Genomic DNA, 70,013 nt, shown 5'->3' with positions numbered 1-70,013 from the left:
CACTAGGGCCTTGTCTACACTACACAGTTTCGTTGACGCAAGTTACGCCGACAATCAAAAAATGGTGTAATGACATCGCTTGTGCATGTTCGTACGGGGCTCCTTCTGTCGGTGGAGCATGTCCACAGTTGGTGCTCTAGCATCGACAGAGAGAGCAGTGCACTGTGGGTAGCTATCCCACGGTGCTACTCGCCACCTACTCGCTGGGAAGACGCGAGGTGAGCTGTCCTCGCCGAGCAAACAGGAAGTGGAATTTCCAGAATTCTCGGACCTTTAAAGGGGGAGGGGTGAATGCCTGCTACCTGGGTGCAGGGCAGTGGAGTTTGAACTGCTGACCAGAGCGGTCAGGATGGGCATTGTGGGACACCTCCTGGAGACCATGTACAGTGACATAGCCAAGCACGGTGTCTACACGCTAACACACTGTGCTGAAAAAAGCTCTATGCTTCTCATCAAGGTGGTTTTATTTTGTCGGCAAAGCAGGAGAGTTCTGTCGGAAGGACCAGTGCAGTGTGTACACCTCCACTGTTTTGTCGATGAAACCTGACTTTTGTCAATAAAACTGTGTAGTGTAGACAAGGCCTAGGTCAAGAGAAGAATTCTTCCATCAACCTAGAACTGCCTACACTGGGGGGTTAGGTTGGCTTACCTACACCACTCAGGGGTGTGGAGTTTTCACACCCCTGAGTGACAGAGTTAAGACGACTTAATTGTCTAGCGTAGACCAGGCCAAATTCTTTGATCTTAGTCATAAACAGGACAACCCCCTGCTGTGTGTTCCTTTCTGCAGATCTCTCCTTGACTAGACAATCTTGATTAGCTCATGGCACCGTATGCGGATCGACTTACATTGTAAGACACTCAATGATCAGCCAGGGAGAGAGAGAAGCCGCTCCTACCCCCTGCCTGAACCGAATCTGTTTATCACCTTCAAGTGACCTGTCTGAACTTACACATCTTCAGAGCATAGTTTTCAGTGTGGTGACATAACTCCTTAAATATCACCCATACCTACATCTCCCAGTGACTAGGATGACCAGTGCTTTACTGGCTGTTGGTAGAGACTTCCGTGCCATGCTTTGCCGCACTGAGGTGTAGGCATTAGACCCAAGGGATCCCTGTAAACCTCTAGGCACCCTCTATGCCTGCTACAAGTTGGCACCAAGTGGGCTCTGGGTCACGAGTACCTGCTTTAAAAGGAAAAGGAGTACTTGTGGCACCTTAGAGACTAACCAATTTATTTGAGCATGAGCTTTCGTGAGCCACAGCTCACTTCATCAGATGAAGTGAGCTGTAGCTCACGAAAGCTCATGCTCAAATTGGTTAGTCTCTAAGGTGCCACAAGTACTCCTTTTCTTTTTGCGAATACAGACTAACACGGCTGTTCCTCTGAAACCTGCTTTAAAAGGGATGATGTGCCCTGTTTGGTTTCTTTCGAATTGATAAAAATATCCATTTAAACCATTGTTCTGGTTGGTTTTTAGCATGAGAATTTCAGCCGCAGTATTGTTAGTGTTGCTGAACTTGCAGGGAAGGTTTTATGTTTCACAGTCTCCTACCTTCTCGGACGTGTCCTGGCCTTACGGGCTGAGTGAAAGGAGACAGGATCCCAGGGATCTGCTGAAATACTGTCATTGGCTGTTGGGGAATCTAGAAAACAATGCAGAGAGCAACTAATCTGAGAGGGCTGTGGGGGGCGATTGGGGGGAGGAAGGACTGGGAGCGGGGGGGAATTGGGGAGAGGCAGCTGTGGGGGTGAAGGGGCCACACCCCACCCCTCTGGAGGGTGAGCCACATGTGGGGTGCAGAGCCAGCCTGCTGCAGCCCGCCAGCACAGGCATATCTGGGAGGTCTCAGCACGGGGCAGCCCTCGATGATCCTCTGCCCTCACGGGCGAGGGCTCCGGACAGGGCCTCGCACCCGGCAGAGCCAGGAGCAGTCGGGGGGGAATCTCACAAGGAGGCCTAGTCCCAGCCCAAACCGCCACCCCAACCCTCCTCATCCCACCTCACCCCAACCTCCCTCGCCCCAATCCCACCCAACTCCCAGCTTCCCCTCACCCCAACCCCCCCTCATCCCACCTCACCCCAACCTCCCCTCACCCCATCCGCCCTCACCCCAATCCCACCCAACTCCCATCCTCCCCTCACCCCAAACCCCCCTCATCCCACCTCACCCCAACCTCCCCTTGCCCCATCCGCCCTCACCCCAATCCCACCCAACTCCCAGCCTCACCTCACCCCAAACCCCCATCATCCCACCTCACCCCAACCTCCCCTCACCCCATCCCCCCCTTGCCCCAATCCCACCCAACTCCCAGCCTCCCCTCACCCCAACCCCCCCTCATCCAAAACTCCCTCGCCCCAATCCCACCCAACTCCCAGCCTCATCTCACCCCAACCCCCATCATCCCACCTCACCCCAACCTCCCCTCACCCCATCCCCCCCTCGCCCCAATCCCACCCAACTCCCAGCCTCATCTCACCCCAACCCCCATCATCCCACCTCACCCCAACCTCCCCTCACCCCATCCCCCCCTCGCCCCAATCCCACCCAACTCCCAGCCTCATCTCACCCCAACCCCCATCATCCCACCTCACCCCAACCTCCCCTCACCCCATCCCCCCCTCGCCCCAATCCCACCCAACTCCCAGCCTCACCTCACCCCAACCCCCCATCATCCCACCTCACCCCAACCTCCCCTCACCCCAAACTCCCTCGCCCCAATCCCACCCAACTCCCAGCCTCATCTCACCCCAACCCCCATCATCCCACCTCACCCCAACCTCCCCTCACCCCATCCCCCCCTCGCCCCATCCCACACAACTCCCAGCCTCACCTCACCCCAACCCCCCTCATTCCACCCCAACCCCACCCAACTTCCAGCCTCACCTCACCCCAACCCCCCTCACCCCAACTCCACCCAACTTCCAGCCTCACCTCACCCCAACCTCCCCTCACCCCACCTCACCCCAACCTCCCCTACCCCAATCCCACACAACTTCCAGCCTCATCTCGCCCCAACCCCCCTCATCCCACCTCAGCCCCTCCCCTCACCCCAACCTCCCCTCACCCCAATCCCACCCAACTCTCAGCCTCACCTCACCCCAACCCCCCTCATCCCACCTCACCCCAACCCCACCCAACTTCCAGCCTCACCTCACCCCACCTCACCCCAACCTCCCCTCACCCCAATCCCACCCAACTCTCAGCCTCACCTCACCCCAACCCCCCTCATCCCACCTCACCCCAACCCCACCCAACTTCCAGCCTCACCTCACCCCAACCCCCCTCACCCCAACTCCACCCAACTTCCAGCCTCACCTCACCCCAACCTCCCCTCACCCCACCTCACCCCAACCTCCCCTCACCCCAATCCCACACAACTTCCAGCCTCACCTCACCCCAACCCCACTCATCCCACCTCACCCCCCCCAACTCCCAGCCTCATCCCCCCTCTCCCCAATCCCAACCACCCCTCACCCCAACCCCACATTCCTACCTGGGGTTACCACCTGGCTGGTATTTGACTGGCCTGGCTGGTTTTTATGGATTTGCAGTTGACAGAAAAATAATTTAATCTGCTGGGGTTTTTTCACGTGGGTCTGAAGAGTTGCGTCATTGTCACACCGCACTGGGCTAGCTAAAGCTCAAAGTGTCTGTGGCTGGCGAGAGATGCTGCAGCGTTCCCATGCCACGGTTTAAGCAATAACAGGTCAAAAGTACTGAAGATACAGCCACTGTCTGCCCACCACCACACAAGTGCACCGCAGGTGTGCGAGAGAGGGTTTGAGTCACAAGAGTGAGGAGACCTGCGCGGTCACCCACCTTCTCTATGTATGTTCTCTCACTAGACACTATAAAGTGGCTTGGGGAGGGGGGGTTGCAGAGTTGCTTTGTGGGGGTGGGCGCCAGTGTTTGTACATTTCAAAGGTGGTACTCTACTCCCACCCTCACCTCACTCCAGCGCCTCCCACTCCTGACCTGGGCTCCCCCAGCCTGCTCACTCCCATCCCAACTCGCCAACCCCCGCACCTCATCCCAGTCCCTCCCCTGATTACCCTGTCTCACCCTAGTCTCCTCCCCAGCCCTGGCCCCATCAGAGAGCCCAGGACACTAGGTCTCCTGGGGGCGGACACTGTCACCAGCAGTCCTGGCAGAGGGGTGGAGGAACAGCCAGAAACGCAGTGCCCTGACCATCTCTCACCGTGGCAAAGGGAAGCCCAGCCTGAGAAATCAAGACCTGGCTGCCCCATAGCTGCCGCGTCCCTGGGGCCAGGCAGTGCCAGCCATGCATGAGCAACTCAGCAAGACCTTAATCTGCGGCTCGGTCTCCAGGATTTACCTACCGGCTGTTGGATGATCTGTACTCGTGGTGGAGTCTCCCCCCAGGCCTCAGCTGCCCCCAAATACATGGTGAAGATGCAGCCCCCGTCTGGAAGGAGCTTGCCAGTGAGGGCTGGATGGGAGCAGCCCTCCAGGGAGCAGGAAAACAGTAGCTGGCCAGTACAGCTCGTTGCTATAGATGCCGTGTGCAAACAAACCCGCTCCAGAGGCTGAGAAGGCGTCTCAGCAGGGCTCTCCCAGTGCATTGTGTCCCCAGAAACATAGGCCCTGGCTCTGGAGAACCCCTGCACTGAAATGAAGCAGGCACACTCAAGGGGCTGAGTTAAGGGTGCAGCCTTCACTCTGGCATTCCTAGCCTTAGAGGGCACAAGCATGTAGCCCCATCATCCTGCTAGGGCTGGAGGGTGATCCTGATATGAGGAAACACTCACCACCATGAGGCAGGGGTTCACATTCTGGCTCCGGGTCACATCCCTGCGCCTGCAAGGTTAGCCACGCACCAGCAATGGTGCGGTCACCCTGAACTTTGGGAAGAAAGGCTCAAAAGCCAGGCCACGTATCCGCAAACCCAAAAAGTGACCGAAAAGAGAGATTTCAGAGGCCGAGCTACGACTAAAGCAGAACAATCACCCAGCTCCCACTGTGTTCCAGGGACCAGCACCTCCTAGTATCAAAGGAGGGTCAGATTTGTAAAGGTACCAGGCACTGAAGATGCGCTTGGTGGGATTTTCCAAAGCTCCTGGGCTACTAAGACAGAAAGGCAGCATGGTCCAGTGGCTAGTGCACTAGGCCTTGTGAGACCTGGGTTCAGTTCCCAGCTGTGCTACACACTTCCCGTGTGACCATGGGCATCTCTGGTTCTCTGCTCCCAGGGGGCTCCTAGCCCTGCCCTGCTTAACAGGGGGGTTGGGAGAGTAAATACATTAAAGATTGGGATGGTCAGTTGCTGTAGTGAAGGGGGCTAGATAAGGACCTAAGACAGAGTCAAGGTCAAACAAGTCATTGGCTTACAAGGGACCAGCAAAGACAGAGTTTGTCAAGTTCTAGTTAGTGCTCTAACCACTGGCCATCCTGTCCCTCTGATTCTAGGACACTTTGCCTTGGGGAGCTCCTATAAGGCACAAAGGAAAGGAGAGGTGTCTGCAAAGCCACGAAGCTGCCCCGGAGTGAAAAGGGGTCATACAGAGCAGCTGACACCCTGCTAAGAAAGGCGGAAGGCTGGATGGAGTGGAAGGTGTCGGTAAGCGCAAGCTGGGGATCTACCGCAGCTGGGAAGAGGGAAGTCTGTTAAGCGATTTCTCAAGAGGATGATTTTGTCAGGGCCTTTCATATTTGGATCTGTCTCTTTCCCTTTAGAGTGGGAGCCTCTGCTCCTCCCACTTAGCCCCCCGCTTGACCGGAGCCCCCCCCCCAAGGATCAAAGGCTCTAAGGGTGTTGTTCTCTCCTTACAAAGAGACGCTTTCACGAGGCCTGAGATAATAGTGAGCTAATGGAAGCCCTTTCAAGTGCCACACTTCCAGGTGCAAAGCGTTCCGGGAAGGGAGCAGTGAGCTGCGACTGACCTGGTGGGAGGAACTGAGCGTGTGAAAGCTCCTTGCACACTCGTGCATTCCAACTTCATAGCACTGGCCTGGGGAACCTGCCCCTAGGGATTCAGTCACGCCCTGGGGCTGTGCATGGGTGTAATTCCATTGGCATCCATGCAGCTCCTCCCCAGGGCAGCCGCACTTCATTGTGTCAGGCTTGCTGCACCCTTCCCAACTGGGGAGCAGGGGGTTGGAAAGGAGGGAGGGGAAGGGTCTTCTCCAGTTGGTTCCTTGACCCCAATCTGACCTGAGGCCCCGTACTAAAGAGGCATCCTCTCTCCAGCCTTCTGGGGTGGGAAGCACCAGCGTCCACTCCTTCTGTAATGGGGATCTGGCCACATACCTTGCATAAAGTACAGTCCAGGGATCCCCTCCCCACATGGGCAGCATCAGCTCCCTGCAGTCGGAGTCTATGGCACATCTATTCTCTGTGCTTCTCGGAGGTGAGAGCTCCACCTGGCCTTTTCCTGCATGATGCTTCCAGCCAGGACGCTGGTCTATTAGCTGTATTTTTCCAAGCAAATTTGCCTTTTGTTACTATTCTCATAGATTTTTAAAGCTAGAAGGAATCACTGTGATAATCCAGGCTGCTGTTCTGTGTAGCACAGGCCTGAAAACCTCACCCAGGGATTCCTGACTCAAGTCCATAACTTCTGGTTGAGCTTGAGAGTATCTTTTTGAAAGAGACACCAGCTTATGATGGTCCCTTCTGGCCTTCAAGTCTATGAATCTCTGAGTCTTGATTTAAAGATGGCAAGTAATGGAGAATACACAATGTTCCTGGGTATGCTGTTCCAATGGGTAAGTACCCTCCATGTGAAAAATGTACAACTTATTTCGATTCTGAAATAGTCGAGCTTCATCTTCCAGCCACTGAATCTCATTCTGCTTTTTTTCCCCCTGCTAGATTAAATTTTCTCTCCATGTTTCTAATTTCTCCAGGCCCTTCTGGATTATTGCTCTGCCCTCGCTGGCTTTAGCTATAACTCCCAATTGAGTATTATTTTCACATTTAATTATCAGGCTGATCACACCCTGTATCCGGCAGAGCCCAACCTGCCTGCTATGAACGGAGCCTGCTATATAAATCTTGGTGGTTAACATGCTTTACTCTGGAGTAACAATTTGCCTGCAAAAAGGTTTGCTTCCATTTGCATGGTAATGAAACATTCCGGTAGAGGCATTGGAGGCAGTCAAGAGAGAGCTAATTCGGGTCACCTATGATGACATGGTGGCCACAACTCTTAGGAGAAAAGTACTTGCTGGAAGTTTGATGAGATGCCCACCAGGAATGGGCAGGGAACCGGCTGTGTGTATGAAAGCGAACCTCCTCAATGCGGCTTTGGGAATAAGCTGTGACACTGGGTATTGGCTCACAAGCAAAGATGTTTGCAGTGATGTTGTAGCCGGGTCAGTCCCAGGATATTATAGAGACAAGGTGGGGGAAGGAATGTCTTTTATTGGACCAACTTCTGTGGGTGGAAGGGACAAGCTGTCTAGATTCACAGAGCTCTTCCTCAGGTCTTCTTGCCAGCCCTCGTAGGCGCCTCATCCATGCTGACTGTTACTCATCGCTTTACTATCTTCTAGATGTTGGCAAATTGATTGCTTCATTATTTGCTTCATTATCTTTCCGGGTACAGAAGTTAGGCTGACTGGTCTGTAATTCCCGGGATTGTCCTTATTTCCCTTTTTATAGATTGGAAAAGGGCAAATATATTGCCAGTCTTCTGGAATCTCTCCCGTCTTCCATGACTTTTCAAAGATAATCGCGAATGGCTCAGATATCTCCTCAGTCAGCTCCTTGAATATTCTAGGATGCATTTCATCAGGCCCTGGTGACTTGAAGACCTCTAACTTGTCTAAGTAATTTTTAACTTGTTCTTTTCCTATTTTAGCCTCTGATCCTACCTCATTTTCACTGGCATTCACTATGTTAGACGTCCAATCACCACTAACCTTCATGGTGAAAACCGAAACAAAGAAGTCAGTAAGCACCTCTGCCATTTCCACATTTTCTGTTATTGTTTCCACACACTCCCCCCACTGAGTAACGGTCCTACCCTGTCCTTGGTCTTCCTGTTGCTTCTAATGCAAGTTTGATCTCGTTTTGTGTCTTGGCCTTTTTAATTTTGTCCCTACATACGTGTGTTATTTGTTTATATTCATCCTTTGTAATTTGACCTAGTTTCCACTCTTTGAAGGACTTTTTTTTTGACTTTTAGATCATTGAAGATCTCCTGGGTAAGCCAGGGTGATCTCTGGCCATATTTGCTATCTTTCCTATGCAGTGGGATAGTTTCCTCTTGTGCCCTTAGTAATGTCTCTTTGAAAAACTGTCAGCTGTCTTCAGTTGTTTTCCCCTTAGATTTGCTTCCCATGGGATCTTACCTACCAACTCCCCGAGTCTGCTAAAGTCTGCCTTCTTGAAACCCACTGTCTTTATTTTGCTGTTCTCTCTCCTACTATTCCTTACAATCATGAACTCTATCATTTCATGATCACTTTCACTCAAGCTACCATCCACTTTCAAATTCTCAACCAGATCCTCCCTATTTGTCAAAATCAAATCTAGACCAGCCTCCACCTAGTAGCTTTCTCCACCTTCTGAAATAAAAAGTTGTCTCCAATACATTCCAGGAAGTTGTTGGATAATCTGTGCCCTGCGGCATTATTGTCCCAACAGATGTCTGAGTAGTTGAAGTCCCCCATCACCACCAAGTCCTGGCATTGGATGATTTTGTTAGTTGTTTAAAGAAAGCCTCATCCACCTCTTCTTCCTGGTTAGGTGGTCTGTAGTAGACCCCTACCATGACATCACCCTTGTTTTTTACCCCTTTTATCCTTACCCAGAGACTTTCAACAAGTCTGTCTCCTATTTCCATCTCAACCTCAGTCCAAGTGCATCCATTTTAATATATAAGGCAACACCTCCCTTTTTCCCCTGCCTGTCCTTCCTGAGCAAGCTGTACCCTTCTCTACCAATATTCCAGTCATGCGTATTATTCCACTAAGTCTCTGTGATGCCAATTATGTCATAGTTGTGTTTATTTACCAGCATTTTGAGTTCTTCCTGCTTATTCCCCATACTTCTTGCATTAGCATACAGACATCTAAGATACTGATTTGATTCCCCACCTAGTTCTGTCTTGTCTCTCCCTTATCCCTGCTATACAAGCCCATTCTCCCCCCAAATTCCAACCCTTCTCCCAGGTCTCCATGTTTTTTACTTACCTGTGGGCTTTGGTCACCTGCCCCCTTCAAACCTAGTTTAAAGCCCTCCTCACTAGGTTAGCTAGTCTGTATCCAAATATGTTCTTCCCCTTCCTTGATAGATGGACCCCATCTCTGCTAGGCAGTCCTTCTTGCTGGAATAGCATCCCATGGTTAAGGAAGCCGAAGCCCTCCTGGCAACACCATCCTCGCAGCCAGACATTCACCTCCAGGATGCGTCTGTCTCTGTCTGGGCTCCTACCCTTGACCAGAAGGATTGAAGAGAACACCACCAGAACTCCCAACTCCTTCACCCTTATCCCAGAGCCCTGTGATCCCTTCTGCCTGCAGAGGGTCATACCTCACAGTATCATTAGTGCCCACTGTTAGGGGGGCTTATTCCTTCACCCACTTCCTTCCCTGGTCCTTCTCGCATGAACAAAGAGCAACAATACCCGAAGTCCAAAGGTGCAAACAATTCGATGTTTATTGGGGTGAACTTCCAGCAAGCATGATTCCAGTTTCCTTCCTTAGTATCCTCCTTCCCAGCTCTGACACCACAGAGCCTTACACCTGTGTCCCTGTTCCCATTCCTGCCCTTAGCAAAACATGATTCCAATTTCCTTACCCCCATTCCCTGTTCCCATTTCCTTTAGCAAAACATGATTCCAATTTCTTCACCCCCATTCCCTGTTCCCATCTCTCCCACCCACACACCCACCCCCTCACTTCCTGATTGACTGCAGACTATATAGTAAAACTTGAGTTCGGCTTAGCTATACCTTAACTAATCATTTTCCTGAAATTTAACTAACCAATCCTAACATATTGTAACATGATTATGTAACCAATTATATCCCACCACCTTAATAGTTTACACCCAGCAAAATTAATTATACAGCAGACAGGAACAATCACAGAACCAGACAGAGATTATACAGACAAACAATAGCAAAGTGGGAACTATAATGACAAAACAATACAGAAGTGAGGATTTCACATCCCAGTATTGATAAGTGAGTTCTTGCCAGACAGGATGCTATCAAACTAAGTTTCCTTTTACATTTTCTAGGCACTTCCCTTTCTCTGGAAGTGATAGGCACTGTCAGGACAGGACTGTATTCCTAACAGCCCAATAGCACCTTATTTCAATGTGACTAGTTTGGGATGTTAGGAGGTGACCGGTCGCTTCCTAGCTTATGGCTGCCTCTGCTGCTTAGCCAGCGGCCTTAGCCTAAGCACAGGGCCACAAACTGTCACAGTAAGAGAAGGCCCTTACACCAGCAGACAGTGATTTTTATTCTTTTTTTTATACCTCTAGAACTAGCCAAGTGATAAGAATACACCTAAATTCTTAAAGTACGGGCCTTTGCAGACAGGCCTGAATATCTATATCCTAACACCCACATCAATGAGTAGCTGGGGTAATAGTCAGAGGGTTGGATAATCCTCAACAATCCCTCCATAACGTCTCAGATACGGGCCCCTGGCAGGCAGCATACCTCCCAGGACGCCATGTCTGGGCAACAGATGGGTGCCTCCGTCCCCTCAGAAGAGAGTCATCAATTACCACTACCCTATGTTTCCTCCTGGGAGCAGTGGCTGCGATCCTCCCAACCTTGGGGGTACATGGCTTCGCCTCCTCCTCCTTTGGGGGTGATTCCCCATCACTCAACATAACATAACAGTTTTCCATCACCAGGGTGGGGGGGTTGGGAGTAGGGGTGGAGCACTGCTCGCTGCCAGAAGTAACCAGCAGCCAGTGTCCTCCCTGTGACAGAGCCATATCCTCCTCCCGGTAGTGTGACAGAAGTCCTCTGTAGCTGGATAGCTTCCTCAGCCTTGGATGCCTTCACATGAATACTCTCGAGGAATTCCTCCTGGGCACGGATGCTCCTCGGCCTAGCCACTTCCTCCTGTAGCTCAAGGAGTGTCTACTGTGTGCTGCAGGCAGCTAATAAACCCGACTGCTTTTCCCGCTTTGTCACTGCACAGGCTGAAGGTGGGGTGCCTTGCTGCCTTGGGGGTACAAGTCTCGGCCAGGTGGCCAAGGCAGGGAGCTCACGGTGCCCAGCAGGGGTGCTGACGGCTCCGAGGTTTGGCTGAAGGAGGCGGTGAAGCCCAGGAGCTTGCCCTAGTGACAGGGTGAGACCCTAAGGGAGCCTGGCACACTGAAGGGGTCCTCCCAGGGATTGGTCCAGAGCAGGACCTTGTGGGTGCAGGAAAGGGCTGTGTCACGGTCCCTGTGAAGCCGGTCTGAGCAGGTTCCCTCCCGTTTGCTACCTGACTCCCTGAGTTTTGCCCCTGGAGCAGGTCCTGGCTGGAGCGGGGAGCAGGGGCTGATCACTGGAGTTCATGCAGCTCCAATCCCTCCCGCAGCATCATTGTCCCAGGGGAGCAGGCTCCCAGTGGCGGCGAGATCCGAGGGCCCTGGGCCCATTCAGTCCCTTTCCTGCCCGGCCCCAGCGCTTCCCCCGGGGTCTCTCAACCCCCTGGATGGCAGCCGCCGCCAAGCCAGCTTGGAACCGCTGCCCGGTCTCCGCTCTGTTCTCCCAGCACCAGCCGCTCTCCCCGGCCGGGCTGCCTCGCAGGGACTTTCCCCCGCTGGAACCGGCCCCGCTGCGGGGCGAGACCCCCGAGGTCCCCCGCCCCGCCGAGCCGGGCTCCGGGTTCCTCTCTCGGGAGCTGGAGTCACCGAGCGTCACGAACCCCCCTGCGCGGGCCCCACCCGCCGCCGGGCCAATCCGGGGCGGAGCCGCCGCTCCCGCCCCCCCCCCGCAGCCCTTTGTTCCGCCGGGGAGCCATGGCCGGGGCCGGGGGCCCAGCGCGGCGCCTGCTCCGGCCCCGCCAGTCGCGGGGCAGCGAGGTGGGCCGGGGCCGCGCGGCCGGGGCCAGATCCGGGGTCACTGGGGGGGGGCTCTGGGGGCAGATCCCGGGTCGCCGGGGAGGCTCCGGGAGCAGATCCGGGGTTGCTGGGGGGCTCTGGGGGCAGATCTCCCCGCGCTCCCCGCAGCCGGGGAAGTAACGGGGTGTCCGGGGCCAGGGGACGGGACGGGGAACGAGCCAGACAAGCCCCGATGCCGGGACAGAGACCAGGGAGCGTCCACACCTGGAGCACCAGGGGTCGGCACCACCCTGTTGCCGAGGGAAACTTGACAAAATCACCCTGCTCAGTGACGGACGGACGGGGGCGCGGGGGGGGGTTATGTCATTCGGGTCATTCAACGTTCCTTGAAAAATGACCACGGACTTCGACATTTTTGCCCCCAACGCTTGTGTCCATGTAGGGCCACGTTGCTGGTCCCTGGTGAACGCTGCAGGCAGATCAGGTCACCCCATCTCCAAAAGATGTTTGAGAATTGGGAAAGGTGCAGAGAAGGGCAATACAAGTGAGGAGGGGCATGGAACAGCTTCCCACTGGGGAGAGATTGAAAAGACCCTGAGACTTTCAGCTTGGAAAAGAGATGACTGGGCGGGGGGGGGGGGATATGATAGAGGTCTATCAAATCATGGATGGTTTGGAGAAAGTGACTAGGGAAATGCTTTTACTCTTCATGCAACACAAGAACCGGGAGTCACCCGTTGAAATTAACAGGCAGCAGGTTTAAAACAAACACAAGGAAGTACTTCTTCACACAAGGCATAATCAGCCTGGGGAGCTCGTTGCCATGGGATGTTGTGAAGGCCAAAAATACAACTGGGTTCCCGCAAAGACATTAGATAAATTCAGGGAGGACAGGCTGGTGAATGGCTGTTAGCCAAGATAGTCAGGGACATGCCCTCCCCCAGCTCCAGGTGTCCCTAAACTCTGCCAGAAGCTGGGACTGGATGACAGGGAGTGGATCTCGTGATAATCGCCCGGTTCTGTTCATTCACTCTGAAGCATCTGACACCGGCCACTGTCAGAGACAGGATACTGGGCTAGGTGGACCATTGGTCTGACCCAGTATGGCCCTTCTAATGTTCTTATGTGGGAAGAACAGCTGGAGCTGGGGATTGTGGGGCTGCTTGGGTTTGGGGGGAGTCAGAGCCAGACTTTGGGATCAGTTGGTGTGAGGGGTCTGTAGATGGGGGGGAAGTTCAAAGCTGGGCCTTGGGGGTGTTCCAGTGTGTGTGCAGGGGTCAGAGCTGGGTGTTGGGATGTGTGTGGTTTGGGGGGATATTTGGTTTGAGGGGGTCCATGTTCAGATCCGGCACATTGGGTATGTTGCGGTTGGAGCTGGGGAAGTTAGAAAGGAGCATAAACTCTGTCAAATGAAGTGTAAAAATATAATTAGGAAGGCCAAAAAAGAATTTGAAGAACAACAAGCCAAAGACTCAAAAAGTAACAGCAATTTTTTAAAAAATATATCAGAAGCAGGAAGTCTGCTAAACAACCAGTGGGGCCACTGGACTAGTGCTAAAGGAGCACTCAAGGACGGCAAGGCCATTTCAGAGAAACTAAATGAATTCTTTGCATTGGTCTTCACGGCTGAGAACGTGAGGGAGATTCCCAAACCTGAGCCATTCTTTTTAGGTGACAAATCTGAGGCACTGTCCCAGATTGAGGTGTCATTAGAGGAGGTTTTGGAATAAAAACTGATAAACTAAACAGTAATAAGTCACCAGGACCAGATGGTATTTACCCAGGAGTTCTGAAGGACCTCAAATGTGAAATGGCAGAACTACTAACTGTAGTAGTTAAATCAGCTTCTGTACCAAAATCAGCTTCTGTACCAAATGACTGGAGAATAGCTAATGTGACACCAATTATTAAAAAGGGCTCCAGAGGTGATCCCAGCAATTACAGGCCAGTAAACCTGACTTCAGTACCAGGCAAACTGGTTGAAATTATAGTAAGGAACAGAATTGTCAGACGCACAGATGAACATAATTTGTTGGGGAAAAGTCAACATGGTTTTTGTAAAGGGAAATCATGCCTCACCAATCTACTAGAATTCTTTGAGGGGGGTCAACAAGCATGTGGACAAGGGGCATCCAGTGGATATAGTGTACTTTGATTTTCAGAAAGCCTTTGACAAGGTCCCTCACCAAAGGCACTTAAGCAAAGTAAGCTGTCATGGGATAAGAGGGAAGGTCCTCTCATAGATTGGTAACTGGTTAAAAGATGGGAAACAAAGGGAAGGAGTAAATGGTCAGTTTTCAGAATGGAGAGAAGTAAATAGTCCCCCAGGGGCAGACCTATTCAACATATTCATAAATGATCTCATAGAATCATAGAATATCAGGGTTGGAAGGGACCCCTGAAGGTCATCTAGTCCAACCCCCTGCTCGAAGCAGGACCAATTCCCAGTTAAATCATCCCAGCCAGGGCTTTGTCAAGCCTGACCTTAAAAACCTCTAAGGAAGGAGATTCTACCACCTCCCTAGGTAACGCATTCCAGTGTTTCACCACCCTCTTAGTGAAAAAGTTTTTCCTAATATCCAATCTAAACCTCCCCCACTGCAAGTTGAGACCATTACTCCTCGTTCTGTCATCTGCTACCATTGAGAACAGTCTAGAGCCATCCTCTTTGGAACTCCCTTTCAGGTAGTTGAAAGCAGCTATCAAATCCCCCCTCATTCTTCTCTTCTGCAGGCTAAACAATCCCAGCTCCCTCAGCCTCTCCTCATAAGTCATGTGTTCCAGACCCCTAATCATTTTTGTTGCCCTTCGCTGGACTCTCTCCAATTTATCCACATCCTTCTTGTAGTGTGGGGCCCAAAACTGGACACAGTACTCCAGATGAGGCCTCACCAATGTCGAATAGAGGGGAACCTGGGAAAAGGGGTAAACAATGAGATGGTAAAATTTGCAAATGATACAAAACTATTCAAGTCCCAGGCAGACTTCGAAGAGCCAGAAAAGGATCTCTCAAAACTGGGTGACTGGACAACAAAATGGCAGATGATATTCAATGTTGATAAATGCAAAGTAATGCACATTAGAACACATAATCCCAACTATACATATAAAATGATGGGGTCTAAATTAGTTGTTACCACTCAAAAAAGAGATCTTGGGTCATTGGGGATAGTTCTCTGAAATCATCCATTCAGTGTGCAGCGGCAATCGAAAAAAGCAAACAGAATCTTGGGAATCATTAAGAAAGGGATAGATAATAAGACAGAAAATATCATGTTGCCTCTATATAAATCCATGGTACGCCCACATCTTGAATACTGCTTGCAGATGTGGTCGCCCCATCTCAAAAAAGATGTATTAGAAAAGATTCAATGGTTAGAGGTATGGAACGGCTTTTGTATGAGGAAAGATTAATAGAACTGAGACTTTTCAGCTTGGAAAAGAGACGACTAAGAGGGGATAGGATAGAAGTCTGTAAAATTATGACTGGTGTGGAGAAAGTAAATAAGGAAGTGTTATTTACTCCTCATAACACAAGAACTAGGGCTCACCAAATGAAATTAATAGACGGCAGATTTAAAACTAACAAAAGGAAGTATTTTTTTCACACAATGCACAGTCAACCTGTGGAACTCCTTGCCAGAGGATGTTGTGAAGCCCAAGACTATAACAGTTCAAAAAAGAACTAGATAAGTTCACGGAGGACAGATCCATCAATGGCTATTAGCTAGAATGGGCAGGGATGGTGTCCCTCGCCTCTGTTTGCCAGAAGCTGAGAATGGGCAACAGGGGATGGATCATTTGATGATGAGCTGTTCTGTTCATTCCCTCTGGGGCATCTGGCATTGGCCACTGTTGGAAGACAGGATACTGGTCTAGATGGGCCTTTGGTCTGACCTAGTATGGCCGTTCTTATGGTTGTTTGGGATGTGGGTGGAGCTGGGGAATATTTGGGGCTGAGGTTTGGGCTGCACCCGGCACTTCACCAGGGTGTCCTGTGTCTTTCTTGGAAAACCTGGTCCCGCTCTCACTGCCCCTGAGATCTTCCTCACTGAGGCAGAACTGTATCTGGCAAGAAAGTCGGAGTCCCAGGAGTTCTGCACAGGCATGTGCAGTGCAGGATTTGACCCTGAAATCTGAAAGCTCTGAGGCACTTTCGAGCAGTTTGTAACATCCCACCCCGCTTCTTCCAGGAGGCACCGGGAGAGCATCTGGCCTGTCTGCAAAAAGCCGAGGAGGAGAGGCAAAGCGCGGAGCTGCTGGTAGGTGCCCAGAGCCCCTTTCCCCTCAGGTTTGCCTGGGACCAGAGTGCCCTGAGTGACACCAAACGCAGGGCCCATCCAGCCAGCCTCAGACAGGAAAGCATCCCCACTGGAGCCCAGGGAGAGGGCAGGGTCAGACGTGGGAGCAACATGATGTGTTTAGGGTCCAAGAAGCTGCTGGGCAGGAGAGTGTCAGTCTGAGGCCTGGAGAGACCCAGCCCAAGGGCTGGTCAGAAATTATAGTGACCAGGGTTCCTTTCTAGCACCTAGGGGAGACGGGGGAGAAGGACAGGAAATGTGGGTGGGCAGAAGAAGAGTTTGGTTGAGTGCAATTTGGTGAGGTTTTGGGAGAAAAGCCCCTCCTGTTAGCCATGGACAGCTCACCCCGCCCTCCTTCCTCCACCCTTCCTGGCCTAACTGAACTCCCGTCACCCGCCGCATCAACAGTGTGTTCTGGTAAATAACTCCCCCATCTGCTGGGAGGCACAGTTCTGATTCTCCCCTCTTACCAAGCTGCCCTCTCCCTGGGTTGCAGAAACAGACTGAAGCTGAGCGGCAGAAGATCATTGCGGAGTGGAAGGAGCTGCGAGGGTTTCTGGAAGAGCAGGAGCAGCTCCTGCTGTCCCAGCTAGAAGAGCTAGCCAGAGCCATTGTCAAGAGAAGGGATGAGGGCGTCTCCAGACCGTCTGGGGAGATTTCCCTTCTGGGAGGGAAGGGGCAGCAGCAGCCGAGGAGCCAATCCCCACAGGTCAGACTGGCTTATGGCAGTGGTAATACGCTGCTTCTCAGCCCTAGACCCCAATGCACCTCACAAGGTGGGGTCAGGGACATTATCCCTATTGTACAAAGGGGAAAGCGAAGCACAGGAACACAGTTCTGCCCACAGTCACACACTGAGTCTGGGGCAGAGTCAGGGATGGGACCTGGGAGTCCTGGGTGCTGTAGCCCCAAGACCGTCTCTCCTGTCCTGTAAATGTCTGTCTGCATTTGCACTTTGAGGGTGAACTTCCCAGCCCACCCTCCCCCCGCCAGGCCCAAGGTCCCATGTTGTCCCAGGTTAGTGGGTTCAGTGGTGTGAGGGGACTTGGGGGAGCTCTCAGCACTAGGGGGAATATTCTCTTCCTGTAAAGTGCCTGGGGAGAGACTTTCCCCAACGGTGACCTCCTAGCAGGGACTTCTGGGGTTGCTGGGGGCAGATGTCCCAGCTGTGGGGGAGGGAGATGTCCCAGCTGTTCTCTGAACGTGAACCCAAGTGTCTGAAATTCCCCAAATACCTGGGGCTCCAGTGGTGACTCCCCTGCAGAGCAGGAGGCCACCCCAGTCTGGGACAGGCCCATTGACAGCCTCTTCTTTCTCCCCCTCTGCAGGGTGCGGGATGCACTGAGAGCAGGTACGTCCTGGGCTCCATTTCCCACGTTCGATTGGAAAGCGATGGTTTAGAATTGGAATTCCACTGCCGACGGCGCTTCCCCCGCTGTGACACACTGGCTGAATGCCTGAGATCATGTCTTTCCTTAGTGGCTGCCTCAGGACGGAGAAGAGCCTCTTACTATCTGACAGCTAATGAGGGCTGGCAAACATAGGGCCTGTGGGCCAGACCCAGCCTGTCTCATGTATTTATGTGACTACGTCACGTGTTCACAGTGTGCAGCTTTTGTCTTTTTATAATTGGATTCTAGTCTTCAGGGTTGCAAAGAAACCTTCCGAAATGCAAAGGGAGGTGATGCCGCCTTCCTGAGGGCTCGTCTACACTTGAAACGGTGGAGCTGCACTGCTGCAGTGTTTCAGTGTAGACGCTCCCTATGGCGACGGGAGGGGTTGTCCCATTGGCGTAGGTAATCCACCCCCCCCCCCCGACAGGCAGTAGGTAGGTTGATGGGAGACTTCCTCGTTAGACTTAGCATTGTCTACCGGGGCACTCAAGTTGGCTTATCTGCACTGCTCAGAGGTGTGGATTTTTCGCACCCCTGAGCAATGTAGTTAAGACCACCTAATATTCGAGTGCAGACCAGGCCTGAGTCTGTGAAACAACCTGGAACCCTGGCTCAGAGATGTGTGAACTCCCCTGGCCCATGTGAATCTCATTGGTGTGTCAGCTGTAATGATGTTACTTGAAGGTCAACATTAAACATTCCACTGCTGATCTCTTGAGTGGAGGGGATGGGAGTGAAGCCCTTGAGAGGTAGGAATAGGGAGTTGCTCTAGGGAGGGAAGATCAGAGGAGAGACACAAGCTATGTCTACACTGGCAACTGAACAACAAAACTTTTGTCTTTCAGAGGTGGTAAAAAAAAAAGCCTGAAAGACAAAAGTTTTGTGTGGCAAGTGCCAGTGTGAACAGCACGTTCTTGGCAGGAGCGCTCTCCTGCCGACAATGCAAACACCGCTCGTTGGGGGTGGAAGTGTTTTGTCGGGAGGAGAGCCGACAAACAATGGCTGCACTGCGCGACTTTTAGTGGCACGGCTGTAGTGACACTGCCTGTCACTAAAAGCTGTGTAGTGTAGACAAGCCCACAAAGACAAGGACGGGGGAAGGCAGGGAAACCAGGTAGAAATAGCAGAAGTGGGTGTTTTCCCTCTGAGTGAAAAAAGTTGTGACTTTATAAATAAGAGTAATTAAAAGGGCAGATTCCCCACCTTGATCTTTCTGCCTGGGTGTCCCCAGTTTATGCCCTAGCCGAAGGACAATGATAAAAAGTGGGATACAGTGCTCTCCACCAATGGGGCTGACGCTCCTGGGGTCACTGCTTTAGCTGAAGTTCTCAGGGCTTTTGGCATTAAATGGTCCAGGTTCAATCCCTGGGGAAGACCTGGGCTCTGTCTGTGGGCACTGTGAGCACATGGGATACGACCAGTTTTTAGTCTCTGTCTCCTCCCTTTCCACATAATCCCAATGCTGGTGTCCCTTGTTACTGAAATAACCCAGGGTGGAGGGTGGCTCAGCACCCCAGCATGTCCCAGAGAGGGCACCAGACCCTGTCTCCATTCCGTGCCTCAGTGGCTCCCCACATCCCATGTCTCTGGGCCCATGGAGAGCACAGAGCTGTGGGCAGGTGACATCACAGATGATAAAGCTCAAATGCAGGTTTCCTGGAGTGTGGGGGCTTCTGGGATTGGAGATCGGACCCATGTCTCACCCTTCCTGCTTTCCTCAGCAGGGAGGATGGGCTGTTTCAGAAGCCAGAGCCGGGGTTTGCGGAGCTGGAGAAGAGACTCAGCGATTTCTCTCTGAAAAGTGCCATCCTGCAGGAGGTGCTGCTGGGATTCAAAGGTGAATTGGAGTTTGGCAGCAGCTTCTCTTCTAGTTAGAGGGATCCTCGCCGTGGGGAGGAGTCGGGGCTATAGTGATGTCGCTGACCCTGGGCTCCGTCTCAGAGCCCCAGCTCAGGGAGTTGCCCTTCCCCATGCGAGTAGCCCTGTGGGGCTGGCTCTGCCTGAGTTATCAGCCTCGCTCTGGGTCACCATCTCATAATGAAAAGCAGGCACGTTAGTAACCAATAGGAATATGCCCATGAACGCGAGGGCCTGGATTCTCACCTCTCCCATCCTCTCCTTCCCCAGAGACTCTGCGACTGGAGCTGGAGAGCAACACAGGTACGTTTCTGTCTCTGATGGGGAGGTTTCAGACCAAGAACCGTGTTAGCGGCAGGGGATTGCTGCCTCCAGCCCGAGATAAACCTGAAAGCGGTGGAACAGTGACTGCTCAGATCACTCCTGAGATGATGTCTGGTGGGGGTCAGAGTGAATCCTGAGCTGACAGGCACAGTTCCCTTTGAGGAAAGGAACAAGAACCTGAGTGGTGTGAAATGGGGAGACGAGGCTGAAACATCCATACACAGGACAGTCTGCAGCTTTAATGAGCGACTGAAAAAGGCCACAGGGCGGCCGCAGAGTCTCAGGAGTGAGGGACTGGAACCAAGCTATCCCTTGTCTAGACTGATCCTGAATGAGACATGGGGCTGCTATACTGTGTACAGACTGGCTGTGGAAGGGAAGAGAGCACTGAGTTGTATAGGGGCTCATCCTGAAAGAGGAGGGGGCTTCGCTAGTGGAGATCAGTGTTTCTCACACTTCACATTGGCGATTCTTTGTCTGAGGTAAAAATAAAAGGAGTACTTGTGGCACCTTAGAGACTAACAAATTTATTTGAGCATAAGCTTTCGTGAGCTATGCTCAAATCAATTTGTTAGCTCACGAAAGCTTATACTTAAATAAATTTGTTAGTCTCCAAGGTGCCACAAGTCCTCCTTTTCTTTTTGCGAATACAGACTAACCTGGCTGCTACTCTGAAACCTATCTGAGGTAAGGAATTTTTGCAACTTTCTTACATTTACTCTAAAAGTAAGAACAGACCTATGGAAGGGTGTTCAGCCTTCACGGTGTGTGTTTCAAGAGGCTGACAGAGAATCCCTGCCCTTGAGGGATAAGAGTGCGCAGGGCCTGAGGCAATGAGATTTTCTTTATTTAGGTCCTAATAAAACTTTCAGTATTTCCTGGCCCTCATGACTGTCTTTCCTGAGCCCCCTGGGGGCCATGACTAAGACTATGATTTAGTCATGGGTATTTTTAGTAAAAGTCATGGACAGGTCACAGGCAACAACCAAAAATTCACAGCCTGTGACCTGTCCGTGACCTTTACTATAAATACCCCTGATTAAATCTTAGCGGGGAGCCCACAGGGAGCCAGCAGCTGGGGAACGCTGAGCAGAGGCTGCTCTGGCCACCCCTGGGCCACTGCTCGGGCGGGTCCCGTGGCCAGCCACACCGGCTGCTGCTCGGGTAGTCCCTGGGGCCAGCTGCCGGGGGCCGCCGAGCAGTGGCTGGCCCCAGAGCTGCTCCAGCCATAACCAGACTCTGTATACAGACCCTACTGACCATAACATTCAGAGCATTACAGGCTTTCCTAAAACACCTCACTTGACGTATGTTTATACACAACACCATTGTGTGCAGCCTGCCTCAGAATGGTAATGAGGTGGATGAACTGGAAGGGTGGAATCAGCGTCAACGGAGAGCAGTTAAAGCACCTCAGATTCACGGATGATAGTGTGTTGATTGCCAGAAACACTATCAAACGACAGAAAATGCTGCAAGGGCTTGACACAGAAAGCAGCCAAGTCGGACTGAAAATGAACCGCTCTAAATCGAAATGTATGCGGTTTGAGGCCTTGCCAAAAGCCCAAATAATAGTCAAGGGGGAACAAATAGAAGTTGTTGAGCAATACGTCTGTTTGGGCCAAGAAATTAACATGCACCACGATCGGGAAGGCGAACTGTCGCAAAGAAAGGAAGCTGGCTGGCGTGCATTCAATTCTATCAAGGATGTTCTCCAAGGAAAAATCAACAAGGCAACACGTGCCAACTTCTTCAAGTCTACAGTAGTGCCGGCAATGTTCTACGGCAGCGAAACATGGGCACTTACCGAGATAGAGGAGCAACAACCCCTCTGTCATGGAGAGGGCGATGGAAAGAAGAATTCTGGGGATTTTAATCAGGGACCAAGTCCCCAATGATATCATCAGACAGCAGAGTGGAGTGCAGGACATCATTGTTGAAAGCAGGTACAGTAAAATGCGATGGGCAGGGGAATATAGCAAGGCTCACTGAGAATCGATGAACTGTAGCTGTCGCTGAGAGGTACCTACGGGAACTGAAATGACCACTCTGCCGACCTCCAAAGAGATGGGAAGATTTTATCATGCAGAGACATGGCCGCACCTGGAGAAGGAAGGATAAGAGAAGAATGGAAAGCTACTATTGTGATCGGCGCAATCTAAATGAGCGCTGAAGGACCGATCGATCAAGATGACTACCAGTTGATTCAGTTGCTTATTCTTTGTGGTTCGGATCTCCTGTTCTCCCCTTGGCATGACTGGATCCTGGTTGTCACAACTGTTGTCCAAGGGAATCTGCCAATACCATTTGACGAGATGAATTGTGCTACGGTATTTTGCTTCACCCAAAGTGTCTAACGTCTCATCATCTCTGGCCTACGGGATGCATCAGGGACTGTGACACCATTCTGTTTTCTAGAATCAACACAATACCTCGCAGCTTACCATTTTTAGGGACCAACATCACAGGAGAGGCCCAAGAGCTGCCAGACTCTTTAATTTCCTGTATCCAGCATTTTGTACTTCTTCACAAATTTGTTTTTGTACATTACCTGGATGCCCTGCTAGAGGCAGGCTGGGGTCCCACCGTGTCAATCCTATGGAATATTTTATGAGTCATCCCGAGCATGTTTGAGAACACTTGCTTGCGGCTTTGCAGAACAGCCAAGATCTCTGCCTTCTGAGTGGGTGTTAGCTCTGTGCATACTTCAGTCCTGCCAAGTGACGAGTCACCCTGGCATTCAGGATGCCTCAGACCTTCCTTCCTCACAGCACACCGTAGTCACAATTGCTTCACTATTGTGACAGGCTCTAAGCCTATTAACATAGAATAACACGTAGTGTGGGACCGCATTACTTTGGGGATCATTCTCTTGTTCTACAACTTCGTAGGGTTCCTCCTAGGAGGTTTGCTTTTTGTCTTTGTCGCACTAATACTAAATCCACCACGTCCAAAGAGTATCGACAGGCATTTTTATCATACTTTGCCTTTTGTGTGCTCCTGCGCTCAGTGTTTCAAGAGGCAGGATGTCCTCATTCCCTTCCTGTGAACTTTCCGCCCCCCTGTTTGTAAATAGGGTGTTTTGGTTCTACCATGCTTAATTTACAGCGGAGACAGGTAGATAGCTGCCTTCTCTCCTGCCTCGGAGGGAATCGGCTTCTCCCTGTTTGGCCACAGACGTTAAAGCATAATATCGTTGAGTATCCATATGTACTCAAAAAGAAAAGGAGTACTTGTGGCACCTTAGAGACTAACCAATTTATTTGAGCATGAGCTTTCGTGAGCTACAGCTCACTTCATCAGATGTTTACCGTGGAAACTGCAGCAGACTTTATATACACACAGAGAATATGAAACAATACCTCCTCCCACCCCACTGTCCTGCTGGTAATAGCTTATCTAAAGTGATCAACAGGTGGGCCATTTCCAGCACAAATCCAGGTTTTCTCACCCTCCACCCCCCACACAAATTCACTCTCCTGCTGGTGCTAGCCCATCCAAAGTGACAACTCTTTACATAATCAAGTAGGGCTATTTCCTGCATAGATCAAGGTTTTCTCACATCCCCCCCACCCCCATACACACACAAACTCACTCTCCTGCTGGTAATAGCTCATCTAAACTGACCACTCTCCAAGTTTAAATCCAAGTTAAACCAGAACATCTGGGGGGGGGGGTAGGAAAAAACAAGAAGAAACAGGCTACCTTGCATAATGACTTAGCCACTCCCAGTCTCTATTTAAGCCTAAATTAATAGTATCCAATTTGCAAATGAATTCCAATTCAGCAGTTTCTCGCTGGAGTCTGGATTTGAAGTTTTTTTGTTTTAAGATAGCGACCTTCATGTCTGTGATTGCGTGACCAGAGAGATTGAAGTGTTCTCCGACTGGTTTATGAATGTTATAATTCTTGACATCTGATTTGTGTCCATTTATTCTTTTACGTAGAGACTGTCCAGTTTGACCAATGTACATGGCAGAGGGGCATTGCTGGCACATGATGGCATATATCACATTGGTGGATGTGCAGGTGAACGAGCCTCTGATAGTGTGGCTGATGTTATTAGGCCCTGTGATGGTGTCCCCTGAATAGATATGTGGGCACAATTGGCAACGGGCTTTGTTGCAAGGATAAGTTCCTGGGTTAGTGGTTCTGTTGTGTGGTATGTGGTTGTTGGTGAGTATTTGCTTCAGGTTGCGGGGCTGTCTGTAGGCAAGGACTGGCCTGTCTCCCAAGACTTGTGAGAGTGTTGGGTCATCCTTTAGGATAGGTTGTAGATCCTTAATAATGCGTTGGAGGGGTTTTAGTTGGGGGCTGAAGGTGACCGCTAGTGGCGTTCTGTTATTTTCTTTGTTAGGCCTGTCCTGTAGTAGGTAACTTCTGGGAACTCTTCTGGCTCTATCAATCTGTTTCTTTACTTCTGCAGGTGGGTATTGTAGTTGTAAGAAAGCTTGACAGGGATCTTGTAGGTGTTTGTCTCTGTCTGAGGGGTTGGAGCAAATGCGGTTGTATCGCAGAGCTTGGCTGTAGACGATGGATCGTGTGGTGTGGTCAGGGTGAAAGCTGGAGGCATGCAGGTAGGAATAGCGGTCAGTAGGTTTCCGGTATAGGGTGGTGTTTATGTGGCCATTGTTTATTAGCACTGTAGTGTCCAGGAAGTGGATCTCTTGTGTGGACTGGACCAGGCTGAGGTTGGTGGTGGGATGGAAATTGTTGAAATCGTGGTGGAATTCCTCAAGGGCTTCTTTTCCATGGGTCCAGATGATGAAGATGTCATCAATATAGCGCAAGTAGAGTAGGGGCTTTAGGGGACGAGAGCTGAGGAAGCGTTGTTCTAAATCAGCCATGAAAACGTTGGCATACTGTGGGGCCATGCGGGTACCCATAGCAGTGCCGCTGATCTGAAGGTATACATTGTCCCCAAATGTGAAATAGTTATGGGTAAGGACAAAGTCACAAAGTTCAGCCACCAGGTTAGCCGTGACATTATCGGGGATAGTGTTTTTGACGGCTTGTAGTCCATCTTTGTGTGGAATGTTGGTGTAGAGGGCTTCTACATCCATAGTAGCCAGGATGGTGTTATCAGGAAGATCACCGATGGATTGAAGTTTCCTCAGGAAGTCAGTGGTGTCTCGAAGGTAGCTGGGAGTGCTGGTAGCGTAGGGCCTGAGGAGGGAGTCTACATAGCCAGACAATCCTGCTGTCAGGGTGCCAATGCCTGAGATGATGGGGCGTCCAGGATTTCCAGGTTTATGGATCTTGGGTAGTAGATAGAATATCCCAGGTCGGGGTTCCAGGGGTGTGTCTGTGCGGATTTGATCTTGTGCTTTTTCAGGAAGTTTCTTGAGCAAATGCTGTAGTTGCTTTTGGTAACTCTCAGTGGGATCATAGGGTAATGGCTTGTAGAAACTCGTGTTGGAGAGCTGCCGAGCAGCCTCTTGTTCATATTCCGACCTATTCATGATGACAACAGCACCTCCTTTGTCAGCCTTTTTGATTATGATGTCAGAGTTGTTTCTGAGGCTGTGGATGGCATTGCGTTCCGCATGGCTGAGGTTATGGGGCAAGTGATGCTGCTTTTCCACAATTTCAGCCCATGCACGTCGGCGGAAGCACTCTATGTAGAAGTCCAGTCTGCTGTTTCGACCTTCAGGAGGAGTCCATCTAGAATCCCTCTTTCTGTAGTGTTGGCAGGGAGACCTCTGTGGATTAGTGAAAAAGCACAAGATCAAATCCGCACAGACACACCCCTGGAACCCCGACCTGGGATATTCTATCTACTACCCAAGATCCATAAACCTGGAAATCCTGGACGCCCCATCATCTCAGGCATTGGCACCCTGACAGCAGGATTGTCTGGCTATGTAGACTCCCTCCTCAGGCCCTACGCTACCAGCACTCCCAGCTACCTTCGAGACACCACTGACTTCCTGAGGAAACTTCAATCCATCGGTGATCTTCCTGATAACACCATCCTGGCTACTATGGATGTAGAAGCCCTCTACACCAACATTCCACACAAAGATGGACTACAAGCCGTCAAAAACACTATCCCCGATAATGTCACGGCTAACCTGGTGGCTGAACTTTGTGACTTTGTCCTTACCCATAACTATTTCACATTTGGGGACAATGTATACCTTCAGATCAGCGGCACTGCTATGGGTACCCGCATGGCCCCACAGTATGCCAACGTTTTCATGGCTGATTTAGAACAACGCTTCCTCAGCTCTCGTCCCCTAAAGCCCCTACTCTACTTGCGCTATATTGATGACATCTTCATCATCTGGACCCATGGAAAAGAAGCCCTTGAGGAATTCCACCACGATTTCAACAATTTCCATCCCACCACCAACCTCAGCCTGGTCCAGTCCACACAAGAGATCCACTTCCTGGACACTACAGTGCTAATAAACAATGGCCACATAAACACCACCCTATACCGGAAACCTACTGACCGCTATTCCTACCTGCATGCCTCCAGCTTTCACCCTGACCACACCACACGATCCATCGTCTACAGCCAAGCTCTGCGATACAACCGCATTTGCTCCAACCCCTCAGACAGAGACAAACACCTACAAGATCCCTGTCAAGCTTTCTTACAACTACAATACCCACCTGCAGAAGTAAAGAAACAGATTGATAGAGCCAGAAGAGTTCCCAGAAGTTACCTACTACAGGACAGGCCTAACAAAGAAAATAACAGAACGCCACTAGCGGTCACCTTCAGCCCCCAACTAAAACCCCTCCAACGCATTATTAAGGATCTACAACCTATCCTAAAGGATGACCCAACACTCTCACAAGTCTTGGGAGACAGGCCAGTCCTTGCCTACAGACAGCCCCGCAACCTGAAGCAAATACTCACCAACAACCACATACCACACAACAGAACCACTAACCCAGGAACTTATCCTTGCAACAAAGCCCGTTGCCAATTGTGCCCACATATCTATTCAGGGGACACCATCACAGGGCCTAATAACATCAGCCACACTATCAGAGGCTCGTTCACCTGCACATCCACCAATGTGATATATGCCATCATGTGCCAGCAATGCCCCTCTGCCATGTACATTGGTCAAACTGGACAGTCTCTACGTAAAAGAATAAATGGACACAAATCAGATGTCAAGAATTATAACATTCATAAACCAGTCGGAGAACACTTCAATCTCTCTGGTCACGCAATCACAGACATGAAGGTCGCTATCTTAAAACAAAAAAACTTCAAATCCAGACTCCAGCGAGAAACTGCTGAATTGGAATTCATTTGCAAATTGGATACTATTAATTTAGGCTTAAATAGAGACTGGGAGTGGCTAAGTCATTATGCAAGGTAGCCTGTTTCTTCTTGTTTTTTCCTACCCCCCCCCCCAGATGTTCTGGTTTAACTTGGATTTAAACTTGGAGAGTGGTCAGTTTAGATGAGCTATTACCAGCAGGAGAGTGAGTTTGTGTGTGTATGGGGGTGGGGGGGATGTGAGAAAACCTTGATCTATGCAGGAAATAGCCCTACTTGATTATGTAAAGAGTTGTCACTTTGGATGGGCTAGCACCAGCAGGAGAGTGAATTTGTGTGGGGGGTGGAGGGTGAGAAAACCTGGATTTGTGCTGGAAATGGCCCACCTGTTGATCACTTTAGATAAGCTATTACCAGCAGGACAGTGGGGTGGGAGGAGGTATTGTTTCATATTCTCTGTGTGTATATAAAGTCTGCTGCAGTTTCCACGGTAAACATCTGATGAAGTGAGCTGTAGCTCACGAAAGCTCATGCTCAAATAAATTGGTTAGTCTCTAAGGTGCCACAAGTACTCCTTTTCTTTTTGCGAATACAGACTAACACGGCTGTTCCTCTGAAACCTGTCATATGTACTCATACACTGTTAATACAGACATTTCGCAAAGATATTAATCGCCAGTGTCATTAGCTGTCAGAAAAGAGCTCACTCTGTACACAATATTACTGTATTATAAAAATCCACAATCAGTGGATTCAATTGCTTATCACTTTAGGTCCAGCCCCCCCATTTTTATAGACCAGTAACCTTTGAAATGGATTCTTCTGAGGGTCACCCCTCAAAGTCAAGTTTATTCAAGCTGTGAGGTGACATGGAGTCCGGTGGTAAAAGAAGCTCCATGCTCTTTCCTCCACTGCTGTTTGTGGGGAAACAGAATAATTTGCATTTGAGCAATCTCCCCACCCCATCCCACCCCTGTAAGTTTGATGGCCCTGTTTATTGCTTATATGTAATAAACTTTACCTCAATATTGGTGCACATAACAAAATTAATTCCGCACATGGAATAATAGAAAAAATTAGAGGGAACATTGCTCTCAACCCCTCCCTTTTCCCAGGGGTAAACCTGGATCCCTTATTTACCCTGGACTTCTGCCCTTTTTTCTGTGTCTTGTGCTCACTAGATGCTCTGGCTTGCACATAGGAGTCAGCCAGATTGGCTGCTTCCTGAACAGAACCTAAAGTTTTATCCTCAATGGCTTCTCTGATTTCATCAGAGCATATTCTTGTGAAATGTTCGTGTGCAAAAAGGTAGAATAACTGGTCATAAACCTCCACACCTTTCCCCAAAAGTAGTAAGGCATTCCTCGATACAATCTGACTCTTCGTAAGTAGGGCATAGTTTGTCCATCTGGGTGTTCCTTGGGAAGAGAAGTACCTGTGGGCTTTGAGATCTGTCCATGCTTATTCACTGTGTTCAGGTTATACCCCTTCTCTCTATCCTTTTCTTGAGTTTCTTTCTGATCGTATCTTTGTCTCCTTCGTCAACTCCCATCTTAAGTGTTTGGCTCTCTGGTCCGTTTCCCATGTTTGGTGTTTACTTTCTTTGTCTCACTGTGTGGCTTTCCATTTTCAGTGTCCACATGCTGTTTTTGCAGCTTCCCACTCTTTATCTTTCTGATGATAGAATCAAAGACTTAGAAGGGAACACAAGGGTCATCTAGTCTAACCCCCTGCCAAGATGCAGGATTTGTTGTGTCTAAACCATCCTAGACAGATGGCTCTCCTGCTTCTTTTTGAAAACCTCCCGTGAAGGAGCTTCCATGACTTCCCTAGGCAGTTTGTTTCATTGTCCTACTGTTCTCACAGAGAGGACGTTTTTCCTGAGATTTAGTCTAAACCTGCTATGCTGTAATTGAACCCATTGCCTCTTGTCCTGCCCTCTGTGGTAAGAGAGAACAACTTTTCTCCATCTTATTTATGGCAGCCTTTCAAGTATTTGGAGACCGCTATCATGTCCCCCCTCAGTCTCCTCTTTTCCAAACTAAATATATCCCATTCCTTCAGCCTTTGCTCGTATGGCTGCATTCCATCCTTTTGATCATCTTTGTTGCTCACCTCTGGATCCTTTCCAGTTTCTCTACATCCTTTCTATACAGCGGTGACCAAAATAGGACACACACACAGGACTCCAGCTGAGGCCTAACAAGTGCCAAATAGACCCAAATAGACCTGTAACTTGCGTGATCAGCCTCCAATCTGGCCAGTTGTAACTTTGCAGTTACTTTGCTGTTGCTTACTTTAAAATTCCTCGTTTTGTTCTGTTGAAATAAACAAATAGAAAATAATAAAACTGTGTTTGGAGTGTAAACCTCAGTCAAGTAGCAAGCTGTGTGAAAATCCTGTCCTACTACAGCAGTGTGGTGCTTTGGGGGTTCACCCAGACGGGTAGGGGTTCTGTCACTGCCTGCCCTGGAACCCTGGGTGGTTCTGTGCTGTGCCACTTTGGATCAGAGCTCTGCCATCAGCCGCCTGCTCACAGCATGACAGCCTCGCCCTGGCTTCCCCCAGCCTGGCTACTCCTAGCAGGGTGGCACCAACAGCCCTTCCGTCTTGGGTCGCCCCAAAACTGAACCTGTCTGCTCACAGACCTCGTTAAGTTCGCTGCCTCCAAAGAGACACAGCCCACGCTAGCCTGGTAGTTTAGTTGATGACTTCACGCTTCAGTTTAATACACAGCACTGAGATAGTTTTGTAATAAAACAAGAATAAGTTTATTAACAGACCAGAGATTTCAATGATACTAAATAAGAATAGAAGACACTGGTACGGTTACGGGTAAAACAAAACGAAATACTCTTTCTCGTGACACAAACTTAAAACATCAGCAAGTTCCAATCTTTGTCTCAGCAGGTTTCTCAGCTGTAGTCCATTCCAGCTACCCTGAGTTTTCAGGCCAAAAAGATCCACTTTGCATGATCTCAAAGGGTGCTGCTCCCCCTTTGTCCCCTAGGTAATGGATGCCAGAATGGGTGTCTGCCTTTGGGTATGTGACCCAGAGTCTGTTGTCTCTGTGCCAAGAGCCAGGAAGGCTTCCTTGGTGTGCAGGCTGCATTCCCCGTCATGAGTGCTAAATGGTCTCTCCTCCCACCCCCACCCCACCACGCACTTGGTTTAGCTTGATGGTTTGGTTTATGGCATATGTAGATTGCTTTTCTTTGCCCTCCCAGGAATTACCTGGTTCAATTTCCATTGGAGACACAGGAAAACAAGTTTCAGAGTAGCAGCCGTGTAAGTCTGTATCCACAAAAAGAAAAGGAGTACTTGTGGCACCTTAGAGACTAACAAATTTATTTGTGCATAAGCATTCGTGAGCTACAGCTCACTTCGTCGGATGCTTATGCTCAAATAAATTTGTTAGTCTCTAAGGTGCCTCAGGAAAACAACATTCCTTTGTCTGGGACAGGCTGGGCATATGCACTGGAATCAGCTTCTGTAGGACTCATTGTCACTGGGCGCTGGGATTCCCTATAAAGACCCTGTGAACTCTGAGTTTAGGGTTGTCCCCAGCATGTGATGCATCCTCATGAAGGAGGTCACAGCTTCGCACCCACCCTCACTGACATCGGCATAGCTCCCTCCCCGGCTGCCCTTCCCCTGGCCTGGAGGCAGGTTGACCCTGTCCTCTCTCCTCTGGGGAAAGGTTCGGGAGGAGTCCGCCCCTGATTTTTTCCATCTCTCCAGCAGCTATTTTGGTTTGTTCCCCCTTCCCCAGAGCAGGGGACGACTCATGCCTGGATTCTCTCTCTGTTGCAGCAGGTGATCGGGCAGTGAGTGAGAACGAGGAGGAGAATTCTCAGCAGGGAGATACACAGCACAGGGAACCACCCGGGATGTTTCCAGAAAGATCTGAAAAGAACGTTCACTGGAGTCGTGAGCGGAGAAAAGGGCATGAGAGTCAGCACTGGCCAGAGGGGCAGCCGGGAAAACAGCCGGGGGATTGTCGGGGAAGTGGCAAGGACCTCCAGGAAACCGCAGCCCAGCAGAGAATCCCCACAGGAGAGAGAAAGAACACCTGCACTGAGTGTGGGAAAACCTTCAGTAGCTGCTCAGCTCTTAGTACACATCAGAGAATCCACATGGGCAAGACACCCTATAGATGCTGCGATTGCGGGAAAAGCTTCAATCGGAAATCGCATCTTAGTAGACATCGGAGACTCCACACAGGACAGAGACCCTTTAAATGCTCCGAGTGTGGGAAAAGTTTCAGCGTGAGCTCAAACCTTATTGCACATCAGACAATCCACACAGGAAATAGACCCTTTACATGTTCTGAGTGCGGGAAAAGCTTCAATCGGAACTCAAACCTTATTACGCATTTTAGAATCCACACGGGAAGTAGACCTTTTACTTGTGCTGACTGTGGGAAAAGCTTCACTGACAGCTCAAACCTTACTCAGCATCAGAGAACCCACGCGGGGGAGAGACCCTACAGGTGCTCGGAGTGCGGGAAAAGCTTCACTCGGAGCTCAGACCTTATTAGACATGAGACAATCCACACGGGAGACAGACCCTTTAAATGCTCCAAGTGCGGGAAAAGTTTCAATCAGAACTCGCACCTTATTACACATCAGAGGATCCACAAGGGAGAGTAACCCCATAAATAGCTTGGCTACGGCTGGCCGAAGGTTTTTTTTTTATAATACATTTGCTATTTTCCAATAGTGAGCTTTAAAGCTGTTTGCACCATTTGCTTCACTGTGGTCCCTCAGCTCCCTCAGGTGAGTTGCCTGCTTTTGCCGCTCACCCTTCTTTGGGGTGAAGCCCATCGTGCTTTCTATCAATTCCTTGATATGTAGCTTCACTGTATAAGTCATGGGAGTGTGTGCCCCTCCTGACAAGAATGTCCATCAGTCCCAGATAGGGAGAGAGTGGTGACTTCAGCTAGCTACATATAGGTAAAATCTACTTGGACCTTGTCTCAATGAGGGTTTTCCATGGAGTTAGCAGCTCTGGTAAAGTGGTTGAGGTTAGCTAGCACATTTCTCCTTAAGCTGACCTAACCTCCATCACTCTTCCTAGTTCAGACAACCCTAAGCATCACATTTATATTTACTCCTGCGGGAATTCTGTGCCAAAAAAATAAAAATTCTGCACACAATATTTGAAAATTCTGCAGATTTTATTTGTCAAAATAACACTACATGATCATGCCAGTTTCAATTGTTTTGGTAACTTATTTGAAAATACCTGTCAGCAAGTATGACTGTAACAATACAGACACACACAAAATTTCCCCCAGGAGCAGAGAATTAAAGAAACCCCTATGACAACCTGGTTCCAGTTTCTCTGCCTGTACTACCCAGAGCCCAGCCAGGGGGGGCCAGGCACCCACAACCCCCCCCTCCCGCCCGAGTCCAGCCACAGGCCCTCCCAGCCCAGACACCCATCCCCTCTCTCTCCAGAGTCCAGTCGTGGCCCCCCTAGTCCAGGCACCCATCCCCCTACCACTCAGAGCCCAGCCGTGGCCCTCCCAGCCCAGACACCAGCCCCCTACTGGCCAGGGATCCACAGGGAGAAACAGCCTGTTGCTGGGTCCCAGGCTTGTATGGAGTTTCCTGCACACCACCCTCTCCTTCCCTTGGGCGTGCGGTGAACTGCAGCTGCCGGAAACTCTCTACTCTCTCCCCCGTCGTCCCCACCCCCACAGTGTCTTCTATCTGCAATCAGGGCTCAGCCAGGTCCAGTGGCCCCTGCTGGTGGCCAGCAGCATTGCAGCCCATTTCTCTGCAAGGGAAAGGAAATTCTGTGCAAAAAACATTGATTTCTGCAAAATTCTGCATTGCACAGTGGCGCAGAATTCCCCCAGGAGTATTATTGTTCCCCCACTAGTAGAGTGATTGTCAGAGTAACTGAGTTCACCCTTTGTGGACAGATTGTCTCACTCCTTGTTATTCTCACTTTCTCCAGGTAGTGCACAAAGTTGTTATTTTTGTACCATTTTTCTCATTTAAAATATATTTATAACAAAGAGAAGGCGCAGGGAGACAAAAAAATAGTGTCATTTCTGCCTGTGATACACAAAGGAGACAGGGTGAATTGGAGGGATTCTTTCCTTCCCCATCACCACCATGATACTCCCTCACCACTCCGGCTTTAGAATTTATTCTGTCCCTCCACCTCCCAAAGTGTCATGTGACACACTGTTCTTTGCTCTCTGTGCTTAGGAATCACATACTTGTAAGGACTGGAGATTAAAGTGTCACAGATGTAGAGGGGAAATTTGAGTGGATCCCAAAGCCAGTGTGATCGTTCTGATCTTAAATCCCAGTTTCCAGTTCTTGAAAAAGTGACTTTGGGGCTTTTTCCTGCTGAGCGGATGGAAAGGCTGCCTGTTTTTCCCCATTTCAAGGATGCTAAAACTTTTGAAAATAATAATGAGGTGATGTTGAGTAAAGCAGGTTTGTATGGATCATAGGAAAACGCAGTGGGAGAATTTGTCCTCCTGACTTTTGAATCATTAGATATACACTATGAAATTCGAGAGGAGGTTATTACACTGGAATTCGCAAAAAGAAAAGGAGTACTTGTGGCACCTTAGAGACTAACCAATTTATTTGAGCATGAGCTTTCGTGAGCTACAGCTCACTTCATCGGATGCATACTGTGGAAAGTACAAAAGATCTTTTTTACACACAAACCATGAAAAAATGGGTGTTTACCACTACAAAAGGTTTTCTCTCCCCCCCACCCCACTCTCCTGCTGGTAATAGCTTATCTAAAGTGATCACTCTCCTTACAAAAAGAAAAGGAGTACTTGTGGCACCTTAGAGACTAACCAATTTATTTGAGCATGAGCTTTCGTGAGCTACAGCTCTGGGGGTGGGGGGTGAGAAAACCTGGATTTGTGCTGGAAATGGCCCACCTTGATTATCATGCACATTGTAGGGAGAGTGGTCACTTTGGATGAGCTATTACCAGCAGGATAGTGAGTTTGTGTGTGTGTTTTTTGGAGGGGGGTGAGGGGGTGAGAGAACCTGGATTTGTGCAGGAAATGGCCTACCTTGATTATCATGCACATTGTGTAGAGAGTTGTCACTTTGGATGGGCTATTACCAGCAGGAGAGTGAGTTTGTGTGTGGGGGGGTGGAGGGTGAGAAAACCTGGATTTGTGCTGGAAATGGCCCAACTTGATGATCACTTTAGATAAGCTATTACCAGCAGGACAGTGGGGTGGGAGGAGGTATTGTTTTATGATCTCTGTGTGTATATAAAGTCTGCTGCAGTTTCCAAGGTATGCATCCGATGAAGTGAGCTGTAGCTCACGAAAGCTCATGCTCAAATAAATTGGTTAGTCTCTAAGGTGCCACAAGTACTCCTTTTCTTTTTGTGAATACAGACTAACACGGCTGTTACTCTGAAACTCTCCTTACAATGTGTATGATAATCAAGTTGGGCCATTTCCAGCACAAATCCAGGTTTTCTCCCCACCCCCCGCACAAACCCACTCTCCTGTTGGTAAGTTTCTCTGCATTGTGGATTTTTCTCTTTCCTGAATGCCGTTTGGTCACATGATTGGATATTTTGTTGGACAATGTGGATCAGATTTTGAAACAGATTACCATTTGCTAAAATAGTCTTGTGGGTTTTCCCATCCCTCCATGATGACATAGAGGAAATTATTTCAGTCACCGGGAGAGAATACTCCAATTTATTGGGCATGCTACCAAGGAACTAGTAGTGTATTTTAAATCTCCATATTGAAATGGTGAACAACAGTACACCACAAATGGTGCAACCAGCTGAAGTAATTGGATATGATCACACTGTTGTTAAGTTGGTTGGGTCAATATTGTGTCAGATGATCTGGGGAGAGAATTTCCCAGTAAGTGACTTGGAACTAGGAAAAATATTTGGTTCCCAAAACAGTTGTGGCCCAGGCAGGTCCGGATTAAAGAATTTTGGGTCCACCTCCCCACGTTCCTTAAACTAGACAGAACATGTGATAGACCATATGTAAATATGAGAACCTCTTCATGTATGATGATGAGTTAGAGCTTTCTCAGCAGAGAATACAGAAGCACCACTGAAAGTGAAATGATTGTGTTCTTATGCTAATTTATACAGTAGCATAGTGTATTTTCAGAATTAGCAGGAATACAAACAGAATTTGAATATAAGAATAAAAATTAGCCCCACTGAGTGAAAAAAAAGTATTACCGGGTGCTGTGCTGCATGTTCATGTACTGGAAGAAAACATGTATGTTTAATATATTTTATTGTGTTTTGTTTGTTTAGGGTTTTTTGTTAACCACAATTCTCCATTTTTACCTCATCATTTGTTCACTTTGTTACCTTTTTTCAACAAACCTAATCATTATTTTTTATAGACTGCTTCAGAATACAACATGCACCTGGTATTAAACTAAATTGGTTTGTTCAATTCTCAAATAAATTGTTACATCCAAACAATGTTTCAAATATAGTTTCATGCCCTACGTGTAGAAAGCATTGCTACTAGGCCCAATCCTTCGGACTTTAGTCTTTGAAATCAGTGGGATTAGTTCTGTGTGCACGGATTGTGCGAACTAGACCAACTCTTATTTTCCAACAGATTTAACAGGGTTTTTTTGTTTGTTTTGTTTTGTGTAATCAGCTGGGCATTGTGCCAAGACTCCAGTGATTATAAATGCAAATTTGTATATGTGTGTGTGTGTGTGACTCTTTCTCTCTCTCTACACTCACAGACATCTGAGAATCCAGGATAGAGCACCAGTCAGTAGTTTAGGGACACCCAAAGCAGGGGTTGCATCCCTGCCCATCTTGGCTAATAGCCATTGATGGACGGATCCTCCATGAACTTCTCTAATTCTTTTTTGAATGCACTTAGGGCTAGTCTATGCTACCATACCATATCTGCGCAGCAGCATTGCTGCAGTGTGTCTGGTGAAGAGCGCTTTCCCGTCGGGATAAGCACTTCACCTCAATGAGAGGTGGAAACTGTATCATCGGGAGAGTGTCTCCCACCAACATAGATTGGTGTAGACACTGCTTCAAGTTGATGTAAGTTACGTCGCTCAGGGGGTGGCTTTTTCACAACCCTGAGCAACATAATTTACATAGACTTAAGCAGCAGTGTAGACAAGCCCTTATATTTTTGGCCTTCACAACATCCCTTGGCAATGAGTTCCACAGGTTGATTGTGTGTGGCGTGAAGGAGTACTTGCTTATGTTAGGTTTAAATCTGCTGCCTATTCATTTCATTGGTGACCCTTTGTCCTTGTGTTATTTGAAGGCATAAATAACACTGCCCTGTTCATTTTCTCCACACCATTCCTGACTTTATAGACCTCTAGCACATGCCCCCTTAATTGTCTCTTTTCTAAGATAACCAGTTCCAGTCTTTTTAATCTGTCCTCAGGTGGAAGTTGTTCTATACCCGCCATCATTTTTCTTGCCCTTCTCTGTACTTTTCCCATCACTAACAATGCATCTCCCCTCCCCCTCACAGTGACACCCGCACGTCCCCTCCCCCTCACAGACCCTCTCCACAGTGACTTCCCCATGGGGCCACCTCCTCACAGTCACACTCCATAGCCTCTCCTCCTCACAGCCCCTCCCCTCACAGTGACACCCAGCATACCCCTCCCCCACAGCCTCTCTCCCTGACAGCACCCATGTTCCCTCCCCCCCACAGTGATGCCCCTTCCTCTCACAGCAGCCAATAGTACACTAGATCAGCAGCACATTGATAGTCTTGAAGCCTTGAGGAAGCTCTGGAAGGTTGGAAGGAAGCTAAAAAAGGGTAAATGGGACAACCCAGGTCCTCGTAAGCCTGACACCGTGACATCGATCCTGGGCAAGATAATGGAGTAGCTGATATGAGATTTGATCAGCTAAGAATTAAAGGAGGGTAATGTAATTAACACAGGTCAACATGGCTTTATGGAGAATAGATCCTGTCAAACTAACTCGATATATTGTTTTCTTGAGATTTGGGGATTTTTTGGCGGCCCCAGAGCTTTTGGGATGTTTGGAGGCCCTTTATCTGATGGGATGGTCAGAGGCCCCTGAGCCTTTGTGATTTTTGGAAGCCCCAGAGTTTGGGGGATTTTTACAGGCCCTGCAGCAAAGGCCCTGGAGATTTACGGATTTGGGGGATTTCTGTAGGCCCTGGAGATTTGGGAAATTTTGCATTTTTTGTACGTCCCAGAGTTTTGGTGATTTGGGGGCATTTTCAGAGACCATGGAGTTTTGGTGATTTTTTTCTTGATATTTCAAGGTCTCAGGGCTTTGGGGGTTTTGGAGGACTCCAAGTTTTTGGGATTTGGGGGATTTTCTGAGGCCCTGGAACTTTTGGGATTTTTATTTTATATTTTATTTTCTAGCCGCAAGGAACTTGAGATTTTGGGAATTTTCTTAGGCCCTGGGGATTTTGGGATTTATGGATGCCAAGAAGTTTTTGATATTTTTGGGACTTTTCGTGGTCTGGATTTTTGGAGGAACTGGAAGTTTTGAGATTTTTTGAGGCCTGGGATGTTTTGGGATTTTGCGGCTTTTTGGAGGGCCCGGTGTGACACTCTGTATCTCGGGGGAACACCCTGCACCTCCATGTTCATCCTTATAATATGATTGTATGGTATCCAATGCAAAGTTTGTCATGTTGGGTGTCTTCGGAACACTCATGATGCACTAAGAATTGTTGTTATAGTGATGTTATAGGTTATAATTTCATGTATATAGTTATGAGGCTGAAAATGTGACCTCATGGCTTAAAACAAGCCCAGGCAAAACTCTCCAGGAGCAGAGGGGTAGTTCACACCTCATCAGGGCATGTATGGGACAAACCCAGCCCAGCTTCACAGGAACAAAGGACACTGGCCCAGGCAGCAACAAAGGATCTGTTGGACTCTCGAGTGAGTCACCCCCCTTCCCTTGGTCAGTCAGGGACTACGATGAGGTAATGCTCACCTGACCCTGAAGGGGGGGCGGAATCCAAGAGGGAAGAAAGAAAATGATAAAAGGGAGAGTGTTTGCCATGCTGGCTCTCTCGTCTACCTCCATCTACAGACATCACCACCAAGCGACTGAAGCACTGATCAAAGGGGAGAGCCTGGATGAAGGGCAACCAGCCAGTCTATGGTGAGAAGCATCTAAGTTTGTAAGGGAACTGAAAGTGTTAAGATCAGCTTAAAATGCATTTTGCTTTTATTTCATTTGACCAAACCCGACTTCTTGTGCTTTGACTTATAATCACTTAAAATCTATCTTTTATAGTTAATAAATTTGTTTGTTTATTCTACCTGAAACAGTGTGTTTGGTTTTAAGCATGTCAGAGACTCCCATTGGGATAACAAGCCTGGTACATATCAATTTTTTTGTTAAATTGACAAACTCATATAAGCTTGCAACATCCAGTGGGCACACCTGGATACTGCAAAACAGAGGTTCCTAGGGTTGTGTCTGGGACTGGAGATATTGGCTAGTGTCATTTGGTTGCACAATCCAAGGAGCAGCTTACATGCCAGAGGCTGTGTGTCAACAGCCCAGGAGTGGGGGTTATCACAGCAGAGCAGGGTGAAGCTGGCTCCCAGAGTCGAGGATTGGAGTGCCCTAGCAGATCACTGGTCCAGATAACACCAGGAGAACATCACACCCAGACTTCAGGGATTTTTTCATTTTTTGGAGGCCTCTGCAGCTTTTGATATTTTAGGGTTTTTTGGAGGTTGGAGAGTTTCTGGGATTTGGGGGATTTTTGGAGCCCCAGAGCTTTTTGGATTTTGGGATTTTTAGGTGCCCTAGTGCTCTGGCGATTTTCAAAGGGCATGGAGCTTTTAGGATTTTTGGATGCCCATGGAGATTTTAGGGTTTGGGGGATTTTCAGAAATCCCAGAGCATTTGGGATTTTTTTTATTTTTGGAGTCCCTGCTGTGGAGCTTTTAGTATTTTCAGAGGACCCAGAGCTTTTGGGAGTTTTGGTATATTTTTAGGCCCTGGATTTCGGGGATTTTCAGAGTCCCCCGAGTTTTTGCAATATCTCAGATTTTTTGAGGCCCCGGAGCTTTTCGGATTTTCAAAGGCCCCAGAGATTTTGTGATTTGGGGCAGGAGAGGCAAACAGAGGGAGTTTGTCTGGGAACCGTCCGAGAAGAGCTACTGTGAGTGCTGCCTTGGGGGTGCTGTGTTGTGAGATGGTGGGGTGAATATCCGAGTGTCTGTCTGCTGTGACCATTTGTTTGACTGGTGCTAGTTGCAGCGACTATAAGGTGGATAGAAAGCTGGCTAGATTGTCGGGCTCAACGGGTAGTGATCAATGGCTCCATGTCTAGTTGGCAGCCAGTATCAAGTGGAGTGCCCCAAGGGTCGGTCCTGGGGCTGGTTTTGTTCAATATCTTCATAAATGATCTGGAGGATGGTGTGGATTGCACCCTCAGCAAGTTTGCAGATGACACTAAACTGGGAGGAGAGGTAGATACGCTGGAGGGTAGGGATAGGATACAGAGGGACCTAGACAAATTGGAGGATTGAGCCAAAAGAAATCTGATGAGGTTCAACAAGGACAAGTGCAGAGTCCTGCACTTAGGATGGAAGAATCCCATGAACCGCTACAGTCTAGGGACCGAATGGCTAGGCAGCAGTTCTGCAGAAAAGGACCTAGGGGTTACAGTGGACGAGAAGCTGGATATGAGTCAACAGTGTGCCCTTGTTGCCAAGAAGACCAATGGCATTTTGGAATGTATAAGTAGGGGCATAGAATCATAGAATCATAGAATATAAGGGTTGGAAGGGACCCCAGAAGGTCATCTAGTCCAACCCCCTGCTCGAAGCAGGACCAATTCCCAGTTAAATCATCCCAGCCAGGGCTTTGTCAAGCCTGACCTTAAAAACCTCTAAGGAAGGAGATTCTACCACCTCCCTAGGTAACGCATTCCAGTGTTTCACCACCCTCTTAGTGAAAAAGTTTTTCCTAATATCCAATCTAAACCTCCCCCACTGCAGCTTGAGACCATTACTCCTCGTTCTGTCATCTGATACCATTGAGAACAGTCTAGAGCCATCCTCTTTGGAACCCCCTTTCAGGTAGTTGAAAGCAGCTATCAAATCCCCCCTCATTCTTCTCTTCTGCAGGCTAAACAATCCCAGTTCCCTCAGCCTCTCCTCATAACTCATGTGTTCCAGACCCCTAATCATTTTTGTTGCCCTTCGCTGGACTCTCTCCAATTTATCCACATCCTTCTTGAAGTGTGGGGCCCAAAACTGGACACAGTACTCCAGATGAGGCCTCACCAATGTCGAATAGAGGGGAACGATCACGTCCCTCGATCTGCTCGCTATGCCCCTACTTATACATCCCAAAATGCCATTGGCCTTCTTGGCAACAAGGGCACACTGCTGACTCATATCCAGCTTCTCGTCCACTGTCACCCCTAGGTCCTTTTCCGCAGAACTGCTGCCTAGACATTCGGTCCCTAGTCTGTAGCTGTGCATTGGGTTCTTCCGTCCTAAGTGCAGGACCCTGCACTTATCCTTATTGCCAGCAGATCGAGGGATGTGATCGTTCCCCTCTATTCGACACTGGTGAGGCCTCATCTGGAGTACTGTGTCCAGTTTTGGGCCCCACACTACAAGAAGGATGTGGAAAAATTGGAAAGAGTCCAGCGGAGGGCAACAAAAATGATTAGGGGACTGGAACACATGCGTTATGAGGAGAGGCTGAGGGAACTGGGAATGTTTAATCTACGGAAGAGAAGAATGAGGGGGGATTTGATAGCTGCTTTCAACTACCTGAAAGGGGGTTCCAAAGAGGATGGATCTAGACTATTCTCAGTGGTAGAAGATGAAAGGGCAAGGAGTAATGGTCTCAAGTTGCAGTGGGGGTGATTTAGGTTGGATATTAGGAAAACCTTTTTCACTAGGAGGGTGGTGAAACGCTGGAATGCGTTACCTAGGGAGGTGGTGGAATCTCCTTCCTTAGAAGTTTTTAAGGTCAGGCTTGACAAAGCCCTGGCTGGGATGATTTAGTTGGGGATTGGTCCTGCTTTGAGCAGGGGGTTGGACTAGATGACCTCCTGAGGTCCCTTCCAACCCTGATATTCTATGATTCTATGACTGTTTGACCGTGTGTGAGTTTGTTTGAAAAGTGTGAATTGGGAGTGCTGTGTTCCAGGTGGGCCTCGAGTGGTTGATTGGAGGGAAGGCTTTGAGCCGGAGCAACTGCTTTGACCCAGCAGACTTATAAAAAAGCTGCCAGTTGTGAACTGAGTGAGTGGTGAACAAACAGAGGGAGTTTGCCTGGGGGGAGTTCCTACAGAGTTTTTGCCTTTCAGGCTTCTGTGAGCAGTAAATACAACACCTGAAGAGGCTCTTAGAAGGAAGATAATATGGATAGTGAGTGATCAGCTGTTGTGACCTGTTTGTGCCATGAGCCATGTTTGTCTTTCTCCCAGGGGATAGAAGCGACTTCGTCTGTACGAAGTGCAAGCTGGTCTCCATATTGGAAGAGAAGGTTAAAGGACTAGTGACCCAAATATCAACCCTGCGTTGCATCAGAGAAAATGAAGACTTTCTGGATAGAAGTCAGTGTTTGGTATTGCAGGCAAAGCATGCTGAAGAATCAGAGAGGGCAGTGCAGAACGGGGAAGAAAATTGGCAGCATGTGACCTCCAGAAGAAGAAAGAGGAGAACCTATGTACCCCCGATGCAGATAGAGGTATGAAACCGTTTTCAGGGCTCTCTGCACAGGTACTATGGTGGAGAATGGTTTGGCAGAGTCATCTGAGGGATCTTTGCTTATTATTATGCCCTTTACTGTCAATACGCTTCACAGTCTGAGCAGGGCAGCCCCGGGCGAAACAGGCTTTGGATGCTGAACATCCCTCTCGTCCAAGAACTCCTGGCTTCTTCCCTCTGGAAGTATTATTATGGTGAGCAGCACCAGGTGGCCCTTCTTGTTACACGGGCTGATGAGTTCTTGTTCAGTCTCTTTGGAAGACAATCTTGTTCTGCATTCAGTGATGCAGTTGTCCTAAGATAGAAGCTGTGGCAGACGGCAGCTTCTGTATTCGGAGGCAATTCTTGGCACAGAGTAGCTTCCTGGGAAGCAGGCATTGGTGCATGCTGAGATTTCGGGAAGAGGGGATTGCCCGTGTGCTGTTTGCCTCTGTTCCCGGACTGCTGTACTTGTGTTAATAAAGCAAATCACACTTAGGCCTGGGGTCTACAGTACGCGGTTATTTCGGAATTAGCCGAGTTACTTCGAAATAAAACTGATTCCGTCCACACGACCAAACCAGTTTTTTCAATTTAAAGGGCTCTTTATTCCGATTTCTGTACTCCACCTCAGCAAGTGGAGTAGCGCTAAAATCGAGATCACAGTTCCGGGTTACAGGTACTGTAGACGCACTTCGACGTTATTGGCCTCCGGGAGCTATCCCAGAACGCTCCCTTGTGACTGCTCTGGACAACACTCTCAACTCTGATGCACTAGCCAGGTAGGCAGTAAAAGCCCCGGGAACTTTTGAATTTCCTGTTTCGTCACTATCAGCACAGTCCACCATCACAGGCGACCATGCAGAGTCCACCATCTCAAGAGATCACGCAGTCCCGGATTTGCAGATGAGCTCCAACATGGTCCGAACGGGAGGTACTGGATCTCATCGCATGTTGGGGAGATGAATCTGCTATGGCAGAACTATGTTCCAAAAAAAGAAATGCAAATACATACGCTAAAGTCTCCAGGGGACACAGAGCAGTGTCGTACAAAAATCAAGGAGCTCAGGCAAGCGTACCAAAAAGCCAGGGAGGTGAACGGGCACTCTGGGTCATAGCCCCATACATGCTGCTTCTACCGTGAGCTGCATGCAATTATGGGGGGTGACCCCACCGCTGTCCGTGGACACTTGCAAGGGCAGAGTAGCACTGAGCGAGGAGGATGGCTTTTTGGAGGACAAAGAGGAGGAGGAGGAGGAGGAGGACAGTGCACAGGCGGCAAGTGGGGAATCTGTTTTCGCCCTGTCATAATATAAAGGGAAGGGTAAACCCCTTTAAAATCCCTCCTGGCCAGAGGAAAAATCCTCTCACCTGTAAAGGGTTAAGAAGCTAAAGGTAACCTCGCTGGCACCTGACCAAAATGACCAATGAGGAGACAAGATACTTTCAAAAGCTGGGAGGAGGGAGAGAAACAAAGGGTCTGTGGCTGTCTGTATGCTGCTTTTGCCAGGGACAGACCAGGAATGGAGTCTTAGAACTTTAGTAAGTAATCTAGCTAGGTATGTGTTAGATTATGATTTCTTTAAATGGCTGAGAAAAGAACGGTACTGAATAGAATGACTATTCCTGTCTGTGTGTCTTTTTTGTAACTTAAGGTTTTGCCTAGAGGGATTCTCTATGTTTTGAATCTAATTACCCTGTAAGGTATTCACCATCCTGATTTTACAGAGGTGATTCCTTTATTTCTATTTACTTCTACTTCTATTAAAAGTCTTCTTGTAAGAAAACTGAATGCTTTTTCATTGTTCTCAGATCCAAGGGTTTGGGTCTGTGGTCACCTATGCAAATTGGTGAGGATTTTTACCAAACCTTTCCCAGGAAGTGGGGTGCAAGGGTTGGGAGGATTTTGGGGGGAAAGACGTGTCCAAACTACGTTTCCCAGTAAACCCAGTTAGAGTTTGGTGGTGGCAGTGGATATTCCAAGGGCAAAGGATAAAATTAATTTGTACCTTGGGGAAGTTTTAACCTAAGCTGGTAAAAGTAAGCTTAGGAGGTTTTCATGCAGGTCCCCACATCTGTACCCTAGAGTTCAGAGTGAGGGAGGAACCTTGACACCCCCCTAGCCAGGAACTATTCTTAACGCTTGGGCCAATAGCCTCCCCCAGACTCCGAAGGCAGGCTCCCGGACCATGACCCTGGAGAAGGCACTTCTGGTGAATGAGAGCTTGATCAGAGCCATGCAGTGAGGGGTGGGGGGAACCCAGCTGCGCTGGGCTGTTCGTGTTTAGTTTAAAGGGCTCATCCCTGCTCAGAGCCTCATCGGAGCCATGTAGTGTCGGGGGGGAGGGTGTTGTGTGAAGCAATCATCCCAGAGAGCCCGCAGGCCCTCCTTTTATATGGCAAACCTACGAGGCATTGCTTGCTATGGGAAAGGGGGCCTGGCAGTTTGAAAGCATTGAAATGAATGCAGAAGAAGCAGAACCCCACGTGCCCCTAGGGCTTACCATGGCTGCCTGCAAGCTGAATTCTGTTGTCCGGACACATGCGATGGCTTACTCATACTAAAATGGCAGGCACTTCAGTATAAGTGTGACCTTGTACAGAATGTGACCTTGTACAGAAAGAACATGTGCTGTGTACTACTCCTTTTCTTTTTGCGAATACAGACTAACACGGCTGTTCCTCTGAAACCTATGAATTTACTGTTTCACTGAGAAAGAGTGTCCCCTTTGTTCTCTAAAATGTATCTTTTAAAATACTACCCTCCCTTTTTCTCCTCCCACAGGTGCAAACACGGCCCCTATCTACTCCGTCCCAGAGGCTGGTCCAGATTAGAAGTGCAGTCCTCCCGCACTGATAGGGCCCAGCTGAATGCGTGAAGGCAAACAATTCCGGAGTCATGTAAAGCGTTACATGAATACGAAGAGAGGAGGGACACGCGCGATGACAGCAGGAAGGATGCTATGGTTAAGCTCATGGGGGAGCAAACTGACATGCTCCGCTGTATGGTGGATCTAATGCAGGAAAAACAGCAAGACCACAGACTGCTGCTGCAGCCCCTGTATAACCGCCCTCCCTCCTCCCCAAGTTCCATAGCTTCCTCACCCAGATGCTCAAGAACATGGAGTGGGGGGGAGGCTACAGGGACCCACACACTCAACCCCAGAGGATTGTACAAGCAGCAGAAAGCTGGCATATCTGAAATTTTGATTTCGTTTCTGGACTTGTCCTTCCCTCCTCCTCCACCCCCTAACCCAATTCCCCCCACCCCCCGTCTAGCTTCTGATTTCTCTCAGTGTTTTGTGCAACAAATAATAAAGAACGGTTTTTAAACAATTGTGACTTTATTTCCTTTCTTATATATAGGGGGTGGGTAACTTTAAGAGAAACAAACACAACTGTCACACCATACCCTGGCCAGTCATAAAACTAGCTTTCAAAGCTTCTCTGATGTGCAGCACGCCCTGCTGCGCTCTTCTAATCGCCCTGTTGTCTGGCTGTGCGAAATTGGCCACCAGACGAGTTGTCTCAACCTCCCACCCCACCATAAATGTCTCCCCCTTGCTCTCACAGATATCGTGGAGCACACAACAAGCAGCAATTACAATTGGAATATTGGTTGTGCTGAGATCTAACCGAGTCAGTAAACTGCGCCAGCGCGCTTTCAAATGTCCAAGGGCACATTCTACCACCATTGTGCACTTGCTCAGCCTATAGTTGAACTGCTCCTTACTACTGTCCGGGGTACCTGCGTATAGCTTCATGAGCCATGGCATTAAGGGGTAGGCTGGGTCCCTGAGGATAACTATAGGCATTTCAACATCCCCAACAGTAATTTTCTGGTCTGGGAAGTAAGTCCCTTCCTGCAGCTGTTCAAACAGACCAGAGTTCCTGAAGATGTGAGCGTCATGCACCTTTCCCGGCCATCCCATATTGATGTCGGTGAAACATCCCTTGTGATCCACCAGTGCTTGCAGCACCATGGAAAAGTACCCCTTGTGGTTTGTGTACTGGCTGCCCCTGTGTTCCGGGGCCAAGATAGGGATATGCGTTCCGTCTATCGCCCCACCACAGTTAGGGAACCCCAGTGCACTAAAGCCATCCACAATGGTCTGCACATTTCCCAAAGTCACTACCCTTGATAACAGCTGGTCAATGATTGCATTGGCTACTTGCAGCACAGCAGCCCCCACAGTAGATTTGCCCACTCCAAACCGATTCCCGACTGACCGGTAGCTGTCAGGCATTGCAAGCTTCCACAGGGCTATGGCCACTCGCTTCTCAACTGTGAGGGCTGCTCTCATTCTGGTGTCTTTGTGCTTCAGGGAAGGGGACAGCAAGTCACAAAGTTCCATGAAAGTGGCCCTACACATATGAAAGTTTTGCAGCCACTAGGAATCATCCCAGACTTGCAACACTAACTATGCAGTCCCACCTGTCTGTGCTTGTTTCTTGGGCCCAGAATCGGCGTTCCATGGTATGAACCTGGCCCAACGCCACCATGATCTCCCAATCGCCACATGCCGTGCTTCTAGGAACGTCTGTGTCCATGTCCTCATCAGTATAGTAATCGCACTGTCGTCGCTTCCTCGCCCAATTTTGCAGGTACTGCACATACCGCTGGATAATGCGTGAGGTATTTACAATGGTCAAAACTGTAGTGGAGATCTGAGCAGGCTCCATGGCTATGGTAATTCTGGTAATCCTGGAAAAAGGGCGCGAAACGTAGGAGAGCAGAGTGGCAGTGGAACAGGTGCTGTTCGGTTCATGACAGCTGAAAAAAGGCAGGAAATGGTTGTCTTCTGTAGCTTTCACAGAGGCAGAGCCCAGGACAGACAACACGGAGAAGCTCGGTAGCGCAGGAAGAGCGGGAGAGCAGAGTGGGCGGCTGTGCCGCTCGGTTCACGATGGCCGAGCGGAGTTGGCAGTGGAAGCGTTCGCTGAGGAAGAGGAAGAGTAGATACTAGAGATTACATAGGAAGATGAGAGGAAATGCAGGGCGGATTCATAGTAGCAGGAGAGCAGCAGTGCACTGTCTGCTGAAAGCAGTATGGCGTCTGCACGCCAAAACGGCGTGAAACGATTGTCTGCCGCAGCTTTCACGGAGGGGGGAGGGACTGACGACGCACACCCAGAAACACCCGCGAGAATGTTTTTGCCCCATCATGCACTGGGAGCTTAACCCAGAATTCCAATGGGCGGCAGGGACTGCGGGAACTGTGGGATAGCTACTCACAGTGCACCGCTCCGACATTCGATGTTAGCCTCGGTATTGTGGACGCACTCCGCCAAATGCACACGCTTTAGTGGGGACACAGAAGACCGAATGTATAAAATCACTTCCGAAAATTCGAATAAAATAATTTTGAAATAATTTCGTACAGTAGACGTACCCTTAGAATTCACGCCGACTCTGTACACTGATTTCTCCTCCACTGGGAAGCTGACTGGCAAGGCACAGGACATCTCGCGCTCACCAGAGGAGCAACCCTTGTATCAGTAGGATAATATGAAGGCTGGTTTTTCAGATGGGTGACCAACCAGGGCACCATGGTCAAGAGACAAGGAGAGGGGTTGGCCCGGGGTGCGAGGCTTCAGAAAGGAGCTCAGGGCAGTGAGGGAGGAGGCAGTGGGGTCCTGGGACAACGGGGAGCCCAGGGGAGCAGCATCGTCCAGGGGTGATGGTGGGATGGGTGGGGAGCTCAAGGAGGCAGTGGAGGCCAAGGGCGATGGGGTGTGTGTGTGCAGGGAAGCAGTGGGAGCCAGGGGTGATGGGGGGAGAGGTGGGGGGCCTAGGGAGGCAGTGGAGGCCAGGGGTGATGGGGGAATGGGTGGGGAGCTCAGGGAGGCAGCAGGGTCCAGGGGCGATGGGGGGATGGGTGCGGGGCCCAGGGAGGCAGTGGAGGCCAGGGGTGATGGGGGGCTGCAAGGAAGCAGTGGGAGCCCGGGGTGGATGGGGCGATGGGTGGGAGGCCCGGGGAAGCAGTGGGGTCCAGGGGTGTCAAAATACAAGCTCAACCAGGGCAGCATTTCCCTAAGGCCGGCCCTGGCTAATAAAAGGTCCAATAGTGACCTACAGTGCAACCGGTGCCTTTAGTTCCTACCCGACCAGTGCCCGTGGGGGGGTTTCCCTGCTGCCCCCCGCAAAGTGCCCCGGTCCCCGCCCGCCCCAGGTGCAGACACTAACCCTTGCGCTCAAACACTTGTGCTCAAATAAACTGGTTGGTCTCTAAGGAGCCACAAGTCCTCCGGTTCTTTTTGCGGACACAGACGGGCGGGCTGCTGCTCTGCACCCCAGACAGACCGGATCTCATGCGGAGCAGCGTGTGCACGGGCAGCAGCGGGGAACTGGTGCGGGCGCCGGGCCGGAGGGCGGTACCCGGCGAGTTGGCAGACGGGGGGGTCTGTTCCCGGCTCGGCACCGGGGGATCTGCCCAGGGGCGATGCCGGGACAGGAGCCGGGAACCCGCCATCGTCCGCCACGGTCCATCCCCCCGCCCCGCAAGGAGACTCGGGGCCGGGGGCGCGGCAGCCCGGGCGGCTCTCCCGGGGCGCAGGAAGCCGCCTGGAGCCCCGGGGGCTGGTGGGGAGCGAGCGCCGTGAGATCAGATCCTGTGCGCGGCTGGGGGCCGCGAGCCCGGCCGCTGCCGCAGGGACCCGAGCCTGGGCTCGCCCCGGGCTCTGGAGGCAGCGGCGCCTGCGCGGGAGGGGGCAGGTACTCGGGAGAGAGCCGGGGCGGGGGGCAGGACCCCCCCCGCACAAGGGGGCAGCCCCCGGGGATCCGAGCCCCGCCGGGGGCAGGGGCCCAGCTCGGAACCTGCTGCTCTCAGGGTCCTTCCCAGGGTCTGCTCCCGGGGGGGTGTTGCCAAAGTAGCGATTTTTGTCACTCGAGTGAGCGAGCCGCTGGGTTTCGGGGAGGCGCGTGTCCAAGAGACCGACTGCGGCAGAGCCGGGGGAGACGCGCCCCCGCGTGTGGCCGCGACCCCGTTCGCCAGAAGCTCAGCGGGGCCCACAGAATCCATTCCGGGCTCTTCCCCCGCTCTGCGCCGCGCCCCCAGTCGGTGCCGTGAGCTGCGAGGGGGCACGTCCTCCGAAGGCCCCGCATCCCGCGCTTGCTTGGGCTGAGGGAGGCTGGGAATGAGAGGAAGGCTTTGATTAGGGCTCCTGGTGGCAGAATAAATCCGGGGTGGGCAAACTTTTTGGGCCGAGGGCCACATCTGGGTGAGGAAATTGCATGCAGGGCCAGGGCGGGGTGTGGGGGGCGGTGTGGTGTGCAGGAAGGGGCTCGGGGCAAGGGATTGGGGCAGAGGAGGGGTGCGGAGTGTATGAGGGGGCTCAGGGAAGGGGGTTGGGGTGGGACAGGGGGCTCAGGGTAGGGAGTTGAGGGGTGCAGAGTGCAGCAGGGGGCTCAGGGAAGGGGGTTGGGGGGCGGGGTGCAGGAGGGGTTCGGTCTCCAGCCTGGCGCTGCTTACCTAAATAAGGGAGGGGAGGCTGGAGGAGCAGAAGATAAGTTCCCCGCAGGGGGAAAGTTTTGATCTTCTACTTAGTAAAAACTAGAGCAATTAAAAAAAATTAATCCGGGTTAATCATGTGATTAATCACACTGTTAAACAACAATAGAATACCATTTATTTAAATATTTTTGGATGTTTTCTACATTTTCCAATATATTGATTTTAATTACAACACAGACTACAAAGTGCACCGTGCTCACTTTATATTTATTTTGGATTTCAAGTGTCTGCACTGTAAAAAAACAAAAGAAATAGTATATTTCAATTCACCTAATACAAGTACTGTAGTGCAATCTCTTTATCATGAAAGTTGAACTTACAAATGCAGAATTGTGGACAAAAATAACTGCATTCAAAAATAAAACAATCTAAAATTTTAGAGCCTGCAAATCCGCTCAGTTCTACTTCTTGTTCAGCCAATTGCTCAGACAAACAAGTTTCTTTACATTTGCAGGAGATAATGCTGTCCGCTTCTTGTTTACAGTGTCACCTGAAAGTGAGAACAGGTGTTCTCATGGCACCGTTGTAGCCAGCGTCTCAAGATATTTACGTGCCAGATGCGCTAAAGATTCATATGTTCCTTCGTGCTTCAACCATCATTCCAGAGGACATGTGTCCTTGCTGGTGACGGGTTTTGCTCGAAAACAATCCAAAGCAGTGCAGACCGACACGTGTTCATTTTCATCATCTGAGTCAAATGCCACCAGCAGAAGGTTGATTTTCTTTTTTGGTGGTTCGGGTTCTGTGGTGTCCACATCAGAGTGTTGCTCTTTTAAGACTTCTGAAAGCATGCATCACACCTTGTCCCTCTCAGATTTTGGACACCACTTCAGATTCTTAAACCTTGGGTCAAGTGCTGTGGCTATCTTTCAAAATCTCACAATCTTTCTTTGCGTTTTGTCAAATCTGCAGTGAAAGTGTTCTTAAGATGAACAAAATGTGCTGGGTCATCGTCCGAGACTGCTATAACCTGAACTGTGTGACAGAATGTGGGTAAAACAGCAGGGGACATGCAATTCTCCCCCAAGGAGTTCAGTCACAAATTTAATTAATACATTATTTTTTAACAAGCATCATCAGCATGGAAGCACGTCCTCTGGAATAATGGCCAAAGCATGAAGGGGTATACGAATGTTTAGCATATCTGGCACATAAATACCTTGCAATGCCAGCTACAAAAGTGCCATGTGAACATCTGTTCTCACTTTCTGTTGACATTATAAATAAGAAGAGGGCAGCATTATCTCCTGTAAATATAAACAAACTTGTTTGTCTTAGGGATTGGCTGAACAAGAAGTAGGACTGAGTGGACTTGTAGGCTCTAAAGTTTTACATTGTTTTGTTTTGAGTGCAATTATGTAACAAAAAGAATCTACATTTATAAGTTGAATTTTCATGATAAAGAGCTTGCACTACTGTACTTGGATGCGGCGAATTGAAAAATACTATTTCTTTTGTTTATCACTTTACAGTGCAAATATTTGTAATAAAAATAATATATATTTGGGATTTCAATTGTTAGGGGGCTTATTCCTTCTCCCACTTACTTCCCTGGTCCTTCTCGCATGAACAGAGAGCAACAATACCCGAAGTCCAAAGGTACAAACAATTTGATGTTTATTGGGGTGAACTTCCAGCAAGCATGATTCCAGTTTCCTTCCTTAGTGTCCCCCTTCCCAGCTCTGACACCACAGAGCCTTACCTGTGTCCCTGTTCCCATTTCCCCCCTTAGCAAAACATGATTCCAATTTCCCCACCCCTGTTCCCATCCCCCCCCACACTTCCTGATTGACTGCAGACTATATAGTAAAACTTGAGTTCTGCTTAGCTATACCTTAACCAATCATTTTCTTGAAATTTAACTAACCGCTACTAACATATTGTAACATGATTATTTAACCAATTATATCCCACCACCTTAATTAGTTTATACCCAGCAAAATTAATTATACAACAGACGGAAACAATCACAGAACCAGACAGAGATTATACAGACAAACAATAGGGAAATGGGGGCTACAATGATAGAACAACACAGAAATGAGGATTTCACATTGATAAGTGAGTTCTTGCCAGACAGGATGCTATCAAACTAAGTTTCCTTTTACATCTTCTAGGCACTTCCCTTTCTCTGGAGGTGATAGGCATTATCAGGACAGGATTGTATCCTAACAGCCCAATAGCACCGTCTTTCAGTGCGACTAGTTTGGAATGTGAGGAGGTGACCGGTCGCTTCCCAGCTTATGGCTGCCTCTGCTGCTTAGCCAACAGCCTTAGCTTAAGAACAGGGCCTCAGACTGTCACAGTAAGAGAAGGCCCTTACACTGGCAGACAGGGATTTTGATTCTCTCCTTTATACCTCTAGAACTAGCGAAGTGATAAGAATACATCTAAATTCTTAGAGTACAGGCCTTTACAGACTGAATATCTATATCCTGAATATCTATATCCTAACATCAATTACAACAGAGAATACAATATATATGAAAATGTAGAAAAACACCCAAAAATATTTAATTAATTTCAGTGTGATTAAAAGTGTGATTAATTGTGATGAATTTTTTTGAGTTAATCGCATGGGTTAACTGCAGTTAATTGACAGCCCTACTAAAAATGTTTGTGACCAGGGCAGGCACCGCTCTCTGGGCGAGGGTGATGCAGGAAAAAACGTTTGTCAACAGATCTTTGAGACTGGCCACTGAAACATTGTTAACTGATCAAAATCCCCTCCAAGGAGTGGGAAGCCGGCTTGTGTAGCTGGGCGATTCCTTGGGACTCTGCTGGACCTGCTCCCATTACTACCTTCTGTGCTCACCTTGCCCGGGCGAGAGGACACTCCCAGCTGCTGAACAGAAAGCAGGGCCATGCTGGATAGTCTTGGCAGCTGACTTTATTTTGTTATCATTGACTGGCTCTATTGGTATCTCTCAACTGGTAGGGGGCTGGCAAGGGGTTTCATGGCCGTCCTGGTTACAGGGGCAGGGCTGGGATCCCCTCTCTTTCTTAACCTGGCATTTGGCTGCCCCTCCAGCCCTCCCCTCCCGGCTCTGCTCCCTGGGTGCATGGCCCAGAGTCCCTTAGCCACGGCGGGGATGAGCTGTCCCGGGCAGAGTGAACTTGCCTCCTCCGGAGCAGATGTTGCCTTGAGAAACCCCTGCTAGGAAATTTTCTTAAATATTTTCGCTCCTTCATTTTCCTGTTTAAAAAAGCATCACCCAGGGCTCTCTGCTGCCTGTGTGAATAGCCATCAGGTGGTTGTGGTAACTTTCTATCCATTTATCAAATACTGCTATGAAATCACTCACAATTCAGGGCAATTGCATCTGTATCCCCCCTCTGTGGTCCATCCTGGACATCCATTTTTAGATTTCCCGCTCCCAGCCATCACCTCTCTTGGGTGGAGACCCATGTCTCTCTCCCTCCTGACTGGGGTTTCCTGCCTGCACTGTGATATTCCCAGCAAGCCAGGCTATCTAAATAGGCCACTGCCTGCTCTTTGTTTTCGCTCCAGAGGACATAAACAGTATAATTGCCACTGTTATGAGTTACCACACAACCCTTTCTAAGTAGGCTTTGCAGAATTAAATCTTTATTTTTTGATGGATAATACTGTGTTGACTTTAAGCGTTGTTTTTAGATTTTTATAGATTTAAATTTCCACGGTTGTGGGAATTTGTGGCGGGGTCAGTCAATAATTATTTAATGAAAGTTGAGATTGAAAAGTTAAAGCTTGGGAACTGTTAAATCATGACTTGTCAACATGCCATGTTAAAATATACCAGGTAATATCCTTAAATCAAACCCTTCCCATATTTCAAGCAGCATTTTTCTTACTTTGCCTACCTGTAAATTTTGAGTCTAGTCAATGGAAATGTTTTTTCATTTGTTTGTATGTGTACAGTGAAGTCAACATTTAGCACTAAAAATCTAATCAGGCCAAACCTATTTATAAGCAAGCCCATTGATTCTTTAGGTGAAAGTATTACAGAAAAAACATATTATAAACAATAAAAGAATCTCCACTCATGCGAATAAGCTTAAGGTCCAACAAGAGCTCTGGGAGGAGTCAGTCCTTCAAAGTTCACCAAGGGGCTTTCCTGTGGTTACACATTTATTATAACAGCTTTAGTTCAAGAATCAGAACAACCATGAATAGTTCAGTCTTTCCTTTATACAGCTTGGGCCTTTGATCTTGGCCCCTTGTAACAGGTAATCAGCAGACAAAGGCCCAATCTTGAGGGTGTGGTTTCAAAAGCCTGGAATTTTTGCATAACTGGGGAGGGAGAACTTACATTCACTTCCCCATGATCTTTCCCAGGAAATTCACTTATACCTATTGTCCCAAAAGACCGTTCTTATCTGCCACATTGTTCAATATAGTCCTTTGGTCACCCGGGGCCCAAAATAGTACAGACCTTTTGTATCTAATGGAATGGACTCCAAAGATACTTACACTTAATTCAGTAAGCTATTTTGAGGATACAGTGCACCCTCGCTATAACGAACCCCTGGGAATTCAAGCCATTTGTTCAGTATAGCCAGGGGTTTGTTATAGTGAGAGATTGCGGGGGGTCAGATCCTCCGGCCCCAGGCTGGGACAGAGCTCTGAGCCCACCCGCCGTGGGCCCAGGGCCGGAGGATCTCTCAGCTCCCCACCACAGCAGGCAGGGCTGGAGGTGGGATCCAGGGAAGGGCAATATAGCGCGGGTCTACTGTATTGCAGGAAATTGCCACATCTGTCACAGTCACGACAGATTTTTCTTCTCTGTCCCCTTCAGAACTGGAGGAACTTGTGGAAAACTGTTGTCCTAAATCCTTATCCCAGGTGTGGGGAGTGAGGGAGCTGGGATGATCTGTTTAAAAGGGTTCTGGCCTCATCCCTCCTGAGCCACGTTTCTGGCCTCACTGAGACCAGTGTTAATCCAGGGTCACTGCAAGGAAGAACAAGGAGTGACTTCAGAATAACGCATGAGGGCAAATGAGATCTGCACTGTCCCTGGGGGGAGTGGTTTCATTGGTGGCTGTGACCAGGGAGCTCTAGTTGTTACTGAAGGAGGGGGTAGGGGGCTGCTCTCTCCCTCTCTCTGCTCAGGATATTTGGGTTGAGCTTCCTGGGTTGGAAGCTGCTGCCCCCATTGTGATCTGCGAGCCCAGGCTGAGCAGCTGCTGTTCCTTCCCCAGGGTCTGTGCTGGGGAGTGACCTTAATTAAAGCTTCCTCTGTGCCCCTCCAATGTCACAACTTTCTCCATGTGGTACTAGCTCCCTGTCGACATCAACTCCTGAGTCCAGGGCTGCCCTGGGGATTAGTACTGGATGGAGAAGGTCCTCACCTGGGCGGGGCCCAGAGGAACTCTAGGTCAGTGAGAGAGACCTCAGAGACAGTTGCTGGGGACAAGCATGAAAGTGACTCTGCATGAACAGCCCCTCTTAGGATCATACTTAGTCCTGCCACGAGTGCAGGGGACTGGACTAGACAACCTCTCCAGGTCCCTTCCAATCCTTTGATTCTTCATCAGTCGTCTCTTCTCCCGTTAGCAACTGGAGGAGCTGATCCAGCCATGGGAGAGTGAATTCCCCGATCCAGAGGGACAGGGGAAAGGAGATATAGAGGAGGGAGAGACTGAAGGGGGAAGTGGAAGAAATATGTGGGAATGGAGGTCCCCAGATCTCTAGCCTATGGAGACACACTTATTGCGGACTCGCTGGGCAGATTCACTTTCCTGTTAACAAGGTGAGGAGCAGAGAGAGGGAAAGCTAGTTCCTGGCTGTCCCAGTCTCCTTGCTGGGAGAGTGTGCTGCCCTCGGGGACAATGTCAGGGGGAATCCCCCCAAAGGGATACCTTTGGGTCTGCTCTTTTCTAGCATTTGGTTCCTAGAATGTTAAAGGGAGGGTTTAAAAATGTCTCAGTGGGTTTAGTCCTGTGGGAGGGGCTGGGTCTGCACTGTGGAGGGGGGCGGAGGGAGTGATCAAGTGTCGTTTTGGCGTGACAGCGTCTCGAACGTCTGGGGAAGCGTGATGTGAAATAAAGTAAAGCCTGTTCTGAAATCTCCACAATTGTCTTTCTCACCCTGACAGGCTGCAGAATAAAGCCCATGTTTCACTCCAGCTCATCCCACCCTCCCATGGGACAAGGAAGGGAAATGGTTTCAGTGGAGCCAGTTCAGGTAGGGATTATCCAGGAGTTGCTGGACAAAGAGGGACAGTAAATATATAGGAGGTGGGAGCTTCTGGGGAGTTTGGTCTGGAGGTGAAAGGGGCAGGAAATATACAGAGTAGAGAAAGGGAGGGAGACAAGGTGTGACAAGCCTGGTGGGACTTGTTTAATTTGGAGCCTGGATTGTAGGAACAGATCCCTGAGGTTGGAGGTGGAAATTCCCTAATTTGTGAAATTGGAAAGAACCTTCCTGGACTGGGCTGGGAAAACTGACCAGACTCCCAGTGCTGGAGCCTGAACTCACTAGCCAGAGTCTCCTGTGAAATATGAAGGGGGAACCCACCAGTGAGGCTTAGGGGACATGCCTCGTCCTCTTGCACCCATCTGCTGGCAATGGGAAGGGTGTCTGGGATTCCTACCAGGGGTCCATCTCCTGTATCAACCTCTGGCTGGTAGGTGTGTGATGAATGGCAGACTGCCTTCCCCCTTTATCTGCGGGGAGTGCTGAGGGGCTCCTCTTTTCCCCCTCACCCTGATGCCTCCTGGCTGCTCTGAGTGGGGTGGGAAGGGACTTTGCTCACTGTCTGCCTCCCAGAGCTTCCATTTGATTGGCCCTGCCCCCCGTGAATAGTGGGGTTGTCAGCGCGGACGCTGGTACAAACCAGGAGACTCTTGCTCTTTCAGGGGCTGGTGACCTTCGCAGAGGTGGCTGTGTATTTCACCAAGGATGAGTGGGGTCTGCTGGACCCCACTCAGAGAGCCCTCTACAGAGACATCATGCAGGAGAACTATGAGAATGTGGCCTCGCTGGGTAAGGATTCCTGTCCCCTTGGCTATTCGAAGGGGAAGTGACGAATAAAGGTTCACTTCACCCACACAATGCAACCTCAACTCTGCCCTGTTTCAGCAACACCCCAACATACCAATGACAAACGCACTCTGCCCTCCTGTGACAGAACACTTTGGGAACAGAGCACAGGTGCATTACAGTGCAAAGCCTAACATCTCCTCTTGGCTAAGACAAAACTTGGGTTTAGGTCCAGCATAGTGAAGAGACGTTACCCACACCTGGCCTGCACTCAAATACAGAGCCCACTCCCTGCACGCTATCTCAAACGTGCAAACTGTTACCATTCCTTTACCCTTGCCCCGAGAATTCCTTCTGAGTCACTGCCTTCGCTTCCCCCTTACTAAGCCCTGGATACCACTAGCATGTATGTCACCACCGTGCTGACGATCCCCGTGGCAAGAACTCATCCCTACGCACCTTTATCAAAACAACCTATAGCACTGAATTGAGGCATACTTGGTCTCTCACATGGGTCCCTCGCGGTTCACCTAAATTCACTCACAGCTCTGGCAAACTGCTCCAGTGAGTCCCTCGGCTGTTCAGTTACAACGACAGCTGACACAGTGAACACAGCTGGAGGACATGCAGATAAATGCCAATATTCAAATCTGTAGAACACAATGCAAGTAATGGCACGTTCTGTTAGTCCTTCTTTGCACCTACTACAGATCATAGATTTGAAGGCCAGGAGGGGCTTTTGGGTTATCTATATAACCCTTGTGAAGATGTGACGCAGTAGGGAGGGGGAAGTGTTGACCTGGAAATGTGCCCTGGGGATGGGAGACCTGAGAGCCTGTCACCTGAGCCAGGAGGGGGAGGGGGAGGTAACACCTCTGCCCAGGAATGTGAAGACAGCCTGCAGGAGAGAGCCTGCTGGGGGGGTTTAGTTTCAGTTTGGGGCTGGGTGGAGGAACACAGGGAACCCCAGGGCTGGGGTCTAAGCTCCCTGCTCCCCCAGAAGGACTTGACTGAGGGGTCCTGGGTGTACCCACAAGCTCTGTTTTGGACTGTGTTCCTGTTGTTCAATAAACCTTCTGTTTTACTGGCTGGCTGAGAGTCTCAGTGAATCCCTAGAAGAGGGGTGCAGGGCCTGGACTCCCCCACACTCCGTGACAACTGGTGGCAGCGGTGGGATGTACTGCACCCCGTGAACAGCGCTTCCTGCAGTAAGTGACTGGGGAACAGTAAAACGAAGGGGGATTGACGGGGACCAGGCGTGCTGAAGATTCAGAGAGAGACGGTTTCAGGGGGTGGTTAACCCCTGGGAGTGTGTGACCAGAGAGAAGGACTTTTGCAGTAACAGGGTCCCCCGGGGGATCGCAGCGAGCAGTCCCAGGGGCGGAGGAGCCTGCAGCTTGACCCTGGCAAAGAGGTGGTGACCTCAAGAAGGACTGGCACACTAGGGGCTTTTCCTGGAAACTGTGGAAAGCTGCCCAGCCTGCGAGTGGCCAGCAGGGAGATGTACGCTAAACGCCTGAAGAGCGACCTGGTGGAGCTGTGCAGGCAGAGGGGGCTGCGCATCGGGAGGTCCACCAAGGAACAGCTGATTGCCCACTTGGAGGAGAAGGATCGCTTGGATGACCCGATCCCTGTCGCTGAGGGAAGCCGCCCGGTGGACGCAGCGTGGGCCCTGGGGCCTGACCAGGCTGGGAGGGGTCAGACTGCTGCCCAGGACATCCCGAGACCCTTCCTACCTATGCCTGGGGGAGGGGTTGGGGGAAGCCCAGCGAATACCGAGGGCACCCTGACCCCAGTAGCCAGCAGGGGATCCTCCCGGCGGAGCTCCCCATCCCTGGAGCGGAGGCGGCTGGAATGGGAGAGGGAGATGAAAATGAGAGAGCTGGAGGATCATGAAAAACAATGTCAACATGAGGAGAAACAACATCAACATGAGCAGGAGGAGAAGGAGAAACAACGTCAACATGAGCAGGAGGAGAAGGAGAGGGAACGTCAGGAGAAGGAGAAACAAAGACAGCATGAACTGGAGCTGGCCAGGCTGAGGAGCAGTGGGGCCCCGGCTGCGGTGAGTGCGGGGGGACCCAAGACTGCAAGGAGCTTTGATAAGTGCTTCCTGGCCCAGCGTAAGGAGGGGGACGACATAGATAGCTTCCTGACGGCCTTTGAGAATGCCTGCGAGATGTACAGGGTTGACCCTGCTGACAGGCTCCAGTTTCTCACCCCCTTACTGGACCCCAAAGCCGTGGAGGTGTACAGCCAAATGACAGAGGCGGAGGCAGAGGACTATGAACTGTTCAAACAAGCCCTGCTCTGTGAGTTTGGGCTGACCCCCGAGATGTACCGGAGAAGGTTCTGGAGTCAGCGTAAAACGCCTGAGGTCACCTACCTACAACTGGTCAACCGGATGCAGGGGTATGCCCGCAAGTGGACAGCTGGGGCCCAAGCTAAAGAGGACCTGCTTGACCTAATCGTACTGGAGCAACTGTATGAACAGTGCCCTTCCGACCTGAGGCTGTGGTTGATGGACAAAAAGCTAGAGAACCCCCAGCACGCAGGGCAGCTGGCCGACGAGTTTGTGAACAGTCGGTCAGGGGGTAGCCGGGAGGAGTCCCAAAAGAACAGGCCCCCCCCGATGCAGAGAGAGAGTCACCATGGGGCCTCCCAGCGAGGAAATAGGGAGAACCCCCTCCAAAGGGGAACGCCTGGTGTCGGGACCCTCCGACCCGCTCGAGGGGACCAACGTGACCTGAGCTGCTATCACTGTGGCCAGAGAGGCCACGTACGGACCCAGTGCCCGGGCTCAGGGACAAACTGAGCAGACCCAACCTACCCAGGGTTAACTGAGGAGGGACTCAGCTGGATGAGGGGCAGACAATCCAGGCAAGGGGGGCTACCAGTTTACCACCTGCTCAGGAGGGAAGAGTATCCCAGGCCAGCTCTGCCAGAGGGCTGGAGGCTCTGGACTCAGGGTGCTCCGTTTACAGGGTGGGCGCATGGCTGTCCCTCCGGAGAGAGTGCCTTGTTCCCCTGGAGGTGGATGGGAGGAAGGTCAATGGATACTGGGATACGGTCGCGGAGGTGACGCTGGCCCAGCCTAAGGTGGTGGCCCCAGATCGGGTGGTGCCCAACACCTACCTGACCCTGACAGGGGTGGGCGGGACCCCATTTAAGGTGCCCGTGGCAAGGGTACACCTGAAATGGTGGGCCAAGGAGGGCCCCAAGGATGTGGGGGTACACCACCATTTGCCCACTGAAGTTTTGATGCGGGGAGACCTAGAGGACTGGCCAGCAAGCCCCAGACCGCCCTGGTTGTGACCCGTAGCCAGAGCTGGCGAGGGGCACTGCACCCTGACCTTGGGGAGGGTACCACACCAGAGGCGCAGGACCCTACCCTGGTGGGGAGGGAGCGCCGAGGGGCATGGCTCAGAGAGGCTGAGGCCTCAGACCTGGCCACTGAGGGGGAACCGGGCCCCATCCCTTCCCCAGCCGCTGAGTTCCAGGCCGAGTTGAGGAAAGATCCCTCCTTGCACAAGCTCAGGGACCTGGCCGACCTCAGTGTGGTACGGACCATGAGGAGAGGCTGCCAGGAGAGGTTCCTGTGGGAGAAGGGGTTCCTGTACCGAGAATGGGCTCCCACAAGGGAAGTGGAGTCCTGTGGGATCAGGAGGCAGCTGGTGGTCCCCCAGAAGTATCGCCACAAGCTACTGTACCTGGCCCATGACATCCCCCTCTCAGGGCATCAGGGAATCTGGTGCACCCGGCAGAAGTTGCTACAGAACTTTTACTGGCCCGGGGTCTTTACCACGGTCCGGCAGTATTGCCGATGCTGTGACCCCTGTCAGAGGGTGGGGAAGGCCCGGGACAAGGGGAAAGCGGCTTTAAGACCTTTGCCCATCATAGAGGAGCCTTTCCAGAAGGTGGCCATGGACATCGTGGGGCCTCTCAGCAAGACGACCCGGTCGGGGAAGTAATACATTCTGGTGGTGGTAGATTTTGCCACCAGCTACCCCGAGGCAGTGCCCTTAGCTTCCATTGAAGCAGACACCGTGGCGGATGCGCTCCTGACCATTTTCAGTTGAGTGGGGTTCCCCAAGGAAGTCTTGACAGACCAAGGCTCCAACTTCATGTCGGCCCTGCTCCGGTGCTTGTGGGAGAAATGTGGAGTTGTTTCTGAGGCTGTGGATGGCATTGTGTTCTGCACGGCTGAGGTTATGGGGCAAGTGATGCTGCTTTTCCACAATTTCAGCCCGTGCATGTCGGCGGAAGCACTCTATGTAGAAGGCCAGTCTGTTGTTTCAACCTTCAGGAGGAGTCCACCCAGAATCCTTCTTTTTGTAGTGTTGGTAGGAAGGTCTCTGTGGGTTAGTATGCTGTTCAGAGGTGTGTTGGAAATATTCCTTGAGTCGGAGACGTCGAAAATAGGATTCTAGGTCACCACAGAACTGTATCATGTTTGTGGGGGTGGATACAATTAACTTAGGCTTGAATAGAGACTGGGAGTGGTTGAGTCATTATACTAAGTAAAACTATTTCCCCTTGTTTATTCCTTCCCCCCCCCACCCCTCCCCCTCCCCCCTCCCCGCACACTGTTCCTCAGAGGTTCTTGTTAACTCCTGGAAATGTGCTGGAAATGGCCCACCTTGATTATCACTTCAAAAGGTTTTCTCTCCCCGCACCCCACTCTCCTGCTGGTAATAGGTCATCTTAAGTGATCACTCTCCTTACAGTGTGTATTTTTTCATGGTTATGTGTATATAAATCTCCTCACTGTATTTTCCACTTTATGCATCCGATGAAGTGAGCTGTAGCTCACGAAAGCTCATGCTCAAATAAATTGGTTAGTCTCTAAGGTGCCACAAGTCCTCCTTTTCTTTTTGCGAATACAGACTAACATGGCTGCTACTCTGAAACCATTCTTTTCTCTGGCTTTCACAAATGGAGGCTTGTCCTGGTCATATCCATTAAAAGCATAAGAACGTCAATACTGGCTCAGACCAAAGGTCAATATAGCCCAGTATCCTGTCTTCCGACAGTGGCCTGGGCCAAATGCTTCAGAGGGAATGAACAGAACAGTGCAATTATTAAATGATCCCTCCCCGTCATCCACTCCCAGCTTCAGAGGCTTAGGAACACTCCAGAGCATGGGGTTGTGTCCCTGACCATCTTGGCTAATAGCCATTTATGAATTTATCCTCTGTGAACTTATCTAATTCTTTTTTGAACGCAGTTATACTTTTGGTCTTCACACAGTCCCATGGCAATGAGTTTCACAGGCCAACTGTGTGTTGTGTGATGAAGTACTTCCTTATGTTTGTTTTAAACCTGCTGCCTATTAATTTCGGTGGGTGACAGGATCCCCGGGGTACAACCTAGAACTGGGGTAGTGCTGTGCCCTCTTTACTTTCCAGCCTGGGCTGTCTCTCACAAGACTTGGCTAGTGATAAGCAGCAAACCTCTCCAGGTGCTGTTATCACTTAGCACAACAGCATGTGGAGCCCCCCAATCAGCTAACTTGTGTGAATGTTCCCTGAGCGAGCCAAATCAGAGAAAGACACCAGCAAATCTCCCAAGCCCCCAGCCTTTGAACCCAGAACTGTACCATCGTGCCCTGGTCAGAAGCCTGACCAGTGTACGTTCATTACGCAGTCTACCCCTCCCTTGATGTGGGGAGGAGACACACACTAGCCTTTGTAAACTGAGCTGAGATTTCCCAAGCACTTCAACCAAAACATACTGTTTTATGTAAAATATAACACAGATTTATTAACTACAGAAAGATTGATTTTAAGTAATTGTAAGTGGTAGGCACAAAAGGTCAGAGATAGTTACTAAAGAAAATAAAAGGTAAGTGCACTGTCTACATTTTAAACCTTATTAGACTAGGCAGTATTTGGATCAAGCAGTTTTCTCACCCCACTAGAGGTTACAGTTCTTAATACACAGGCTTCCCCTTTTAAGCCTGGGACCAGTCTCCTCAGTTTAAGTCTTTGCACTCCCAGTGGTCTTGGTGCTTCCAGAATACCTCAAAGGCTGGTTGTGGGTATTCCCAACCTCACGACGTATTTCAGTAACGCACAAGGCAAAACTTCACAACTTCCCATACAGTGATAGCACATACAATCCAACAGTCAACAGTATATTAATGTTCACCAGATCAAGATTTTTAAAATGATACCTCACACGGCATACTTTCTACAAAACATATCCTATATCACCATGGTAAATATGGGGTGACAGTGGTGAATATGGGGGTTCCATGGTGCTGCTTTGAGGTACAGAGTGACACAGTGACCCCTTGTCCTTGTGTTATGAGAAGGGGTAAATAATACTTCCTTATTCACTCTCTGCACATCATTTATGATTTTATAGTCCTCTGTCATATTCTTCCCCACCCCCTTAGTTGCCTCTCTTCTAAGCGGAACAGTCCCACACTTTTTAATTTCTCCTGACATGGAAGTTGTTTCCTACCCCTAATCATTTAGCTGCCCTTCTCTGTACCTTTTCCAATTCTGATAGATCGTTTTTGCAATGGGGTCACCAGAATTGCATGCAGTATTCTAGGTGTGGGCATAGCATTGATTTTTATGGTGGCATTATGATATTTTCTGTCCTATTATCTATCGCTTTGCTAATGGTTCTTAACATTCTGTTCACTTTTTTGGCTGCTGCTGCACATTGAGCAAAATGTTTTCACAGAACTACTCATGACGTCTCTAAGATTTCTTTTTGAGTTGTAACAGCTAATTTATACCCCATCATATTGCGTATATATATTTGGGATTATGTTTTCCAATGTGCATTACTTTGCACTTATCAACATTGTATTTCATCTGCCATTTTGTCATCCAGTCACCCAATTTTGTGAGATCCCTTTGTAACTCTTTGCAGTCTGCTTTGGACCTAACTATCTTGAGTAGTTTTGTATTGTCTGCAAACTTTGAAAACATCATTGTTTACCCCCTTTTCTAGATTATTTATGAATATGTTGAACAACACTGGTTCCATTATGGATCCTTGGGGGACCCCGCTATTTACCACATTCCATTCTGAAAACTGACCATTTATTCCTATCCTTTGTTTTCTGTCTTTTAACCAATTATTGATCCATGAGAGGACCTTCCCTCTTATCCCATGAGTGCTTTCTTTGCTTAAGAGCCTTCAGTGAGGGAACTTGTCACAGGCTTTCTGAAAGTCCTAATATACTATATCTACTGGATCACCCTTGTCCACATTCTGTTGACCCCCTCAAAGAATTCTAGTAAATTGGTGAGGCATGATTTCCCTTTACGAAAGCCATGTTGACTCTTCCCCAATATATTGTGTTTATTTATGTGTCTGATAATTCTGTTCTTCGCTGTAATTTCAACCAATTTGCCTGAGACTGCAGTTAGGCTTACTCACCTGTAATTGCCTGGCTCGTCTCTGGAGTCTTTTTTAAAAATTGGATTTATGTTAGCTATCCTCAAGTAATCTGGTACTGAAGCTGATTTAAGTGATAGAGTACATACCACAGTTAATAGTTGTGCAATTTCATATTTGAGTTCCTTCAGAATTCTTGTGTGAATACCATTTGGTCCTGGTGACTTATTACAGTTTAATTTTTCTATTTGTTCCAAAACCACCTCCTATTGACACCTCAATCTGGGACAGTTCTTCAGATTTGCCACCTAAAAAGAATGGCTCAGGTATGGGAATCTCCCTCACATCCTCTGCAGTGAAGACTTCATTTAGCTTCTCTGCAATGGCCTTGTCTTCCTTGAGTGCTCCTTTAGCATCTTGATTGGCCAATGGGGCCACTGATTGTTTGTTAGGCTTCCTGCTTCTGATGTACTTCACAAATTTTTGGCTGTTAGTTTTTGTGTCTTGCTATTTGCTCTTCAAATTCTTTTTTAGCCTGCCTAATTAGACTTTTACATTTGACCTGCCAGAGTTTATGCTCCTTTATGTTTTCCGAGGAACAAAGACTGAACTGGGGGGAAGTACTGGACCCCGGCTAAAGGGATTTTTAGCTTGTGAATGGAACACCTGGGGTTTCCAAGCTGTAAGCAAGTGCAGCTTGCCCCTTAAGAATCTGCAGCCTGCTTATATCATCACCTAGGGTGAGAATCTGCTATTCATATCCAATCTATTTTGTTTATTAAGCTTAGTTTGTGTTTTTTGTTTATTTGCTAGGTAATGTGCTTTGATCTGTTTGCTATCTGTTATAATCACTTAAAATCTGTCTTTTGTAGTTAATAAACTTGTTTTTGCGTTATCTAAACTAGTGTATGAGAATCATAACTCGGGGCAAAAGGCTGTTGCAGGTTCCTCTCCATGTTGAGGGAGGAGGCGCATTTCATGAGCTTACACTGTACAGTTCCCTGTGCAGTGCAAGATGGTATAATTTTCGGTTTACACTCCAGAGGGGGTGCAGGCCTGAGGAGCTGGCAGGTGCCTTAGCTGGAGCCTTCCCATGCAGGGGCTGGTCAGAGAGCCTGCCTGCATGTAACTGCAGCTGGGTGTATCCCTACTTGTATGTATGATGGTGGAAGTGCAGGCTGGATCCTGGAGGGCATGGCAGCTTGTCACAGCAGTACAGTGTGAGAGAGCCCAGACTGGTGGATCGGGGGGCTCAGTGGTACCCCAGTTCCAGATGGCAGCCGTGGGGTGGGGGGGGACCCATCACAATAGTACAACTCTACTCAGTGCTGGTTAGGCTTCAGCTGGAGTACTGTGTCCAATTTTGGTTACCAATGTATAGTAAGGATGTGGAGAAACTGGAAAGAATCCAGAGGTGAGTGACAAAGATGATCAAAGGGATGGAATGAAGCCGTACGAGCAAAGGCTGAAGAAACGGGGTATGTGTAGTTTGGAAAAGAGGAGATTAAGAGGGGACATGGTAGCGGTCTCCAAATACTTGAAAGGCTGCCCTAAATAAGATGGAGAAAAGTTGTTCTCTCTTACTACAGAGGGCAGGACAAGAGGCAGTGGGTTCAAACTCCAGCATAGCAGATTTAGGTTAAATCTCAAGAAAAACTTCCTCTCTGTAAGAAAAGTAGGAGAATGGAACAGATGCCTAGTGAGGTTGTGGAACTTCCTTCATTGGAGGTTTTCAGAAGGAGGCTGGAGCCATCTGTCTTGAATGGTTTAGACACAACAAATCTTGCATCTTGGTGGGGGGGGGGGTGTTAGACTAGATGACCCTTGTGCTCCCTTGTAACTCTGAATCCCTGCCCAGACCCTCTTGATTTAAAGCCTGCACTCTATTCTTTTTACTGTCTGGTTTCACTTTGTTTTACATTATTTTTTTCAAATTATTATTTTCACTCCTCTCTATCCATTGGTCAGGGCTTACCTTCCCCCACACCTCTTCCATACCCATTGTGAGCCCAGCCAGCATTGCTGAGTCCTTCTGTTCCTCCCATCACAGGACAACCCCTTCCCTGGCACAAATGTGTGCTTCCTTGACGATGTCATAGGTTGGTAGTCACCTTCCTGAGGACACGGAGGGTCTCGCTCCCTGCTCTCCATCTGCAGCAGCAGACACAATCTCTCTTCCCTGATGGCTTTTTGGATCTCTGAGATGATCTCTCCTGAGTCCATGTGGCCTGAGTCTTATTTTTCATATTATCCTTTTTCAGAGGAATTAAGAGTCTCTTGCTCCTGAATTGTAGCATCTAATTCCCAAGCCATCTCCTCACACTGGGGGATTTTCATACTCCCTTCAATTACACCTAACTCACTAGATTCCCTAATTCCTCTAAACCTGCTTTCCTGCCATTTGGTGTCCCTGAGATGCCGGATTCAGTGACATCCCTTTCCATGCTGAACCCCACCAGCCCATTGTTTCTGGGCCTCTCGCTCTTGGGGAGAAGCAGTTCCAGGGTGACTTCCCTTGTGGCTGGACATGTCTTCACTTTTGGGCCAGGGTGTTACTCTCTCTGGGTTTCAGGGGACCCTTTGATGATGAACAACTGGCTGTGTGTGTTCCCAGCAAAGATGGGGATAGTTAAACCCTCATAAGCAGCGTGTTCTGCACCTTTGAGCAACTGGGGAGCAGGCCTCAGAATTTTACTGCTTTAAAATGACCTGGAATTAAAATAATGGAACTTTGTTGTGACAAATGTCCAATGAATTCACCTGATCTCACTTGTTTTCTTTCCCCTGAGCAGGGTTTCCAGTTTCCAAACCTGATGTGATCTCCCAGCTGGAACTAGGGAAAGAGCCATGGGTCTCAGATCTTCCGGGCTCAGAGGAAAAAGGGATCCTAAGATGTGCCTACACCGGTGAGGAATCACTAAACCAACTCAGGAACTGTCTGAAGTAAACAGCTGGGATTCCCTACAAAGACCTTATGAGCGCTCTGAATTTAGGATTGTCCCCAGATGTCATATCCTCAGGGAAGATATTGCTCATGGTCCCCTGGCAGTAGCTTCCTCCCTGATCTCCCTTCCCCCTGAATGTTTGGTTGGGAGGTGGAGGGAGAATTGATTCACTCCTCTCTCCTATGGAAAAGAGTGTGGGCAAATTCAGTTCCTGATTTTTATATTTTTCAGTCTCTCCCGGTCTTATTTTGGTTTGCTCTCCCCTTTCGCACTACCATTTCTGAGGTTTCTCTCTCTGTTCCAGCAGGTGATGGGCTGGTGAGGGAGAATGAAGAGCAGAAGCCTCAGCAGGAAGATGCTGAGCAAGTGGAACTATCTGGGGCATTTTTGCAAAAATCCAAAGGGAACGTGCCCAGGAGTTCCGAGCAGGGAAAAACCTGTGAGAGTCAGCACAGGCCAGAAAGGCAGCAGGGCAACCAACCAGGGCAGAAAGTGGGTAAATCCATGAATTGTCAGGAAACTCATGAGGACCTCAAGGAAACCACAGCCAAGCAGAGAATCCCCAGAGGAGAGAGAAACCACATGTGCACGGAGTGTGGGAAAACCTTCAGTAGCCGTTCAAGCCTTATTACTCATCAGCGGATCCACACAGGAGAGCGACCCTATAAATGCTGTGAGTGTGGGAAAAACTTCACTCGTGGCTCAACCCTTATTACACATCAGAGAATCCACACAGGAGAGAGACCTTATGGATGCTGTGAGTGCGGGAAAACCTTCAGTCAGCGGTCACATCTTATTACTCATCAGAGAATCCACACAGAAGACAGGCCCTATGAATGCTGTGAGTGCGCAAAAAACTTCAGTATGATCTCACACCTTATTAGACATCAGAGAATCCACACAGGAGAGAAGCCCTATGAATGCTGTGAGTGCGGGAAAACCTTCAGTTACCGCTCAGGCCTCATTACACATCAGAGAATCCACACAGGAGAGAGGCCCTATGAATGCTGTGAGTGCGGGAAAACCTTCAGTCAGAGCTCACACCTTATTACGCATCGGAGAATCCATACAGAAGACAGGCCCTACGAGTGCTGTCAGTGCGGGAAAACCTTCACTCGACATGCACACCTTATTAGACATCAGCAGATCCACACAGGAGAGAGACCCTATGAATGCTGTGAATGCAGGAAGAACTTCACTCGGAGCTCACATCTTATTACACATCAGAGGATCCACACAGGAGAAAGACCCTATAGATGCTCCGACTGTGGGAAAAGCTTCCATCAGAGTTCAGCTCTTATTTATCATCAGAGAATCCACAAGGGAGATAAAAACCATAAAAACTTTGTCTAGGGCTGACAAAACAATTTGTTTTAATATTTTTGCTGATTCCCACATACTGACCTTTAAGCCTATTTGCACCATTTGTCATCGTGGTCTCTCAGGTCCTCCCAGCTGAAAGGCCTACTTTTGACCTACCTTTTGGTCAACTCCTTTATCCTATGACAATTGTATAATCATAAGACAGCACTGAATGATGCAGGTTTGAATAGATCAGAGGGGAATGTGTTGGGAGAATCTATTTTTCTGATTTTGAATAATAGATGCATGGGGAGGAGGTGACCAGCCCTCTGTGGAGAAAGAAGTGGTTTGGGACTATTTAGAAAAGCTGGACGAGCACAAGTCCATGGGGCCGGAAGCATTGCATCCGAGAGTGCAAAAGGAGTTGGCGGGTGTGATTGCAGAGCCATTGGCCATTATCTTTGAAAATTCATGGCGATCCGGGGAAGTCCCGGACGACTGGAAAAAGGCTAATGTAGTGCCCATCTTTAAAAAAGGGACGAAGGAGGATCCTGGGAACTACAGGCCAGTCAGCCTCATCTCAGTCCCTGGAAAAATCATGGAGCAGGTCCTCAAGCAATCAATTCTGAAGCACTTAGAGGAGAGGAAAGTGATCAGGAACAGTCAGCATGGATTCACCAAGGGCAAGTCATGCCTGACTAATCTAATTGCCTTCTATGACAAGATAACTGGTTCTGTGGATGAAGGGAAAGCAGTGGACGTGTTGTTCCTTGACTTTAGCAAAGCTTTTGGCACTGTCTCCCACAGTATTCTTGCCAGCAAATTAAAGAAGTATGGGCTGGATGAATGGACTATAAGGTGGATAGAAAGCTGGCTAGATTGTCGGTCTCAACGGGTAGTGATCAATGGCTCCATGTCTAGTTGGCAGCCGGTATCAAGTGGAGGGCCCCAAGGGTCGGTCCTGGGGCCGTTTTTGTTCAATATCTTCATAAATGATCTGGAGGATGGTGTGGATTGCACCCTCAGCAAGTTTGCAGATGACACTAAACTGGGAGGAGAGGTAGATACGCTGGAGGGTAGGGATAGGAAACAGAGAGACCTAGACAAATTGGAGGATTGGGCCAAAAGAAATCTGATGAGGTTCAACAAGGACAAGTGCAGAGTCCTGCACTTACGACGGAAGAATGCCATGCACCGCTACAGACTAGGGACCAAATGGCTCGGCAGCAGTTCTGCAGAAAAGGACCTAGGGGTTACAGTGGACGAGAAGCTGGATATGAGTCAACAGTGTGCCCTTATTGCCAAGAAGGCCAATGGCATTTTGGGATTTATAAGTAGGGGCATTGCCAGCAGATCGAGGGACGTGATCGTTCCCCTCTATTCAACACTGGTGAGGCCTCATCTGGAGTACTGTGTCCAGTTTTGGGCCCCACACTACAAGAAGGATGTGGAAAAATTGGAAAGAGTCCAGCGGAGGGCAACAAAAAGGATTAGGGGACTGGAACACATGCGTTATGAGGAGAGGCTGAGGGAACTGGGGATGTTTAGTCTACGCAAGAGAAGAATGAGGGGGGATTTGATAGCTGCTTTCAACTACCTGAAAGGGGGTTCCAAAGAGGATGGCTCTAGACTGTTCTCAGTGGTAGCAGATGACAGAACAAGGAGTAATGGTCTAAAGTTGCAGTGGGGGAGATTTAGGTTGGATATTAGGAAAAACTTTTTCACTAGGAGGGTGGTGAAACACTGTAATGCGTTACCTAGGGAGGTGGTGGAATCTCCTTCCTTAGAAGTGTTTAAGGTCAGGCTTGCAAAGCCCTGGCTGGGATGATTTAATTGGGGATCGGTCCTGCTTTGAGCAGGGGGTTGGACTAGATGACCTCCTGAGGTCCCTTCCAAACCTGACATTCTATGATTCTATGAATTATCAAATGCAACCTTCTCTGGATTTTCACTTTATGTGAAATTGAAAGTGTCTTTTACCTCTTACGTGATGTGAGTTTTTCCTCTCTTTCCTGAAGGCCGTTTGGGCATTAGTTTTGTTTGACAGAATGTAGCTCAGATTATTGGGAACTTTGAGACAAATAACCAGCTGCTAAAATACTCATTTCTC

The 70,013-nt window shown here is 49.4% G+C and overlaps 3 protein-coding genes across 15 annotated transcripts in view; 2 read left to right on the top strand and 1 right to left on the bottom strand.

Annotated features, from left to right (window-relative positions):
• Positions 1 to 4,551, bottom strand: part of PRR29 (proline rich 29) — a 19,695-nt gene extending 15,144 nt beyond the window's left edge. Inside the window, exons 1-3 of one of the 3 annotated variants that reach the window (XM_048829822.2) lie at positions 4,350 to 4,478; positions 3,503 to 3,678; positions 1,560 to 1,650 (exon numbers count right to left, since the gene is read on the bottom strand). In XM_048829822.2, the coding sequence (XP_048685779.1) occupies positions 1,560 to 1,635 (76 nt within the window). In that variant the 5' untranslated portion in view covers positions 1,636 to 1,650; positions 3,503 to 3,678; positions 4,350 to 4,478. Of the gene's footprint in view, positions 1 to 1,559; positions 1,651 to 3,502; positions 3,679 to 4,349 lie in introns of all 3 variants that reach the window. The other 2 variants (XM_048829821.2, XM_048829823.2) reach the window with 2 other exon arrangements.
• A 7,350-nt stretch (positions 4,552 to 11,901) lies between these two features.
• Positions 11,902 to 45,155, top strand: LOC125626575 (uncharacterized). 6 transcript variants are annotated; one of them, XR_012666180.1, is made up of 8 exons: positions 11,902 to 12,013; positions 16,186 to 16,254; positions 16,790 to 17,002; positions 17,622 to 17,644; positions 19,409 to 19,524; positions 19,815 to 19,847; positions 30,928 to 31,892; positions 44,605 to 45,155. XR_012666180.1 is itself a non-coding variant. In XM_075123599.1 (7 exons), exons 1-7 carry the CDS (start codon positions 11,951 to 11,953, stop codon positions 31,764 to 31,766), a joined length of 1,353 nt encoding a protein of 450 aa, XP_074979700.1. In that variant the 5' UTR covers positions 11,902 to 11,950; the 3' UTR covers positions 31,767 to 35,815. The 6 variants fall into 6 exon arrangements, 5 of the variants coding, with proteins under 5 accessions (XP_074979700.1, XP_074979701.1, XP_074979699.1 ...); XM_075123599.1 differs by lacking the exon at positions 44,605 to 45,155 and having other exon boundaries at positions 19,412 to 19,524; positions 30,928 to 35,815; XM_075123600.1 differs by lacking the exon at positions 44,605 to 45,155 and having other exon boundaries at positions 30,931 to 35,815.
• A 3,107-nt stretch (positions 45,156 to 48,262) lies between these two features.
• On the top strand, positions 48,263 to 67,957 carry LOC142070181 (uncharacterized). 6 transcript variants are annotated; one of them, XM_075123593.1, is made up of 6 exons: positions 48,263 to 48,534; positions 50,856 to 50,932; positions 55,411 to 55,499; positions 56,174 to 56,300; positions 66,449 to 66,562; positions 66,909 to 67,957. In XM_075123593.1, exons 1-6 carry the CDS (start codon positions 48,263 to 48,265, stop codon positions 67,952 to 67,954), a joined length of 1,725 nt encoding a protein of 574 aa, XP_074979694.1. In that variant the 3' UTR covers positions 67,955 to 67,957. The 6 variants fall into 6 exon arrangements, with proteins under 6 accessions (XP_074979694.1, XP_074979693.1, XP_074979695.1 ...); XM_075123592.1 differs by having other exon boundaries at positions 66,906 to 67,957; XM_075123596.1 differs by lacking the exon at positions 50,856 to 50,932 and having other exon boundaries at positions 48,425 to 48,534; positions 66,906 to 67,957.
• Positions 67,958 to 70,013: the final 2,056 nt, after the last annotated feature.

The sequence above is a fragment of the Caretta caretta genome, chromosome 27 (assembly GCF_965140235.1).
Source record: "Caretta caretta isolate rCarCar2 chromosome 27, rCarCar1.hap1, whole genome shotgun sequence".
In the NCBI taxonomy this organism is placed as follows: domain Eukaryota; kingdom Metazoa; phylum Chordata; order Testudines; family Cheloniidae; genus Caretta; species Caretta caretta.
This window is presented reverse-complemented; position numbering and strand designations above follow the sequence as displayed.

Bases quoted from the DNA above. Each gene is read 5' to 3' on its own strand.
- LOC125626575 (XM_075123598.1), top strand. From the start codon at position 11,951: ATGGCCGGGGCCGGGGGCCCAGCGCGGCGCCTGCTCCGGCCCCGCCAG. The intron at 12,014-16,185 runs GTGGGCCGGGGC...CGCTTCTTCCAG, and splicing joins GCCAGTCGCGGGGCAGCGAG to GAGGCACCGGGAGAGCATCT. The intron at 19,525-19,814 runs GTGAATTGGAGT...CTCCTTCCCCAG, and splicing joins GGTGCTGCTGGGATTCAAAG to AGACTCTGCGACTGGAGCTG.
- LOC142070181 (XM_075123592.1), top strand. From the start codon at position 48,263: ATGCCGGGACAGGAGCCGGGAACCCGCCATCGTCCGCCACGGTCCATC. The intron at 55,500-56,173 runs GTAGGGATTATC...TTGCTCTTTCAG, and splicing joins TTTCAGTGGAGCCAGTTCAG to GGGCTGGTGACCTTCGCAGA. The intron at 66,563-66,905 runs GTGAGGAATCAC...TCTCTGTTCCAG, and splicing joins CCTAAGATGTGCCTACACCG to CAGGTGATGGGCTGGTGAGG.